This window comes from Xenopus tropicalis, chromosome 2 (genome assembly GCF_000004195.4).
Source record: "Xenopus tropicalis strain Nigerian chromosome 2, UCB_Xtro_10.0, whole genome shotgun sequence".
In the NCBI taxonomy this organism is placed as follows: domain Eukaryota; kingdom Metazoa; phylum Chordata; class Amphibia; order Anura; family Pipidae; genus Xenopus; species Xenopus tropicalis.
This window is the reverse complement of record NC_030678.2, coordinates 110,065,596-110,129,793: the sequence shown is the minus strand read 5'-3', so window position 1 is coordinate 110,129,793 and position 64,198 is coordinate 110,065,596. Positions and strand designations below refer to the sequence as shown.

At 38.8% G+C, this 64,198-nt stretch overlaps 2 protein-coding genes across 3 annotated transcripts; both read left to right on the top strand.

Moving 5' to 3' along the window:
* The first annotated feature begins 18,586 nt into the window (after nt 1-18,586).
* Nucleotides 18,587-42,667, top strand: nck2 (NCK adaptor protein 2). Of its 2 annotated transcripts, XM_031895895.1 has the most exons (5): nt 18,587-18,807; nt 26,233-26,301; nt 31,757-31,998; nt 35,745-36,469; nt 41,578-42,667. In XM_031895895.1, exons 3-5 carry the CDS (start codon nt 31,773-31,775, stop codon nt 41,770-41,772), a joined length of 1,146 nt encoding a protein of 381 aa, XP_031751755.1. In that variant the 5' UTR covers nt 18,587-18,807; nt 26,233-26,301; nt 31,757-31,772; the 3' UTR covers nt 41,773-42,667.
* Nucleotides 42,668-48,476: 5,809 nt separating this feature from the next.
* LOC101731328 (otospiralin-like) lies at nt 48,477-58,567 on the top strand. Its single transcript, XM_004911778.4, has 3 exons — nt 48,477-48,594; nt 55,627-55,653; nt 58,229-58,567. The coding sequence occupies exons 1-3, from the start codon at nt 48,531-48,533 to the stop codon at nt 58,411-58,413; spliced, it is 276 nt and encodes a 91-aa protein (XP_004911835.1). The 5' UTR covers nt 48,477-48,530; the 3' UTR covers nt 58,414-58,567.
* The last annotated feature ends 5,631 nt before the right edge of the window (nt 58,568-64,198 follow it).

The window sequence follows — 64,198 nt, the reverse complement described above, 5'->3', positions numbered from 1 at the left end:
AGACAGACATTCCATACTGCCATAATATAAATTGCATGACATTGTAAAGGAGTACTTACCTTGCTATGGCGACAGCTTGCACTAATACTAGTTTACACTACTCATTATCTGTCCAGCAAAAATGCTGGTCAAATCAGTTAGTGCATTTATATTCATTTAGATACTTATTTATGAAATGTTACAATTAACTGCATATCTAAAGCATCTAAAGCATATCACTTCCCATACGTGCCATATAAACACTGCTAGCAAAATGACCAGGTCATAAAAAGTTGTGTGGCATTTTTTGATGACCACATTGCACCAGTTCAATTATTTGCCTTTGGACCAGATGTGGGACTAAATACATATGTTGGTGGAGATCAGTTGAAAGGATTATTTAATTCAGGGCAGAATTTTGTGTTTAAATGTGAACAAGCATACACACAAATTGTGACTTTGAACAAACATGCCCCATTCTGATGAGTGCGTTTATTACCTGCCTTTATTGTGTGTATTTGGAGCCTAGAGTATGCATAACTTTGCACTGTCAGTACAATGCTGATTTGTTAGTTTGCCATTTTTTTGTTCTCTAATATTTATATACTGCAACAGAAGGACACAGAAGCATAAATATCAATTTTTTGTAAGGATTTATTCTGCAACAGTGGCACATTTTTCCCTTGAGTGGAAACACTGTCAAATGTTGACACTGCCATAACATTATTTAAAAAACATCAGACTGAGTCAGCAACTGCCCCAAGGATAAACACATAAACAGGATAAACAATAAGAATATTATTTCTCTTTCTAACAGGACTGAATGCTGTGGACTAAGGGACCTATTTATAAAGCTGTGTAAAACAATTGTTGATTAAATATCCCAAACAACCATTTGAACCTTATGCTGGCCATATGCGTTAAGATTTTTAAAAGATCAGTATTGTAGGACCAGGCTTATCTTAAAAAGAGCATTTTAAATGAAAACTACCATTTCAAGCGATATTGTCTAACTGAAGCTAGGAAAACTGCCTGCTTGGTCTTGGAAACAGTTGGACAATGGGCAAATTTCATTGCTAACAATGAAAATTTTTAAACCTGCCCAATCGATTTTCTAACCAATGTCGGATAAAAAATAGCTAGATGTGCGATCGTTCAGTGCCCGCTAACCTTAGGATTATTTGATGGATTTGTTGGACTGCAATTGGTCTTTAGGGAGAGAAAACATTTTACCACCTTTACCTTTGTATTTGATTGGAGTAATATTTTTACTATTGTAGCACACAATGGGTGCCTGGCTTTCTTTCAAACTATGATGACAGGAGGACAGACACATACAACACAATACAGTGGCATGCACAGCTCAATAGTCTATGGTTAAAGGAAGAGTAACACCAAAAAATAAAAATGTCATTAAAATATTGTACTGTTACCCTGCACTGGTAAAAGTTGTTTGTTTGCTTAAAAAAAAGCTACTATAAATAAGCGGGAAAAAAGGCACATAAGAAGATAACAGATAAAGCTCTGTAAAATACAAAGGGGAATCTATGCAGTTATGTAACCTGTGCCTTTTCTCCTTTTTTTCAGTTTGAGTGGCTACTCCCATGGCTACACAGCAGTTTTTTTTTTTTTTATATAAACTAAAGTAGTGGTTCTGAAGCAAACACAGAACTTTTACCACTGCAGGGTAACAATACATTATATATTAATTACTTTGATACACTTTCATTTTTTGGCGTTACTGTTCCTTTAAAAGACCAAGGACTCCATGCTAGTTAAACTGACGAACATACTGGGAAATTCCTTCTTCTTTTCTGTCTGATAATAAATAAACCCCTTAATATAATATTAATTCTAATCAGGTCTGGACTGAGATTCAAAATGGGCCCTGGCATTTTAAATACACAGAGGCCCAACAGGCCCCCACCAACCCACTAAATAGTAACTGTATATGGCATTTTACAGCAGCCTTTCTGGCATTTGCCAGAATCCACAGATTGCCAGTCTGGGCCTGATTCTAACTATTAAAAACTCATTAAACTAATTTAGCTCATATGACCCTGACATTTAAATAACGTGTACATGTATAAACAAACTTTAACTCCCCACCCTGCTCCCAGGTTCTCTTTCCATGTACGGTGTTATGAAAGTCTTTGCTATGTTGATGACTAATAGAGAAACTTTCCACTGTTCCAGCAGGCTACAGTTTACAAATACCTGCAATTTTAAAGTAAAGAGGACTGCCATCATAGCAAGTGGCCAAAATGGCTTCTTCAGATATATTAGTAAACAGATATTACCCTATATTGGAAATGTTATAGCAAAAGGATAGTAGGATTCAGTTTTTAAAGCCCTGGACAGGTGCTAGAGCAATTTTGCACCTCTTAGTGTTCTAGTACTTCTGAAGCTGTAATTAATGAGCCCTAATTATATTCAGGACAACTTCTGCCATGAGGAAAGGTGAGAACCTTGCCTCAGGTGGCAGGGAGTGGCCAGTTACCAGGGGTGTCAAAAAGCCACCTCTAGTAACCTTAAGGGCTCTGGTACACGGGGAGATTAGTCGCCCGCGGCAAAACTCCCTGCTCGCGGGCGACTAATCTCCCCGAGTTGCCTTCCCTCTGCCATCCCACCGGCGAACATGTAAGTCGCCGGCGGGATGGCAGACGCGGCGGCGCGATTTCGCGCAAATCGCCAAAAAAGACTCGCGAGGCTTTTTCGGCGATTTCCCGAAATCGCCTCGCCGCGTCTGCCAGGTTCAAAAGGTTTCCACAGATACAAAATGGAAGAAAAAGCAGCACACAAACACTCCCAAATTGTACTTTAGGCTGGCATGCCAAAGAATTCTACAGGCTAGATTAATAATGCCAAACATTTTCTATTATTCAGGAAAAGATCATGCTACAGAATTATACAACCCTGCTTCTGTCCCACTCCAGTTGCCACAAGAATATGCCTCTAACAAAAGGGTGGGTCGCTGGGCAGACTGATACAAGGCCAAGACAGATGTGTTTGACGCCCACATTTTTAAATTTGGATTTTTGGGAGGTATATTCATTTACATCCATTTAAAGCAGTAGGAGTATATTATGTGACCTATTTTGATCAGATTAATTAATTAATCAGATTAATTAATTAGCTGATACTACAAATGGTTATATTATCATCTCTAATGGGGTAGTGCCTTTTATAGCTCAAGGTGTCTTTTTCTTTACCATTAACCTTCTAACTGCCATCGATTTAAGACTGTACAGGGCTTGTAGTCAAGTACAGTACCGGAATACTAAGCACTGTAGATTCTACATATCTTTGTTCCTAGTTAATCTTTTTTCACATAGAGGTAGTGCACCACTGCTGGTGGCAAACAAAGTGAATATTTAATAGTACAGGTATAGGACCCGTTATCCAGAATGCTCGGGACCAAGGGTATTCCGGATAAGGGGTCTTTCTGTAATTTGGATCTCCATACCTTAAGTCTACCAAAGAATCAATAAAACTACAATTAAATCCAATAGGATTGTTTTGCATCCAATAAGGATTATTTGTATCTTAGTTGGGATCAATTACAAGGTACTGTTTTATTACTACAGAGAAAAGGGAAATCAGTTTTAAAATTCTGAATTATTTGATTAAAATGGAGTCTATGGGAGACGGGCATTCCGTAATTCGGAGCTTTCTGGATAACGGGTTTCCGGATAAGGGATCCCATACCTGTATAATGCATATAAACAGTAAATTTTAATGAATTAACATGATGGATTACACAGTAAATGCAATCAAGTATTGCTTCCCCTTCAAAGTGCTGGATGAAATATTTAACTATATATACAAGTGGCGAATGTTGGGGGGCACACCTATAGGGATGATATGATATGAATGGCAGAATGCCAGTTGCTTAAATAAAAACATTTAGGATGCTAATTCAGAAACATTTGCAATTTGGTTATGATACTCTCCAGTAGATATGAATGTGTACAAAGATCTTTAATGTGTAAAATATAAATATATATATATATATATATATATACAGTATATATATATATATATATTTATTTTCTTACAAACTCTTTTAAGCTGACCAGCAGTTATAAGGGGTGGGTGGCTAAATGCTCAACAGAATCCTAACAAGCTGAAACAAAAAACTCAATAGGTGCCAGGCAAAGCAGTAAATATTTCATTCACCAGCTATTATTGCTCTGAGTCATTTGCTGCTCTGTGCATCTAGTTGGTAGCTAGTAAATTCTCCTCTAGCAAACTATAATCTATATAGTCCTCTTTCCTTAATCACAAGCCTCAAAGGTTTATGAAGAAACAGTACAGAAATATGTAGACAAAACCAGTAAATTGTAGCATTTCATGTTACAGTCAGGTCTCTTTAATAAACTACCAGCACAATTTATTAGCTTGCATTGATCAGTGTAATAGTGACAGAGGTGTTTGTATCACTTAAGGGCAGGAGTACAAAACTAGTGCTGGCATGCAGTCTACTTTAAAGGACTACTGTCATGGGAAAACATGTTTTTTTTCAAAATGCATCATTTAATAGAACTTCTCCTGCAGAATCCTGCATTGAAATTCATTTTTTCTAAAACACAGATTTTTTTTATATTTAATTTTGAAGTGTCACATGGGGCTAGCCATATTCTTTATTTCCCAGGGTTCCACAGCCATGTGACCTGTGCTCTGATAAACTTCCATCACATTTTACTGCTGAGCTGCAAATTGGAGTGATATCACCCCCCTCCTAGCAGCTGATCAGCAGAACAATGGGAAGGTAGCAAGATAGCAGCTCCCAGTAGATATCAGAATAGCACTCAAAAGTAAGAAATCCAAGTCCAGCCCATGACTCCTCCAGTTACATGGGAGTAGGAGAAACAATAGGTTACCTGAAAGCAATTCTAATGTGTAGTGCCGGCTCCTTCTGAAAGCTCAGACTCAGGCACAATGCTGCCTACACACCAATATTACAACTAAAACAAATTACATTTGTCGGTTCAAGTGTAACATTTTAAATGGTAGAGTGAAATATTTACTATGCTATATCATCAAGATCTCAGTGGTTGTGCTTCCTTGTTTTACATGTCAGTAGCCTTGGTGCTGTGTTCTTCAATGCACATGCACGTAATTTCTTCTTCACACAGTTGTGTCAGTGTATTTGTGTTATTTTTGGCACACGACTAACTGCATTTTTTGCTTCTTTATAACCATAGAGACTTGGTACTATAGTTACAGTACTTCTGCTTGTATTCTGTTGTGTTTGACCTAGCCTGTTCTACACTCTCTTTGACTGCTACCTGCCTATCAACTTCTGTCTATTCTCACAGATTTGACTTTTCACGTCTCCCTTAACCGATGTGTTCGGCCCCAAATAGAACTCCAGGCTGTTTATGGCATGTACTCATGATCCCTTTTAATAATGAGATAATAGAAAACAATTTCTTTCTACAACACTTACAGAATCCATTCTAACCTAATTATTGGGGCATGAAACTATAAGACTTTTTCTTGGAAGAAAAAAGGTTAAGAAGCCCTGCCATAGTTGTTTTATTACATAGCTTTCCTATGTCCACTAACCTGTGAGGACAAGGCAATATGCATGCTACTAATTTGGAATGACAACTATGTAACGGAAAATGTTTGTCTGTGATGAGGCAGAAAAGTCAGTCATTTTCATAACTGTAAATGTGCCACTTCATATCTACAAATCGGCTTAATTTTAGATTCAAAGTGCCATTTGCTTCTTTGTTTATGGAGAAGTATCAAATACAGAATGTTAAGAGTATTGAACAAGCTGAAGGCTGTTAAAGGATTAGAAAAGTACAAACATCTCATGTCTCATACCATACTTTTTAACTGCTGAGAAATTTGAATTATGTACCTATAAAAGAAGCATTGGCATATCCTTTTTATATTTCTTTTTACATTGCTTTGCCAATTGGATTCTTTTAGATAAAAAAGTGATTAAGTAACTGGAACTCTGTTTCCAGGGAATTGTTGGATGTGTGTTTACTAGTAACAGTAATTTTGCCCATGCTTTCCCTCTCCTGCTTCATTTGGATATCATTGATTCCATTGGCTGGCAAGATTTATCCAACTGGATCAGTGAAATGCAAATAAAGCAGGTGAGGGAATGCATGGGCAGTAACCAATTCAGGGTCAACTTCCTGTTTGTACAGAATGCAAGTTGGTGTTGGCGATCCCTTCCAAAGCAGAGCAGAGGAGAGAGCTGAGCCGAGCTGATCCTAGTCTGTATATTCAAGACTAAACATTTTAATGGGAATGAGGTCAAAGTAAATGAAATGAAGATTTGTAGAACATAGTATACATTGAGTACTACCAAGCACAGTTCTTTACATGTGAAATCCTTGTTGTATAAAAGAATCTCTTGGCTTTTGTGAAAAAAAATAAATAAATAAAATATTGAATTACGGGCTTGCAGTGATTTAAAGAAATCAATTACATTTAATATAACAAAAGTGATTATGTAGTAGTTCATGTAGAATACAGTGTATTTAATTAATTCAAATCCAGCTAATACTGTTATCACTGGAAGCTCACATGATTTGACACATGAAGAGAGGTGGCCAGGCCAAACATATTTTTTGAAGAGAATAAAAAAACTGCATACTGTGCTTACTGTAACTCTAAATGTTGCCTCTAGCATTTCTAAAGTTATGGAAATTAAACATATAAAGCATATGACTATACTATCAACTGACAACTTAAGATTAGCACAATAATATGTAGCAAAACATTATGTAATAAAAAAGCTTGTTTTACCTTTGTACAGGGAACATCTGACTGCATGCATATTTATTAAGCATCACATTTTATCTGAAGCCATTTTATCCTAGTTTAGTGTACTTTAAGTATTGATTTTAATAATTATAACCAAGCTCTTAGACATCAGTAAAGTGAAAACAGCCTTGTTCTTTGTGACATGCCTGGTGTTAGGTCCCTTACTCAGTGTTACAGTGAAAAAGATTTAATAAAAGAAAAAAAATTCCCCCTAAATTGTTACATAGGTAATTTGAGTTGAAGGAAGACAAAAGTTCATCAATTTCAACCCCTCCAAATGAACCTCAGTGCACATATATACACAAGCTTATACTAACCTATCTATGCGCTCACATAAACAAAATATCCCAATACCTATACTAACTTTAGATCTTAAGATCAAATTGTCTTTGATATTATGCTTGTCCAAGAAGTCAACCAAACCACTCTTAAAGGCATTAATAAAATCTGCCATAACTTCATCATCAGGCAGGGCATTCCAAAACCTTCTAGCCCTCTTAGTGAAAAAACACCTACGCTGCTTCAAATGAAAGTTCTCTTCCTCAAGTCTAATGGGTGGCCTCTGTTTCCAGCGCTGGATTTCTTATCTGGGCGCCCTGAGGCCATCTTCCTATACCCCCCCCATGCGCATGCTATCTGTCTATAATGTCCTCTAATGTACTTGTAAAGCATAATCATGCCCCCCTGTGACTAGCTTTTTCCAGTGCAAAAAACCCAACCATGCCAGTCTCCCCTACAGTTTAATTTGTTCCATTCCTTTTACCAGTCCAGTTACATGCCTCTGCACTTTCTCCATACCATGTTGTGTGTTTACCCATACAGTGTGACTGTGTACCCATGTAGTAATCTGTAATGGGTAATATAATAATGTCACACAGCCACATTAGCTACAAACAGAATGAATGCTTCAGACTAAGGGGTGAACTCATTCCCCCATATGAAAAAAGGCACTTAAGGGCCCAGCTGCATTAACCCATAGCAACAACTAAGGTTGACTAGTAAATGCTGGCTGCTGATTGGGTGCTATATGAATTACTACACCTGGATAACCCCAAATGTGTTCTATTTCCCCACTTTGGTAAATATAGCTCTAAAATCCCTCAATCTGTGGCATCACACAATCTGTGGCATTTCTTTCTGGAGAACTGCATCAAACTCACCCCTAAATAAACATATACCATAGTGTCATGAACACGCCACTCTCAGACGCGTATGACACAAGGACGGGGCAACAAGGGGTTACACTCAGTCACCTTTCACACAGGTTAGACTAACATCAAGCACCCCCAAACACACCACCGCCCCAAATAACTATTCACTGCCACCATGTCACGGTCGGCACCCTAAACCAGAACAGATGCCAAGTTCCCTTGTCTCGGCTCGGCTTCACCAGTATTGTGACCGCCTTTGGCTTCGGGAGGAGCCCTCAGCTACTCAGATGCCACCTGGACTTAACGAGAGGAACAAGGCAGGAGTTCTGGCAAGCAAAGGGGCACGACTGTAGATAAAGTCAGTTAGGCCGAAGATCACGGTACAAATAGGGTTAAACAAGTTCGTCGTCAGGCAGGCTGGGTCGAGGCAGGCAGAAACCAGGGATCGTCAGACAGGCAAGGGTCAACCAGATAATCAAGCAGCGGGGTTAGGCAAAATCGGAGTCAAAAGTACAAGCCGGGGTCAGGTTACGGATTACAGAATAGTCAGGAACAGGCTGGGTCAAAAACAGGAAAATTTACCAACAGGAACAAATGCACAAAGCTCAGAAAGGCACCAGAATCAAATTCTATCACGGGCAAAAAATGTAAACAAAAGTCCCTTTAAATAGTTTGAATTTCGCGCCATTGCGCGCTGACGTCATGACGTCAGCGCGCATGCGCCTTTAAATTGCGGAAGTGCGCGCGCACGCGCACCTAGGAAGGAGCCAGCGCAGAAGGAGAACAGCGCGGCGGGCGTCCCCGCCGCGCTGGTATGTGTGTCTTTTTTATTACACACCATCTATCATTAATAGGCAATAGAAACCTAATACACAAATATATCACACAAACTTTCTTACTGCAGTTAGGGTTAGTTTCCACTAATTCAACAGCGCTCTAGCAGCCAAATGGTTAATTACAGTCAAACACACTCTCCTGCTAGCAGTCCACTAGTTAATTAGCATTTACACAAAACTTGCCCTCTACTCAATACACATACAGCCAAGCAGTTAATATATTCACATGTAAACAAGGTATGTGGGGATCTTTATAGAGCCAAAGGACAGAACTTATTAAATTTTATATTTAATATTACAAGCGTAAACAGTGCAAAAAAGGTTTTACAATAAGAGACATATATGTACAAACAAGAGTTTGGAAATCCTGAGCCCATCCCCCAATTGATTGGAACCTCAAAAATGAGCTTAGAATACCTGGGCCTGTGTGCTTTTTATGTCCCACTGGGCCCCTCCCTCATTACCGTATGCATGAGGATGGAGTGGCCAGGAACTTGTCACATGACCTCCCCTGGAGAGAGCTGCACTTCTCATGCCAGTTTCTTGTCATATAATATTGGTACTTGCCAGTACCCAATATTATTATGAAAGTAGGGGCTTGTTTTGACCCATATGTGGTTGATCAAAATTATACCAAACATGAGGGGTGTCTCATGTCCCAGTCCCCCAGAAACTATCCCTCCTAACTGGTGGGTATAGGAAGTCCCTGTTTGGTATCATTAGGAAGCATGGGGCCTCCTGATAACCAATATGTAGTTTATGAGGATGTGAACCGTAAGGCCAAGGAGATATGGATCCCTTTCTATAATCCATATTTTCTCCTAGCTGAACCCCCTGCAGGTCTAGGTCCACACTTTGCCTTGCTTTGATCAATAGATCAAAGAAACCAAAGGCCACCAGCTTCCTGTCCCAACTGGTTGATTCATTTGGCCCTTCTGGCTTTTCACACCTCACAGCCCCTTAGCCAGCCAGCCTGGCTTCAGTGTCTTTAGGGGGTATTTGTTAATTGCCCCCTACTGTGAAGGGTTTCCCTCAAAAGTGGATTCCAACCAGACTTTCTAAATTGAAAACTTAACCCTTTACTGCTGGGCCTAACATTGCACATAGTGATTGAGGAACATGGATATGTTGCAAACAAAAGGAACACAGCATTTCAAAGAGTTTGTTCAAGAGCAGCATATCCGTTTGCTGATTCTTTATTGTTTCTTGGATACCTGTGGGGGTATCTACTGCACCAATAAATATCTTGTTAAGGAGGATAAACTGCACTTGAGAAGGGGCGTGATACAGCCCGAAACATGTTGTGTGCTGTGATTTGAATAAAGGCTGAAGCAGTTCATCTGCGTGAAGGTGCTCTCCTCTTTTCCTGTGATATTCCAAAAAGCCAAGCGGTGGGCTATTGGGGATTGACGCATCGTGCCGTGTGAGCAGTATGGCTGAGCGTTTATATATTCAGTTTCCTAAACTGCGTAAGTGTGTTTCAGTTAATCAAATTGTCCACCAATATATAAAGTGTTTTTTGTTTAGTAGATCTAGGGTATTGTGATTGTCAGTGCGCCAGTCAGAGCACTTTCGATGATCCCAGGATAAATATGCACTGTGTACACTTGGCTCTGCAAATGTAAACTTGATACCTTGGTTGGCCTGTCATGGCATGTATTATCTATGCTGAAAATGCTGTGTTTGTTTAATATGTAAACATTATGCTGGCCTCCTTATTTACTGAGCATGCTAAATCATGACTGTGCTGTTATTAGCAACAAAATACAAGCAACCATAGATCCAGTTTAAACAAAATGCTATAATATTTCTTGAACTGCTGCGTATTCAGTCATCTTACAGAAATGATGACCTTAAGGAATCACTACAGCTGTCATTAATCATGAACTCCCACTTGAGAAGGGGTCCAGATTTACAAAGCATGCATTCATAGCTGTCATTATTGCTGTGCTGTTACAGTGGTATGTGGCTTGTTCAGTGTCATCGTTCTAACATTTTCTCTATTCTAGCTACAGGCTAGGTCATAGGGCCTGGGTAATACTGTGCTGCAGCAATTCTTAACATAGTTAAAGCACCAACTTTTCAAAAAGGACAAGCATCAAAACCCCCATCAAAACTCAAGGCTTCCATTATCCAATGTTCAATGATGTTCGTCTATTGCCAGTGCCCTATCTTATTTGTAGCTTCTCTCCTAAAAAATAAGCAAAAAAGGGGTCAAATCTCATCTGCATGGGGAGTCTATTCCTTGGTGGAAGGTTGATATATGGACTGTAACAAACTAAAGGAGCAGCTCTTTGCCTGAAGCTTTTGCCTTTGGTAGGCATATTTCATTGATGTACTGTATTTTAGTTTAGATGTCATCATAACGAACTTTCCATCAATGAGCTAGACTGTCAGCAGTGGTAGTTAATTTAGGTGGTGATTTTTCAACGGTTAATTTTTAAGCTAAATCACGCACAATTCTAATTATAATGCCTGGTATTTATTATGTGCAAAATACCTGAAAAACTTGAATGTAAAACTTTGCCATCTAAAAGCTTACGAGCTTCTATAGAACTCAGTGGGAGTTGTTCTAGGCAAAGACAAAACATATTTTGAAATTCGAATCTTTTAAATTTTTTTCAAGTTTGTAAACGCGAAGTTTTTTCATTCAAACGAGTTCTCCTTATTAATAAATAGGCAAGCAAGTTTATTCAATTAGAAAAAGAAACAGAAAAAATAATAAATACGCCCATTAAAATACAGGTATAGGACCTGATTTCCAAAATGCTCTGGAGTTTTCTGGATAAGGGATCTTTCTGTAATATGGATCACAATACTTTAAATGTATTCTGTCATAATTTGTTGGTGTGCTTTTATTTCCAAAATACACTGTTTACAAAGCAAATGATTCACTCTACCATTTTACATTTTATTCTTGAACAAACAAATGTATTCTTTTAGCTGTTATATTGGCATGTAGGCAGCCATCTCAGTGCATTGTACCTGATTCTTAGCTTTCAGAAGGAACTAGCCCTGTACAATGGAACTGCTTTCTGATAACCTATTGTTTCTTCTACTCCCATGTAACTGGAGGAGTCATGAGCCAGACTTGGATTTTTTACTATTCTGGATATTTTGCTATTCTAATATCTACCACTTACAGGTATTGGGTAGCTACAATCTTGTTAACTTCCAGCGCAGCAGTAAAGTGTGACTGAAGTTTATCAGAGCCCAAGTCACATGGTTATGGCACATTGGGAAATGAAGAATATGGCTAGCCCCATGTTGGGTTTTCTATCAAAGGTAAAAGAAATCTTACTGTTTAAGAATGAATCAGGATTTTTGTTTCATTTTCAGACTGTATTCTTCATAGAACTGGTAAAATCTCAAGCTGGCCATACATGTTAAGAGTTTTCTCTCCCTAATGACCAATTTCAGTGTGATCTGACAAATTAATCAAATTATGATAAGGTTAGTGGGCACCGAACAATCATACATCTAGCGATTTTTCATTCGACATGGGTCAGAAAATCAATCAGGCAGGTTTAAAATTTTTCATTGTTAACAATGAAATTTGCCCGTTGTCCAATTGTTTGCAGGACCAAGCAGGTAGTTTTCCTAGAGTGAATTATTTGCTATATAAACAGTGTAATTTAGAAATACACCATAACAATTATGACAGGATCCCTTTAAAGACTGCTAATGTACAGAGAGATGCAAGCTTAGCTATTAGGTGACCATGGCTTTTCTTGTGATGGTAAGAACACACATTCATTGTATCAGTGGTAATTTAGTTACCTAGTTAACTGTACCTAGCTTTATTAAAAAAAATCATGCAATTCTTATGAAGAATGTCCTTAGCAATTTCATAAACCTCTGAGATACAATTCAGCACCATGTATATGCAATCCCATATGTAAATACGAGCTACTAAGGAGCAGAGCACGAATGCATTCGCATCCATAACATTGCTTGTTCAGGCTTTGACTAATCACCAGCTGTACATCTCCTGCCTTTTAAACAGCTGCTACTGTTGCTGGGATTTGTTACCTCCTACCAGCTCCAAAGGGACAGATGAAGCATTAGATGAAAGCGGCAAGTTCTACAGCTATAATTGTTTTTCACTCATACTATCAATTCCCTCCAACCCCTACTCTCTTCTATTCCCGCTATGCTTTTCTCACACTTATCATGTGTCTCTTTTTTTCAAAAATATATATTTAATATTTAATTCATCCCTTATCCATTTTTCACCTTGACCTCTTGTTTGATTTACCAGCTAACCTATTCATCTGCCCTGTTCTTCTTTTTCTGCATCATTTCATATCACTTAGCATTGCATCACACTTCATCATACCCACAGCTACCTTGATCAAATACCCATCACCTATTATATCCCACACCAATTTTCCATATTTTACTCATTATATAACTTCCCTTTATCCACCTTACACATGCTTTTCTTATACATCTGATTGAAATGCCTTCTGTTTCACAGACAATTGTGTAATTCCTCATATTATTCTGTCAAAGTCCTAACTCTAAATATTATACACCAATTGCCAGTTTCCTTTTCCACATTTTCTTCTATATTTTGCTTTCCTTCCACCTGCCTGCTGTCATTTTAGTAGGTGGTAGCTCCAGGGTTCCCAGCTCCATTGCCACAGTGAAGCTGAACCAAAAGAATAGGGTAAACACTTCCCTCTCATGCCAAATGCTGGAAATGACACCAACTAATCTATGTCCAACTCATATGACAAAGTCCAGTGCTATGAGAATTGCATGACAATCACTTAAACAAATTCTTTGAGACGATTTCAGATGATTTGCCACTGTGAGCTGGGGCTTATACAAATGGCACTGATTGCAATGTATAAAATCTCTCCATGTAACATTGCCTTAAACCATTACAGAGATTTAGAAAACATGTGACCTAGATCTAGATGCATTAAAAAAAAGACCTTGTTGATAACGGATTGTCACTATGCTAGGTATTATATAGACCGTTAAGCCTCATTGTCATAAATTGGATGTGAAATGGAGATGATATATATTAAAAACAGAAAATAAAAGATGTTCAGTTTCTTCACACTTCAATAAACATGCACATCGCACTTAAAGATGGGAGTGGCAAGACGTGCATGCACATTGGAGGCCCTTGAAGTTGACCCACTGGACATCACATATATGTGTAAGGAGACGTGGGGGTGCTTACAGTTACCTACTGAAGAATCCTACCAAAATGGTATTTACACAAGTACATTTTGCCCTTTTATATTGTTTCATTTGAGCCACCTGACAGGAAGTAGTGAGAGGAAACTAAGGGGCCACTTCGGGAAATTGTAGCGCCGCGTATGCCATCCCACCGGTGATTTACATTCTTGCCGATGGGATGGCATTGCAGGGAGATCAGTTGCCCGCAGCAACAAAGATTTGTCACGGGGCAACTAATCTCCCAGTCTGCCACTGCCCTAAGGGTGAAGAGCCACGGAGCTACTAGTAGCAGCTACTTGTCATGGCTACTAAACACCATAAAATACCCTGCCATAGACAAAACTGAGAATTGCCACTGCTAAACCACATATAGAGACAATTATCGTAAAAGATCAGCATTGTCTATTTTAGTAGCCATGACAAGTAGCTGCTACTAGTAGCTCCTTGTGTCTTCACCCTAAGAAATGTGGGAGTAAAACACAGAGCTATGTTAATTCATTCTGATAACTTAACATGTATGTGTGCCCTTGCCTTGTATGTGAGCACAGTGAATCATACAAGTTAGGGGACCCTAAAGGCCCTTACAGCTGAAAATGCCAATTTTTTACTTAGGATTATCCAGTGGCACATACTACTAGAAAAGTATATTTTTTATGAAAATGGTTTATTTTCATAAGCCAAGCATACAGGAGAAAGTGGATTGATTAATGCACTGGTTAAGTTTCACTAGTATTTTAGTATCTGTGAAAGTGTGTATACTTTTAAAAAGAGGGGACTTTAGTTACAAAGTTAAGATCATAAAGCTGGAAAGCCATTATGCCACTGCAAAGTAAACTCCGTATGGTGGTCATAACTATTTACCTATGGGCTTATAGTCGGGGTACAGTTTCCCTTTAACAGACAGCTTGGCTGATATGGGTTCCCCCATGAGTAACACCATAATCCTGCATTTTCTCTAGAAGCTGGCATAACCAACAGTACTGTGCATTGTTAATCAGCATAACATATGAACTGAACACTGCTGTTTTCAAATATCTGCTTTCTCTCACAAGGAAAATGTCTACAACTGCCCCATCATGACTCCCTAAGGTCCCCCTAAGGAGCAATGATCACACAGACCAAAGATAAAGTGAAGTGCATGTGCTGAATACATAAATCAGGCCCTGCAAAAGCTGAGTCTGATTTATGGAGATGCACAGTTCCAGCCAGAATTGCATTGCAGGAATGTCAGTGCAGGAAGTTATTTGGAGGGAAAATCATGTAAATAACACTCTTAACTGCATTTTAATAAGCTACTTATATTATCCTCATCTGCATGGCTGTATACAGCATTAAACTAATCACATGCAGTCCCTTGTGCAGAAATTAAAAAAAAAAAAAAGATAATAATATAGACTTTTTAAAGCTTCCAGTACCATCCACATAACATAGTCTTGTGCAAGTTTTTAAGTAGAATTAAAGCCTAAAAAAAGAGTATGTTCAAACTAATACTCTTGTATTCAAAGCAGTCCATAACTCTGCCCCACCCTACATCTCTGAACTTATCTCTAGATACCAACCAACCACCCGCTGGTTACGCTCCTCTACTGACCTACTTCTCAACTCCTCTCTCATTCTCTCCTCACACACTCACATTCAAGACTTTGCAAGGGCTGCCCCCCTTCTCTGGAATTCGCCCCCACAATCTATCAGACTTTCTCCCAATCTCTCTGCCTTTAAAAGATCTCTAAAAACACATTTATTTAGAGAAGCTTACCCTCATTCAGCTTAACATAACCTCAGTGTTCTGCTAAAAGCAATACCCTGTGCCACACCTCTCACATTGCTTAATTCTGATCTTGCCCATTCCCACACCTTGTGTCTCAACCTTTTCTCCTTGTAGATCAGTGCTGTCCAACTTCTGCGGTGCCGAGGTACTCAGCCCTACCCTGCCTGTGTGTGCCATGCTCTGCCAGCCCTATGATGACTGTGTGTGCCATACTCGGCCCTACCCTGCCTGTGTGTACCATGCTCTGCCAGCCCTATGCTGCCTGTGTGTGCCATACTCTGCCTGCCCTACCCTGCCTGTGTGTGCCATACTCTGCCTACCCCATGCTGCCTACACACAGGCAGCATAGGTCAGACAGTACATAAAATCTGAGGTATGAACAGGAAAACAATATGGGTGATTACAGCCTGAGCCTGAGGTGCGAACAATGCAGGGGGTAAACAATGCAAAGATTAAAAGGTGTGCAGGGGATATGCGGGCCGCCAGTTGGACAGCACTGTTGTAGATGATAAGCTCTTTTCGGCAGGGCCCTGTTCACCTCTTATCAGTTATTGGTTGAAACCCATTTACAGCGCTTGGCGCTTTATAAATAAATTTTAATAACAATAACAATAAATATTGTACCAGCCCAAGGACACCACATCTCAAAAACAATTACTATCCATGCTTCTGAAGATGCTAAAAGCAGTTCTCCATTGTTCTTGGAAGGCGCTGCATGTGCTCTTGGCTGATGTTAGTTACTGTACTTAAAGGAGAAGACCCCGGGCTGGTGCTCCTGTTAGGAGAAAACCGCACCAGCCCGGGGAACCTGCAGCGAGCGTCTCCTCTTCCTTCTGCCGACTTTAACAAAAAAGTTGGCCTTTTCACTCTACTGCACATGTGCCGGCCTAGGGTTTCCGAATACAGAAGAAATAAGGAAGAGGAAACGCTCGATGCAGGTACCCCAGGCTGGTGCACCTGTTAGAAGAAACCCGCACCAGCCCAGGGTACCTGGTAGACAGCTCTGCTTCTCCCTACTGCCCCCCTGCTGTAATCTAAGCTGAGACCTACGAGCAGCAAGAGACTGAACCAGTGCATTATACTCCTCTTAAAGAAAAAGTAACACTAAAATCTAGTAAAAAATCTATTCTACTCTGCTCCAATAATTGCCCTATCCTGCAAACCATTTAGTATTTTGAGTGCTTTATTAGAAAATACCTGCTAAAACTTGGCTTCCGGTCATTTGAAATAAGGCGATACGGCGAAGGAAGGAGCAGCATCCACTATGCGACGATCAATTGATCGAGCCTAGCCTGACTCCTTTCTATACAGAAGGAAGGCTAGGCTCGATCAATCGATCGTCGCATAGTGGATGCTGCTCCTTCCTTCGCCGTATCACCTTATTTCAAATGACCGGAAGCCAAGTTTTAGCAGGCATTTTCTAATAAAGCACTCAAATTTCTTGTCTCCTTTTTTGTAAATATGTGCATGTGTATCTGACTTCCTCTCTCAGAAAAATCCTTCATTCCTGGGACAGAGTCAGCCTTCTCCTGCTCCCCCCTTCCATAAGAATTCATAAGAACTCACTCCCCTCCCATCAGAATGCGTGATCTGAGCTACCAACGGCTAGAGCTGCAGCAGGAAGCTACGGAGACCAAGCTAAAATGGCAGCTGCTATCTTAAACAAAAGGCTTTTTACTCAGGTAGGTAAAGCTTTCTGCAGAATAATTTGGCGACTCTATTGGCAGTAAAATGCCAAAATGACTTTCCTTCTACTTTTAAGTTCTTTAAACGTCGTTTTGCTGCCCCTGGTAAACTTGAGGGCTGCTGCTGCCTGAGACGAGTTTCTCAATTCGCCTTATGGCCGCAGTGCCCCTGTATAATAAAATATGTTTTATGGTTGGACAGCTTTAGTCCACAATAACTATAATGACTATTATGTAGCTTGGCACCCCAAAAGCGACTATACATTTATAAAAGATTTCTAATAAGTACCATTTGTGAAAATAATTATAATATGGAGAATTGTTCATCTAATGAAAATACTAGCATAGATTAGGGGGCACATTTACTAACCCACGAACGGGCCGAATGCGTCCGATTGCGTTTTTTTCGTAATAATCGGTAATTTTGCGTTTTCTTTGCGATTTTTTCGGCGTCTTTACGATTTTTGCGTAAAAACGCTAGTTTTTCGTAGCCATTACGAAAGTTGCGCAAAGTCGCGATTTTTTTCGTAGCGTTAAAACTTGCGCGAAACGTCGCGCCTTTTAAGTTTTAACGCTACGAAAAAGGTGCGACTTTGCGCGCAAGTGTTAACGCTACGAAAAAATCGCGACTTTGCGCAACTTTCGTAATGGCTACGAAAAACTCGCGTTTTTCCGCAAAAATCGTAAAGACGCCGAAAAAATCGCAAAAAATACGAAAAAATCGCAAAAAATACGAAAAAAACACAAAATTACCAAAAAAGTCGCAAAATGTTCGTTTCCAATCGGAATTTTTCCAATTCGGATTCGAAATCGTGTCTTAGTAAATCAGCCCCTAGGTGTATACACAAACTTTATAAATATTGTGATGTCAACAGCTTGTGCACTGCTTCTTTTTCTTTTTTTGATGAACATCTTAATATCTACATTAATTTCAGGTAGCTAAAATATGAAAGTGTGTATCAGTGGCTTTTCGAGACAAGGCTCTGATGGCAGCAGGTACTGTTGGCAACAAGGACAAAGTCTTTCTTTCGTTCCCTGTCACAATTCAGAACTCCGACTAGAAAATATGAATGACTTCTGAGGAAACATCGGGGGCAGAGGCGGCAGCGAGCATGGCGGTCACCCAACACCAAAGAAAAGTCTTTTTTCTTTTGTTCTCTATCAAAAGTAGGAGGTGCGAGCATTGGAAAAAGAGATTGGGAGCTGACCAACCGCGGCTGCCTAGCAGCTTCCCACCGTGTAACACTGAGCCAGGCCGGCTCGTCACTCCCACAAGGCGGCGCGCCAATGTGTCAGTGCGTTACGTGTAGCGGCGATGCCAGTCTCGCGTGAGGAGAGATGTGGCGCTGGGAGTGTGTGTAGGACCGGAGCCTGCAGTAACAAGCTCTTCGGGAGATGTAAGTAGCGATACGGGACTAAGGGCTGTGTGAGGAACAGCGGGACTGTTGCAGTATGCACTTACTTCCAGACTTGGGGAGGCAGGGCGGGAGCTGGGGTACCAGCATGTTCTTTCCCATACATAGGTTTCTGTACCAGTGGTTTTGTGACAGAAGCTTTAGTCCCGGTAGAGCTGGATTGGTTAAGCTGGGGGTGAAGTTCAAACTCCCTCCTACCCTATTCAGTTCCCGGGACTAAAACTTCTGTGACAGAACAAGCAGAATACAAGCTGTGTAGGAGAAAGAACATGCTGGCACCCCGCTCCCGCCCTCCCTTCACAAGTGTGCAGCTCATTGACATGAACGGGCTCGGTAATCCTGCAGCGCTGCCGGTTCCCTTTAGGACCCAGAAGTCACCCACCCATTCGCCACCGATGCTGGCCCTTCCTTTGAGGGTCCCCAGGCAGCTGCTTCGCGCACTGAGCTGCTGTTACATGCGAATGATTGTATTCAGTGTGCGGGTCTGTAGCGCTGCATATTGTCTGTGTGAATACATTAGTGCGTGGGGGAAGCCTTTGTGCTATTGCCTTTACTTTCTGGCGTGTAAGTTCTTGCAATAGGGACTCTTTTTTTCAGTGCAGTTGTAAATGAATTCGATCCTCGCACAATAAATGAGTTGAAGGCGGGGATGGGGCGCAGATTTAGCGCACATTGATATTAAAGCTGAGTGGTTGTGATAAGTGCAAAGCAGGGCCAACCTGCAGCCCCACAGTTGTTTCCTATCATGCACCACCTCCAGCATGTGGCAGCTAGGTGTATGTGGGCTGGCATGGGCTGCTGGGAATTAGAGTTCAAAGGCTAAAGAAGGTTGGACATAACTGAGGGCTGCTGAATTTGGGCATTTTAGGTTTTATTGGTGGGGTGAATACCCTTCTATTATCACATATTCTCAGTATTAACACATTTGCTGCTGGATTCCAAGCTGTCTCTGGATGCAATGTCAGCACTAGAACTATTCATCAGAAGTGTTTATTCTGTTGAGCAGCAGCACACAACACTATGGGATTTATTTATATTGCTGTGTACGAGTATGTGGAGTGAAACATTACCGGTGATGTTGCTCATAGCAGCCAATCAGGTGCTTTGGTTTTCTAACTGTTGAAATCTGCTTGCTGATTGGTTGCCTTGGGCAATATCACTACTTTTTACACAGCAAGATAAATATACCCCTATGTGTGATGCCATGTGTTGGCAGGAGTGGTGTAAAGATCTATGTCACTGGACTCCAAGGAGGTGGAAGATGCCTCTCTCAAGGCATGAATCATTCCTCGCATTTGCCCGTCTGACTTAGTCTAGTCTGGGTAAGGTAGATGCAAGTAGGACTACTACCTGCTTGAATGTGTAAGGGTGACAATAAAGCTGGAAATGAATAGGTGTCTGGGTCCACTTTTTAATGGTCTGGGATAGGGTTCTTGGTCTTATTAAAAGCAAAGCTTAAAGCTTCAGTGAACAATGGCATTCTTGATCATTTCTTTCTTTATACTTTGTGGCAACAGTTTAGGCAAGGTCATTTTATGTCTAGTATATTAATACCCATCTTGCACAAATTGGTTTGCTGAGATGCAAGCGAAAAAGATTGATCTCAATCCAACTGATCACCTCTGGGTACAGCCCCCTCCTTGGCTCCTAATAAGTTTACAAATATAAGTACACATGCACTTACTGAAATTCTAGGCATGCCCAATATAGTTGATAAGCATTTACTCTTAAGGGTATGGCCATGCAAGGTGAATTGTTAGCCTGCATATAAAATAAATGCCACCCCTGCCATCTTAGTTACATTACCCAGGTGTCCTGCTTTAGATTTAGACTGAGATGTATATGCAGTAGGGTAAAAATTTCCATTTGTACTCTGCTGAGGTAGAAATACCTGATACTGCAGCCAGTATATAGCATTCCTAACATATTGGCACCATTCAGTGAATCAGGGTTTCCTTATCCAAAATTGACTTTAAGGCTTGGCCCTCCCTTCTAGTACTTCTAGTACTTCCCTGTGAGGCCATACCCACAGTTTGGCAACTACTGTTGCAGGATGTGTATCCACATGCATCTGAAATATTAATGTGCATTGCATTAAACACATAGGGTGTATGTTTGTTTGTTTTTTTCAATATGATTATAAATGCACAATATTTTGTCCATGCTTGTAGTTATGTATGTGTGACAGTAGTATGTATAAGTGATCACTTTATACAACAACTAGGATATTGCCATGCATACATTGTAAAATGTAACTGCAGATGGAGAAAAGGAATGTGTTTCAGGTAGCAGGTAAGCTTTTTTTCTGTTTTTAGTCTCCTGATACAGAGATTCTTTTTCAGTATTCTGTGTTCCACAGTCTCTCCATGTTCACTGGCCATTTGTGGTGTGTTTAGATTCAGTGGGTGGCAGCAGATGTTGAAATATACATAGGCTATAAATGTGCTTTCACAGACTGCATTGCAAACTTTGGTTTACAGCTGATTGAAAACAGAGCAAGGAGCATTAAAAATACAGTGCAATGCAGGTGCTTACGCACAGTCTTGTGAGTATGATGCTGTAGAACAACATGTGTTTATTTTAAGATCACTTTTTATGCAGTTGTTCTATAGATTTTGAACTCAATTGGCATAGCAGATGGCCGATATATTATTATGGTACAGTAGCTTTAAGGGGCATGGATCTCTACACATAAAAAAAAAAAAAAAATACACTACAGGTATTAAACATTATAGGACTTACTGGCAAGACACAATATTACAGATCCTGAAAAGAAATAAATGTATGTCAGATATCATAAAATGTTATTTTCTACAGGCATGGCACCTAAAGTAAACTGCAAGTATGGTTTTCCAGGCTTCTAATAAAGACTTATATTGTTTACGAAACTGAATAACCGTAAGCTACAGAAGCATTCTTTAGAAGACAGCACTCTTCATTTTGAAACTGTACCTGAAAGCAAGTACAGGTATAGGATCCCTTATCCGGAAACCCGTTATCCAGAAACTTCCTAATTACGGAAAGGCCATCTCCCATAGACTCCATTATAAGCAAATCTAATTTTTATAAATAATTTCCTTTTTCTCTGTAATAATAACAGAGAACCTTGTACTTGATCCCAACTAAGATATAATTAATCCTTATTGGATGCAAAATAATCCTGTTGGGTTTAAATAATGTTTAAATGATTTTTTAGTAAACTTAAGGTATGGAGATCCAAATTACGGAAAGATTCCTTATCCAGAAAGCCCCAGGTCCCGAGCATTTTGGATAACAGGTCCTAACACAGTGGGCTGACATGTTCTGTTGTTGAACTTGTTGTTAAGGCACTAGGGTCATCTCCAACTTGGGTTCTTTCTGAAAATAAGGATGATGATGACAAATGGGTATTAGTGAATCAGGCATACAGCAATAGAATAGTAGGGTTGTGCCACAGCTTCTAATGTAAAGGTATCGCTGTCTTCCTCACTGCATTGCTAGTGCATAGGAACATTAGTTATTTAGGCTGACAAAAACACACCTTCATTAGGCTCAATTTTTGGTTACTTTTATCATGGCTCACCTTTGTGTGATATGCACAGTGAATGGAAACAGGAAAATAGAACTACCTGTCAAGGAAAGGATATCTCTTGTCTCCACCTTGTGACAATAGCTTTCAATATATATATATATATATAGACAAGAGATATCCTTTCCTTGACAGGTAGTTCTATTTTTCCTGTTTTTCCATTCACTGTGCATATCACACAAAGGTGTGCAGTGAGGAAGACAGTGATACGTTTACATTAGAAGCTGTGGCACTATATATATATATATATATATATATATATATATATATATATATATAAAATATAATTCCCTTTGTGGAATGAAATGGTTGCCTTCCCAATTAATAATAGGGATGCACCAAATCCAGTATTCGGTTTGGGATTCGGCCAAGATTTGGATTTGGCCGAATCCATGCTACTGGCTGAACCAAACCCGAATCATTAAAGGAGAAGAAAGGTAAAAACTAAGTAAGCTTTATCAGAAAGGTCTATGTAAATAAAGCCACTCACAGAAACGCTTCACTGAGTTCCCTGTCAAAAGATTTCCTGTGTCTGTTTTCCTCTGCCAGAGACACGCAGCTTTCTGCTCTCTCTTGCTCCCCCCTCCCTCAAGAATGCTAAGAATTCACTCCTCCCCCTTAGGAATGTGGATCTGATCCAATCGGCAGGAAGCTGACTCATAGTCTAACTAACTGAGCATGTTCACTTAGCAGGAGTGAGGCATTATGGGAACTTTCTTTGCACAGCTCAGCATCTTTTCTTCCTGTTTGACTTCTGATCATCTGAACAGGAGAAATATGGGGAGACTTTTGGCTGAGACAACTGAAGGTATGCCTGTAGATTGAGATTAACTCCTTATTAGCCTTTCACTCTCCTTTAAAATCACGTGACTTTGTCACATAAACACGGACGTTGAAAATTTTTAATTTCTTCTCTTTAAACCTTGCATATCCTAATCTATATATGTAAATTAGGATTCGGATTAAGTTTGGTATTCAGCCGAATCCTTTACAAAGGATTTGTGGTTCAGCCGAATCCAAAAATAGTGGATTTGGTGCATCCCTAATTAATATGTAATTGGGTCAAATATTGATGAGACTTTATTCAGTTACTAAATGCTTCAAAGGCTTGTGCAATGTGTTATCAACTTTTTGTGCATCCCTAAAAAATAAACATGAATAACTATATGCTTTTCAGAATAGGGGCTTTAAAGGTGCTTAACAGACTCTTACTTTATGGCGTCTTCTACTTGTTTAATTCAAACTTTTTATTAATCGCTGCTTGCGGTCTTTTTTTGTAAACAGGTTGGAATTAATATCCTGCAAGCAAAATATGTAAACAGCAATCTGCAACTTGTGATATAAATAAAGCATAATGATAAGTAGAGGGCAACTACTAGATTGTTTTGAGTACATCCATATGTTGATGTTACTTCCTGTGGATGACCTTGCTTTCTTGGATTTATGTTCATTCAGTTTTTTTTTTTTTTTTTTGATGGGAAGCTTTCAGAGGCAGCTACAGGGAAAGCTGTCGGCATGGCAAAAGAAGCTTTTGTTTTGCTCTGCTCCTTTACACTATGGGGCTGATTTACTTACCCACGAACGGGTCGAATGGAGTCCGATTGCGTTTTTTTCGTAATGATCGGTACTTTGCGATTTTTTCGTATGTTTTGCGATTTTTTCGGATTCTTTACGAATTTTTCGGATCCAATACGATTTTTGCGTAAAAACGCGAGTTTTCCTATCCATTACGAAAGTTGCGTAAAAAGTTGCGCATTTTGCGTAGCGTTAAAACTTACGTGAAAAGTTGCGCATTTTTCGTAGCGTTAAGTTTTAACGCTACGAAAAATGCGCAACTTTTCGCGTAAGTTTTAATGCTACGCAAAATGCGCAACTTTTTACGCAACTTTCGTAATGGATACGAAAAACTCGCGTTTTTACGCAAAAATCGTATTGGATCCGAAAAATTCGTACAGAATCCGAAAAAATCGCAAAACATACGAAAAAGTCGCAAAATGTTCGTTTTCAAGTCGGAACTTTTCCAATTCGGGTCGGATTCGTGGGTTAGTAAATCAGCCCCTATGTCATGTTTAATATGTAGCTTTGCTAGTAAAATATTCCTTTCTTTTAAAAATAGCTGGGTTTTAGTACCGTTATCTGGTTTAGTAGTTTTAATTTAACTGCTTTAAGGTATACTGTCTACAGTAAAACTACCTTTTATTATACAGGTATAGGATCTCTTATTTAGAAACCAGTTATTCAGAAAGCCCTGAATTATGGGAAGGCTCTCCCATAGAGTTCAAATCGTTTTCACAAGCTGTAATAGTGTTTTGTTATTTTCTGTCACATGATAAATGTAGATTTCATATATTTATTGATTCTGTTTACGCTGCTGCATTTAGGCTTTCTTATTTCTTTAACACTCATTGTTAAATTAGTCACAGGTATCTTCAGGTGTAATACGTGTTCAGGGGAGTTTCAGTATTCATCCTGCTTTGCTTTGTCGGACACTAGCATTAAACCTGAGTGTGTATAGACTCCCTGCCATAAAGCATGACAGAATTTCTGTTTCACAGGGAGTAAATAATCACGTTATTACTAGGGAATGACCTTCTCCATATTCCACAAATATAAAAAAGCAAAGGTAGCATCGCTGGGGCTGTTAGATAGTTATTCTAGTCGCTTATTGCTGCCTAGGGTAGCACTCTCTCAGCAATGCCATATTTATCCCAGGCATCTATCATCTACTTATTTACTATTTTAGAAGTTTATCTTGTTTAAGAAACCTTTTGTTTAGGTCCACATTATATTGACACTATTTGTTAATACTCTCGCCTATATCCTTTGGTTTGTCCACAGGTATTTTATGCCTTAATATGCCCTCTAGTCTCGAGCTGGCATAAACCATTATGTCCAATGAAAACATTGTTTCATTACTAAGTTTTTTGGCAAGTTGGAAAGCCACATTTTGGATTTACATTGGCCCTTGAAAAATAATGTGGGAAAAAACTTTTATGCAGTGGAGGGAAAGAAATCAACACGTGAAAAAGACTAAACTTCAATAATAGTTAATTGGCTATGTGATCTACCGTATAATCTGCAAGCTACACTCAGGATGACAGTTCTGCTCTTTAGAAGACCATTTTCATTATAAGCAAATAATTCTGATTTTTAAAAATGATTTCCCTTTTCTCTGTAAGAATAAAACAGTACCTTGTACTTGATCCCAACTAAGACATGATTAATCCTTACTGGAGGCAAACAATCATATTGGGTGTAATGTTTAAATGATTTTTTAGTAGGCTTAAGGTATGGGGATCTAAATTATGGAAAGATCCCTTATCTGGGAAATCCCAGGTCCAGAACATTCTGGATAACAGATCCCATTCCTGTACTAATATTCTTCAGGAAAACACAACATCCTGTCCCTAAACCTCTGCGTTGTAGTTGGAAAGTGGCGCCATTCAGAGTATCAGCTGAAAAGAATATTTTTGTGTATCTTAAGACTTCTCACAACTGGAATTGCACCTATGGACTAATAACAGATCAGGGAATTTGAACGATAACATATTTTTAGGCATTAAACATTCTAGCACTCTAAATAATACCCCTGTTTCACTCGGGAAGAAAACCAGTACCAAGCATGTACGTTGTCACGATTGGTATAATGTTCAGACCGATTCACCAGCTTATCTGCCTGTGAATGGGGCCCTCCAATGGGCCTCCTAGACCAGTATTTGGCTGAAAAGCAGCCAGATACCAATTGGGCAGGCTTGATTTTTCCATACGATCAAGCATCACGTAGGCTCATTGATGTGGTCCTCGCTCTGACATCTTATCTTTATTTACTTTACCCCTAGAAACTTCACTTCTGCATGACACCAAACAGAGGCATTGTCTCCACAAAAGGGCTGGTTAGCCTTGTGCCAGTAAGTGAGTGCTGCACCATTGCCCGAGGGACTACAACAATAATTGTGTAATAGTGTCAAAATTAGGTGAATAATTATTCACCTGCTACTGTTGTAGGACAATATCTTATTTTATTAAGGGGATCATGGAAACGCCTTTTTAGTTCCTGACCCTCACAAAAATCCATGATCTAAGAGTGCTGAAAGACTGCATTGGCACACCCTAGATGCCGAACCAGACTGGCCACAGTTTTGTTCACATGGTTCATGTTATGTTCACATAGTTATATAGCTTCAACACATGCATTGCAGTCTAATATGCTATGTACCAGAAGAGACAAGGAAATCAAGCAGCGGATATTTACACAAGCTGAGCAATGCACCTGAGCATTCTAACTTATCTTTATCATTTCCCACAAACATTTATACAGCTGGTGCTGCTTTGATAACTGCCAAAATATGACAGTTGAAACTCAAAGTAGTAATGTGGAAAGAAAAACCACAACTTCATTTTCTTTCTAAAATAGTAGGAGATCCATGGCCAGAGTAATGTGAAACTTCAATGCTGCAAATAACAGCGCTGGCAGAGCATGTGAGGCACTTTATAGCTTTCCTTTGCATAAATTGCCTGTCTGTAGTTTCATATACATTTGCAATGCACATCATAATGCAGTTTCCTGAACTATTCAAACAGCAGCAGGTGTATCATGTTCCTTTAGGCCAGTTAGTTAAAGTGCCCACCCAGCCCAGGGGAATGAACAGTCACATCAAAAACTGATTTTGAAATAAAAATATAACAGTGAAATTTCGGTTATGTATGTTTTTTACTAAAATAAATAAATTAAGTTAGTAGTTAGTGTTACTGCCTTGCATCCCTGGGCTTTGAGTTGGTCTCCAAGGAGTTTATATGTTCTGCATGTGGCCTGCTTAGGATAAACTTTCTGCTTTACTCCCACACTGTAAGGGTGAAGACACATGGAGTTACTAGTAGCAGCTTCTTGTCACGGCTACAGAAATAGACAATGCTGATCATTTGCTGTCTCTACGTGTGTTTTAGCAGAGGCAATTCTCAGTATTGTCTACAGCAGGGTATTGTCTGGTGTTCAGTAGCCGTGACAAGTAGCTCCATGTGTCTGCACCATAAACGCTTACAGGCAACTTAATTGTCTCTTAATGAACTTGATCCTAGTTGGGAAAGGGATTGTTAGGATAAGAACCACAGAGATTTATCACGGGCAACAAACCACTCTGAAAAGGCTTTCGACTGGCAAGAATAGGAGTCTCTTTTGGAAAGCCCTTTACATCACTTAGATCAGGGCTGTCCAACTGGCGGCCCGGCCCGCGATCCCCCTCTGTGTGGCCCCCCACCTGTCTGGCTGCTTTGATGGCTAACCTTTGTGTATTACCTTTAAATGGTATCAGTACTGAGATTAACTGCCCCCCTGCATTGCTCACACCTCAGATTCAGGCTGTAATCCCCCTGTATTGTTTAATCATGTAATCCCCTGTACTGTTCACACCTTTTAATGCCTTCATTGTTTTCCCCCTGCAGTGTTCACACCTCAGGCTCTGGCAGTAATCACCCACATTGTTCCCCTGTTCACACCTCAGACATTCCCTCTGACACATCCAGCATTGTGTCACTGTATGCTGCCTGTGTGTGCAATAGGGCAGGCATAGTATGGCACACATAGGCAGGGGTGGGCAGGAATAGTATGGCACACATAGGCAGGGGTGGACAGGAATAGTATGGCACACATAGGAGGGGGGGCAGGCATAGTATGGCACATATAGGCAGGGGAGGGCAAGCATAGTATGGCACACATAGGCAGGTGAGGGCAGGAATAGTATGGCACACATAGGCAGGGGTGGGCAGGAATAGTATGGCACACATAGGCAGGGGGGACAGGCATAGTATGGCACAAATAGGCAGGGGAGGGCAGGAATAGTATGGCACACATAGGCAGGGGTGGGCAGGAATAGTATGGCACACATAGGCAGGGGGGGCAGGCATAGTACGGCACACATAGGCAGGGGAGGGCAAGCATAGTATGGCACACATAGGCAGGGGAGGGCAAGCATAGTATGGCACACATAGGCAGGGGAGGGCAAGCATAGTATGGCACACATAGGAAGGGGAGGGCAAGCATAGTATGGCACACATAGGCAGGGGAGGGCAGGCAGAGTATGGCACACACAGGAGGGGTAGGGCAAGCAGTACTCTGCCTGCTCTATGCCTCCCCTATGCTGCCTGTGTGTGCCATACTCTGCCTTCCCTATGCTGCCTGTGTGTGCCATACTCTGCCTTTCCTATGCTGCCTGTGTGTGCCATACTCTCCCTGCCCTATGCTGCCTGTGGAAGGTGAACCTGGCAGGGGTTTGTTCCTGGAGTTTGGCATTTGGAAATAGTCATTATATGGTCCCCAAGGGGTGTAATTATATGCTGGGGGGTTGCTGTGCTATCCACATAAGAGGAGGAGGCATATCGATTTAAGTGTATGACATAATATAATTCTTTCATATATAAATTAAGGGTGATATCCCTTCAGTGAGCACCAACCATTGGGTTTTTGCTGTGTTGCCACCATTAATGTGGGGATGGTCTTAAAAGCTCTTGTGATAGCATGGGTGCAGTTTGAAGTGGGTGTGGTTTAAAAAAGGGGAGTGGTCAAAACTGGCTTCCATTATCAGCCCTCCACCATGTAGGCAAGAAAAATTCCAGCCCTTGGTACCACAGAAGTTGGACAGCACTGACTTAGATAATCAGAAGTTGCGCAAAGTTTCCTCCTGCTGGCAACTTCGCAGGAGTTCGGATAAAGAAGCGATGCAAAAGGGCTTTCGACCAGGACTGCTGTTGTTGCTGGTGGAAAGCCTTTTTTCAGGGACAGTTTGTCGCCTGCGATAGCAGAAATCTATCACAGGCGACTCCACCGCCGCTCCGTTGGTTCTTGCCCTTAGTTTCACTGGAGCAGGCACTAGAGTGAATAACTAACAATGTAATGTTTTGCATAACATGTTAGTGCTGTGTAAATAAAAGGAAAAGAAAAATATAGGGGAAAGCAGTAAGATATTTCATAGCTTCTGCTGCAGGTATTGGATCCGTTATCTGGAAACCCATTATCCAGAAAGCGCTGAATTAATGGTAGGCCATCTCCATAGCCATAGACCTAATTTTAAGCAAATAATTCAGTTTGTTAAAAATGGTTCTCTTTTTCTCTGTTATAATAAAACAGTACTTTGTACTTGATCCCAACTAAGAAAAACTTTATCCTTATTGGAGGCAAAACCATCCTATGGGGTTTATTTAATGGTTTAATGTATTTTGTGATGCAAATTAAAAAAAGATCCCTTAACCAGAAAGACCTAGGTCCTAAACATTCTAGATAACAGGTCCTGTACCAGAATAAAAATGCTTAAAAATATATGTAATTAAGGTTATATTTAAAGGGTTTGTGTATAAAGAAGCTTTAGAATACATTAAGCATCTCCACTCTAGTGCTATGGTACACCATGTCAATATCTGCATAATTGCAAAGTTGTACTTTGAATGTGGGTATACAGGTATGGGATCCCTTATCCAGAAACCCGATATCCAGAAAGCTCCGAATTACGGAAAGCCTGTCTCCCATAGACCCCATTTTAATCAAATAATTCAGATTTTTAAAATTGATTTTCCTTTTTCTCTGTAAAAATAAAACTGTGCTTTGTATTTGATCCCAACTAAGATATAATTAATCCTTACTGGATGTAAAATAATCATATTGGGTTTAATTAATGTTTTATTGATTTCTTAGTAGGCTTAAGGTATAGAGATCCAAATTACGGAATGACCCCTTATCCGGAATACCCTTGGTCCCGAGCATTCTGGATAACAGGTCCTATACCTGTTTATTGTAGCAGGTTTTAAATGTAAAATATGTTTAAGTATTTGTGTACAGAACTATGTCCATGCTGGTTTTATGGTCCTCTACATTTCATACCCCTTATCTGTGGACAGTCATTATGCACAATGTTATAAATATACCCCCTTAGTGTATTTAAATGCATATTTCTTAATGATTCTAAAGCTATAAGGAGTTTATAATAAGATAGGAACACATAATGAATTCTATGAAAGATGGTCTTCCTGTAATTTAGAGATTTCTGGATGACTGCTTTTCAGATAATGGATCCCATACCTGTACAACAGATTTGCCAAAAGCTACAAATGTTAAAATCATTTTTTTTTTACCAAAAGACAAAGCTGTGTACTTTTTGCTGATCATATTTTATTTAGCAGAGCCTAATTTAGAGTAGATTCAATATGGCTTAACTAACACATCATTATAGCAGTCTAGACACACTCTCTTTTAATAATGCACAGTCTGAAATGACCTTAATTCTAACTTAGTGTTTGAAAAAACCTTTAGATCAAAAGCTTATGCAATGTCTAGGGTACTTTGACACCGGTTTATTGCTGTTCAGCAAATCTCAACAAGGTGAGGTTTGGATGGATCATAAATACTGTACATACTTTGAAAAAAAGGTTAATTATGATTATAATGGTAGTTAACTATTGAGCCTAACTATTATTAGAGACAAGTTTTCTTTTACAAAGGAACGCCTCTGTGCACTGGGGGTACCAAATGTTAGGTACCCTCCCAGTGATTGTAATCACTTACCCGATACCCTGGGTCATTGCTCCTGTTAGCAGAAAACTGCACCAGCTTGGGGTACTTCTCAACAAGCACCACAGAGCGTTCCTCTTCTTCCACTGCTTCTTTATTCATTCCCCCGGGGCTGACCATGCATAGTAGAGTTGTACTTCTTACACTACTGCACATGTGCACTTGCACCAAGAAAGAATAAGCAGGAAAAGAATTGCTCCATAAAGCTCAATGAAGAGTAAGGGGGCACTAGCCTGAGGTATCAGGTAAGTCATTACCTGATACCCGCTTCCCCAGTGAGTGAAACTTTCCTTCTCCTTTAATGACATATTATAGGTTTTATCTAAATATTTATAGTATTTAGGCGTATTTAGTCATAGACCTGCATGGTGGCTTAGATCTTGGAACTCCTGCCTTGCTGCTTTGAGGTCCTAAGTTTGATTTACACTTGGGAACTTACTACTAAAACTGATCCAACTGAACATCGGGGGCTGTCAATGATGAATAATCTCTGTAAAGTACTTATAAGTTGTGGCTGCATATAAATAAAGGATAATAATAGGTTTGCCGTGAATGCAAATTCTTACAGTACTCAGTATGAGACATGTACATTTAAACGGGAAGTGTAGAACTTTGAATAAAATGTTTACTTACCCTTTAACAATATTTTTAAAAGAAATTTGGCATCACTAACATTACCATTCATTAAACCGTTTTTAATACTTATTACAATGTACTTTGTACATTGTACAAAGTCTTTTATTAAGTATTGGTTGTAGTTATATAGCACTTTAATACTGTAATAAAATGTTTATTGTCTTTATTGGCAGATTGACTCCATGAAAGATGACAGAGGAAGTCATTGTTATTGCCAAGTGGGATTATACGGCACAACAGGACCAAGAACTTGATATTAGAAAAAATGAACGCCTGTGGCTACTTGATGACTCCAAAACCTGGTGGAGGGTAAGAAACACTGCCAACAAAACTGGATACGTGCCATCAAACTACGTGGAGAGGAAGAACAGCTTAAAAAAAGGATCTCTTGTTAAAAATTTAAAGGACACTCTGGGTAGGTTTCTACATTTTAATGTAAATTTTAACACAGCAGTATTTAAAGGGAGATGTCTACCCAAAACCTTTTGCATAATGAAAAATATAATTGTAAGCAACTTTCACATGAGTTAAACATTTTTAATGGTTTTAAAGTAATTTTAAGTGTAATTGCAAATATGTTTCTGGTTCTGAAGCAATATCCAGCTGATGAACAGATTTGCAGGAGGAATGACTGAAAGAGATAAGGAAATACTACTTTTGATAGCAATTACATTTACAAATAAAACCATAGGAATTTTTTTATTAATGTATGTTATTAGTGCCCAAAGCTCACAGTGCTTCTAGAATCAGTGCTACTACATTAAGTGTCGGCAGATGCACTTCCAGTTGTGCCAGGGAACTTGGATTTTCTGTATAGTAGCAAAGTGCATGTGCTTGGCACAGGTGTATGGTGTGTTAAGGGGCTGTCATTATGCCTCCTGTAGCACTCATGTACTTATTCGCTGCTTATTTCTAGCCCTTATTTGTTGAGTTAGTTGGTCTGTGTATCCAAGAGCTAGTTAAATGAGAAAGAAAGATAAAAACTAAGTAAACTTTATCAGAAAGGTCTATGATAATACAACCATAAGCACCCACAGAAATACTGCACTGACTTCTCTGTTAAAAGATTTGTTGTGTCTGTAATTCATGTGCCACAGACATGCAGCTCTCCTGCTCCCCCCTCCCTCAAGAATGCTAAGAACTCACTCCCCCCCCCATAGGAATGTGGATCTGAGCAAATCAGCAGGAAGCTGACTCATAGTCTTACTAACTGAGCATGTTCATTTGGTCTCCGTCTTGGTGCAGGAGTGAGGCATTATGGGAACTTTCTTAGCACAGCGTTTTTTCTTCCTGTTTGGCTTCTGATCATCTGAACAGATGAAATATGGGGAGACGTAAGGGCACTATTGAGACAACTGAAGGTATGCCGGCAGCTTGGGATTAACTCTTTATTAGCCTTTCCTTCTCCTTTAATGAAAGTGCAGTTATATGGAACGTTAGTGTTAATTTATGGATTTTTTTAAGTAAATCACCAAGTTCAGCAAAGGTTTGCAGTTTTGTGTGCATAGGCATATTTATCTATGATATTGTTTTATAGCTTTCCAAATATATGGGACATAGGGGCAGATTTACTAAGACTCGAACGCTCGGAGCGTTCATTCGAACATTCGAGCGTATTATCGCCAAATTTTTCGTACGCTTGTGTGAAAAACAGGTTTTCCCGCTGTTTACAATCGTTCGGTATGAAAATTTTGTGGCTTTCGGATCACCAATACGATATTATCGTGACTAATACGATTTTTTCGTAAGCATATTTTTTTTGTATCCAATTGAATTTATCCCATTCGGGATATAAACTCGTGTTTTCATGAATGTGCCCCATAGTGTTTGAGGCACTGAGTAGTGAGGTTCAATGCAAGGTGTAAAATGCCCAAATAGAAAGCGATTAATTTTTGGCAGCCTTTAGAAGCCACATATCCTGTAAATGTGGGGCATCTTTTTGCTAAGGCTATGTGAGAAATGTGATAGTTAAACCATTTTGTCTTTAAACCCAAGAGCTAGCTAGAGAAAAAGATGCTGCAAGGGCAACCTTTGCTGTAATGACTTTATTTTTAGGGGCTTTTGGGACACAAAATGCAAACAGTGTGTGTCGTGTTTGCATGGCCTGTTGCATCAGCTATGAAAATTTTGATGTGTAAGTGATTGGCCACATATGACCATATTTGCTAATTTAAGCTCACTGGAAAGAATACATCATATTTGAATATAGCCTGTGCAACAGCTTTTTGGTTAATTCTCATCAGTTCAATCTGTAAAATGAAGAGTTAAACAAATATTCTGACTTCTAAATAATTTGTAAGATCTGAAAGACCAGGGTAAATAGATCACAGGTCCTAAGTATATGGTCTATACAGAAATCAAAGGTCATTGCAAGCAAGCTGTAGAGTGTAGAGTACACTGTACACTGTAGAGTGTAAACTATGTTTCTTAATAGTGATATGCAATAGTGATATGCAAGCAAATTCCAGTATATTCTTATGAGTAAGCATAAGACACAAAATGTGGCAAGCAATATTTTAACTATGTTAAAATAAAGATTGGCAATTTATTTTCATACAATTCTTCAGTGGTCTAGTGAAGCACATTCTACTCTTGTTTGGATAAACAAGAACAAGGGCTACTATAATAATTCTGTCCCTTCTGTATTTGTGTTATCAAAATATATCATTATTTATCTTATACTGTGTTTACTTTATTCAGTTATAATGGACACTGATTGTAGTTTTATCTAATACTCCATACTGTAGCATAACAAGCATTCCTTATCTCCTATCTGTATCCCTCCTACAATGTCTTTCATGTATTGATAGTATGTAACAATTACATATATAGATAAGAGACATAACCATATGTAATAACTGTTCATAAAATAAAAACACATGTAAGCTAATCTGGGAAATGTTCTTTATTCAGATTTTTTTTTTATCAATATATTTATTGAAATGCTTATGTTTTAATATTTATGAATAGAGCTCTACAAGGGCTGCAATACAATGAATACAAATTTTCTAAGTTACCACATCTTGCTTTGAATTACTTTTTAACCAAAATGTTATCAACCAGTTGACTTAAATGCTAGAAATCAAGATTGGTCGATGTTGGTCGCTGTTTTACAGAAACCGTTTTATGTTAATCTGGAGCACAGTATTTAGGGCGAAAACACACTGGGCAAATAGTTGCCATGACTTTTAAAAAAAAAAAATAATAATAATCGCAGTGATTTAGCTGCCATAGGTTACCATATGAGTTGCCACGACTAATCAATTTTCAGTGTCCAGAACAATCCAAGAAATGTCAAACCTATTTCATTATTGTAGTAGTTTAAGAAAAGATATAAATAATTTTGGGTAGTTATCTTTTATAGAGTTGGGAGTTCTATGCTGAAATATTTACGGTAAATTCAACATTTTAAGAGTTTTACCATTTCTGGGATACGGGTGAGATTAAGAGCCTCTGACTCCTGATTTTTCACTGAATGTATTGAGCAAATCATAAAGGGTGGGAAATTAAATGAGAGGTTGAGAGTAGAATCCTGCATTGGGTTGGGTACTTACAGGATACCTGCAAAGTGGTTGGGAGCGGATTCTACTTGATGTCCCCACAGTGCAGGTAACCCACAGGTACCCGACCCGCTGCTGTGGGATGGCCTTGTCCAGTGATTCTAGCTAAAGTGAAATTATGTGACTCAAACCCTATTTAAGAAACAAAAGTGTTAGGATTAGTATAAAGCCCTGAACCCAGACAAACACCCATATAAGAGATGCTGTGCAAATAGGACTATGAAACCATATCAAAAGCGTTATGAATATATAGCTTTAAAAGCATTGCCTTACTAGGGGTAATTGGGTGACATATTTTACAGAGTTGTAGGTGGCAACCAAAATACTTTTAATAGCTATAAATTGATAATGAGATTCTAGGAGCATCGAAAAGTACAAAAAGTATTCTCCTCAAATCTCACCCAACCTTTCCTTCAGCCTGTCCCAATTACAATTTCTCTCCTCTAGTGTATCAAGCAAGCTGTGCCCCCTCACTGAATCTCAAGAAGTCTGAAATCAATTGTTTTGTGTTTTAACATTACCACATAAAATGTCTTCTTGTTGTAATCTGAACAGACGAAAAACCAGATCTGTAAAATTAAAACCTATCTGTTTTTGACAGGTCTTGGCAAAACAAAAAGCAAAAAAAATAGCACTCGAGATGCCTCACCCACACCAAGCACTGATGCGGAATATCCATCTAATGGCAGCAATACAGATCGAATCTATGATTTAAACATTCCTGCAGTAGTCAAATTTGCCTATGTAGCAGAGAGAGATGATGAGCTGACACTCGTGAAAGGCACACGAGTGGTTGTTATGGAAAAGTGCAGTGATGGATGGTGGCGTGGTGCGTACAATGGACATGTTGGCTGGTTTCCATCTAACTATGTAGTAGAAGAAGCTGATGACACAACTCCAGATTCCCCAAGTTTTCTAAGCTCAAGGAAAGGAGCTTCTATGACCAATGGGCAAAATACAAAAGTGCTTCACATTGTTCAGACATTGTACCCATTCAGCTCAGTAACTGAAGAGGAGCTGAACTTTGAGAAAGGTGAAACTATGGAAGTAATTGAAAAACCAGAGAATGACCCTGAGTGGTGGAAATGTAAAAACTCTAGTGGGCAAATTGGACTTGTACCCAAAAACTACGTTGTTATTTTAACTGATGGCCCTTCTATGAACAGTTCCCATATTACTCAGATAAGCTACACAGGTCCTGCGTGCACCGGCCGGTTTGCCGGTAAAGCATGGTATTATGGTGGTATAACCCGACATCAAGCGGAATGTGCCCTGAATGAAAGAGGAATGGAGGGAGACTTTGTTATTAGAGACAGTGAGTCTTCGGTGAGTAATATTTTTCTGTTTTTGTGGAAAGCAGTCATTGGTATTAGGGTGAAGACACATGGAACTACTTAGTAGCAGCTACTTGTCATGGACTAAAATAGACAATGCTTATCATTTACTGATAATTGTGTCTGTGTGTTTTAGCAGGGGCAATTCCATGGGAGACTTCATAGGATGTTGTAGTCACATAGGTCAAAATATAATGGAGGTAATAGAAAAATCTAATGTGTAAACTACATGAAAGATCTGGCATCCAACACGATACGCCTGTTGGAAAGGAACTTGCTGCGTCTTTATTCAGTGAGATAAAATCAGATGGTGTCTGACAGACTTTTTTTTTTTTTCCTCATTGAAATACACTAACTGTCTGATGTTGGTGTATGAACAAAACTTACCATCCGACTTTGGGCCAGATTCAGTTCGGCGAGAAAAAGATGTCTCATGGTTTATCACATGAAAACTCATGGACTAGATTCAATATGAGGGAAGAAATATTTTTCTCCTAATTTGATTACATTTTTTCCGATACTGTGTGTAATTATGTGATAAACATTAAAATACATTCTTCTGAATTAAACTGCATCTTAAATTGAATCTTGTCCATGAGTTTTTCAGGTGGTAAACCTTTTCTAACTAAATTGAATCCTGTCCTATATCTGATCCAACTTTACATTACAGCCTATGGAGATCAGATTTTGTAGGATCCTACAAAATCTTGTGCTGTTGGATGACGAGATCAGATAATATCTGACCCACAAAATCTGGTCAAAATCTCCTGTGGAGTTTAGCCCTTAGACTTTGGCAGGTTTTGGTAATCTGCTTACTAGCTGCTCTGCCATTACCAGTTCTGCTTGTGCTCCAGTCATGCTTCAGACCTGTCCTTGCTTCTGCTGCAGCCCTGGGAATTAGGGCAGGCAGAAGAGGCACATGTCACATGTAACGGTGGGAGGGCACTAAGCATGTACAGGTATGGGATCCCTTATCCAGAAACCCGTTATCCAGAAAGTTCCAAATTATGGAAAGGCCATCTGCCATAGACTACATTATAAGCAAATATTTCTTATTTGTTAAAAATGAATTTCCTTTTTCTCTGTAATAATAAAACAGAACCTTGTACTTGATCCCAACTAAGATATAATTAAATATTAATGGAGGCAAAACAAGACTATTGGGTTTATTCAATATTTGAATGATTTTTTACAGACTTAAGTTATGGAGATCCAAATTACTGAAAGAGCCTCAGCATTCTGGATAACAGGTCCCATACTTGTACCTGTTCTCTCTGCCTACCCAGGTTTCTCACCTTTCTGCAGTTCCTCACCAGCATGGACATTCGTCCTCTGCTCCTAGTGTTTTAGACTATACAGCATTGTTAATTCTTGTGCCTATATACTAATCTCTGCTTGATTCATTACTGTGTGTATTTATTTGCAGTTTCTTGGTGTTTATATAGTACTTTTACAGAAATTGTAATTTGTGTCAGGTTGAGCTTTGCATTGACACACACACACAGTAGGGCCAGTTTTATGAGGAGTCAATTAACCTGCCTTTGTGTTTTTGGAGTGTGGGTGAAAACCCACACAAACATGGGGAGAACATACAAGCTCCTTGCAGATAGTGCCCTGGCTGGAATCAAGCTCAGAACCATAGCACTGCAATGCAATGCAGCATTGAATAAGTTTCATATACATCATAATAACTTCAATATAGGTCACCCAACATCAGTATTTAAAAGCCAGGGGTATATCTTTTTTGAAGAAACATAAGGTTTTCTAATACCTGCGTAGGGCAGTGATATAGTGAAGGGCGCATGGAGGGCTAGAAGAAGTTGGAAGAATTGGAGAGCTTCACTCACAGGGCAGCTAGTGATGAGCCGTATATTAAGCCAAATGTCCCTTGCATCAGTGAGTAGTGGAAGGTTGCCAGTAAAACATGGCTAATGTGATAAATATAAATCTAGGTTTCGCTAATGTGATAAATATAAATCTAGGTTTCACGGTATAGTTAAAGTTCAACAACCATGGCAGGTGCAAGATTGACTTATCCAGGCCCTGTCCTATTCATTTTCCTGACTCTCATTCAAAGCATTGCATTGTTTGCAAGGGTAAATTGGACCCTAACAACCAGGTAACAACTGTAATTCCAAAGTGGTACTAAACAAAAAAAGTTAAATAAATCAAAACCCATAAGCAGCAGTCATCTGACATCTGTCGTCTTGTTTAAAGGTGATTTATACCATAAATTTTTTACAATGCACTTTACAGTGCACTAACCCCCCCCCAGGAGCACAAGCAGAGAGACACAACATGAGGAAACTGGGAGGGGTTTTCCCTGCTGCTACTGTTCAGTAAAGCCTGTCAGTCAGTGCTGTGACCACTTCCTGTGGGAGACTGACACCACACTCCCATGTTTCATTTTGCTCTGGCTTCTGATTAGAGAGGTTGTGTATGCAGCTCTCATAAAATGGCAGTTTTAGGAGGGTAAAATCTTTCTGTATCATTTCACATTTTGAGGGAGGATGAATAATATAACTGAATATGAACTTTGTATAAAATGTCTCCTTTAAAGGCCTAAGATAAGGAATGAGTGCAAGGTGGGTATGATCTTTATTACAGCAGAGCTCACTGGCAGGGCAAAGTACTGTGAGCACTTAATTTGGCCTCTGAATAAACAAGCAGTACATTAAGATAAGGAATTACAAGTAGGCATATTGTTTGGTAAGGCAATGCAGAGTGCAATACAGAATGTTCTCAAGTAACTAGGTTGCTCTGTATACTGATACAAAGTGTAAAAAGGGTGGATTTGTTCCTGGAAACCTTGAAGGAATTACTCAGAGCTCAGTGTTTTTGTGGTTTGTGGCTTATTTAGATAGTTATTAAAGATATTTGGGACACTAAAGGTGGCCATACACGGACCGATTTTTTACTTACAAACGACCGATTCCCGAACGATCCGATGCTATCGTTAAGTTATCGTATAGTTGGTGGTGTACGAACGATCGTCGGCCCACTAAACGAGCCGACATTATCGTCCCCAAAATCGATCGGCCAGGTTTAAAAATTTTGGTCGTTTAACGATAAAATCTGCCAGTTGGTGTGAGTGTCAGACATTTGTCTTTCAACGATTGTTCTCTGCGCATGTCACGATTGCCAGCAGCGGAAGTCAACGACATCGATCGTACGTAGATGTACGATCGTAGGTATTTTACGATAATGATGCGACAAAATCTTTCCCGAATTATCGTTGCCCGTGGATGGCATATCGTATGGGAACTCGATCGCCATACGATCGTTTGTCGATATAATCGTTCATCGCACAACGAGCGAAATCGCCTCGTGTATGGCCACCTTAACTTTTAAAAAGTGACACTGAAACCTTAGTATGCAACATAAAGTGCTAGTTAAAAGTGTGCATTTACCACACTGGCTATGTGTTGGGTTGTTAAAGGAAAAGGTTACAATTACTAAGGGGCGCCAAAATGTTAGGCACCCTACAGTGATTGTAATCACTTACCCTGGGCTGGGGCTCCTGTTAGTAGAAAACTGCATTGACTTGGGGTATCTGTGACCAATTGATTCTCTTCTGTCTTTGTGCCGCATGCACAGTAGAGCATTTTCACTTTATCACATATGCATTGGCCCGGGGTATCAGGTAAGTGATCATTGGGAGGTGCCTAACATTTGGCACCCCGCCTTTGCCTTTAATGCAGTCTGTGTTTTTATGAATAGTTTTTCTTAGGTATTAACAGATACAGTGACTGTTCCCTTTGTGTGATTTTGCAGATTATTGAAGTAATGTAACAAAAAATCTTTGCCTACATCTAGTAACCCATGGCAACCAGTCAGATGTTTGCTTTTAAACAGCTGACAAGTGAATGCCATGTTCTGATTGATTGCTATGAATAACTAGAGAAGTGGTAAATGTAAGACCATTTATTACATTACCCTGTGTCTGAATTCACTACAAATGAATAAAAATGATTTTTTTCTGTCTCACTGATATACATGATTCATATATGGAACCGTGAATGACTGGAAAGGGCTTTTGTCTAATATGGATGAGCTGTAGCACGCAGTATATCATTAGGACTATATGTTTAAATAGTCCTATTTATATATGTTTATATATATATATATATATATATATATATATAATATATATATATATATATATATGGTTTGTCCCTAAGGAAGAGCACAGATTGTGCTCGAAACGTTGGAATTTTTTCAATAAAACCACTTTTTCTTTTGTATCAAGTCCCTGTGTGTGCGGCACACTTTCTACTATATTTTTGTTTTTTGACCTGCACCAAGGGCATTTGGACTTGTATAGGGTGTGCTCCTCCCTGTATACTATATATATATATATATATATATATATATATATATATATATATATATATATATATATATATATATATATATATATATATATATATATGTGTGTGTGTGTGTGTATATATGTTTATATATATATATATATATATATATATATATATATATATATATATATGTGTGTGTATATATGTGTATATGTGTGTGTGTGTATATATATCAGGGGGCTCAAACTCAATTTACCTGGGGGCCGCAGGAGGCAAAGTCAGGATGAGGCTGGGCCGCATAAGGGATCTCACAAAAAATTGGCTTTCAAGGGATAATGCAAGGCACGGCGGGAGCTGCTGATTGCGGAAATGATGTTATGCCATCATAACAGTTATTATGGGAAGACATTCTGTGTGCACAATTAGCTCCTTATATATGTATATGTCTATATATATATATATATATATATATATATATATATATATATATATATATATGTGTATGTATATATATATAAGAAACAAAAGCATTAGGCAAGCTTATTATGACAAATTTCCTTTCTTATCATTCAGGGCAACTATATTTTGTAATAGCTTATTGACCTGGCGACACTTACATTTTCTGTTTTTGAACCCTCTGTGTGTAGTGTTTTATTTAAGTACATAAATCCATAACCATTAGTGCATTTTTTTTTATTGTTTCTTGGGACCTTTTATTCTAGCCCCATTGGGATGAAATCAAGCTGTATTCTAATGTTGTTTTCTATTTTTTTTTTTTTTTCTACAGCCCAGTGACTTTTCCATATCTTTGAAGGCATCAGGAAAAAATAAACACTTTAAAGTACAGCTGGTGGACAGTGTATACTGCATTGGACAGCGGCGATTTAAGAACTTAGATGAATTGGTGGAACATTATAAAAAAGCCCCTATCTTCACTAGTGAACACGGAGAAAAGTTGTACCTTGTTAAACCACTACAGTGACAACCCCGGAGACCAAGCTACCCCTACCGGGTTCTCCCAACTTCAAGCCTTAGTTCTGACAAATAACTTCCATGGAACAGAGCCATCATTCCAAAAGAAGCAAATGAGCACTCTTAAAATAATGGCTCACCTTATACCACAAAACACTCTTTGCATTGTACTTTTATTTTTCTGTTGTGTGTTTGTCCTTTCTGTTTGTGTGTCACATTGCCCTCAGGTTAAACACCTCACTTAAGTGACCATTGTAAGCACTCACTGTCATGCCTTGGTTTAGACTCCTATTCTGCATATGTTTACAGTATAATGCTGGTCCTGGCTAGCAAATGAGTAGGGGTCAACTTGAACAGTGTTAATGTACTTAAATCCTTTTTTTTTATAATATAAGAATTCTTTATTGGAAATAGACACAGATAAAATGCACTGAAGCTGCAGCAAATAATTATTGTAGACATGCTGTATCAGTTGTGGCTGTGAATTCTGTAGCCTCATTGCTTTACCAAGTAGTACATTCAAAAATGTCATAGATCCTAGGCACTCTTTACACTGTATAGTACTCTGTGTCTGCATTACCTCTTGACCACTTTGCAGAGTATACTATGTAAAGATATTGTAGCAGTAATTCTTCAACTACTTTGGTACAATTGATTGTAGTATATAGTGTATTTTGATATGTTATTACTGCAAAATAATTACTGAATGACTTTGATTCCAAGTTTTGCATAAAAGTTAACCAAATGTGCCATCCACATGTTATTGTTTTTTTTCTTGCCCTTCTGCTCGTTGAAATTGAACAGTTATGTATTTAATTATGAAAGTAATATGTATGTATGTATGTACGTATGTGTAGCTGATTGTCTAGGATAATACAAAATAAAAAAAAAATGTTCGTTTTTTTTTTGAGGCTGATGTAATTATATTGTAGGAATATGTGATATAACACAATTTCATGTGTGATTTTAAAATAATTTTTTTGTCCTTGCATGGGAATATTGTGGGAATAATGCATCTGTGTTTTGTTTTGTTTTTTTCGTTAACTGATAAAATGTATTACTTGTAGGCAGCGCCCTCAATAATTGCTTGAGCATTTTTTAGTGGTGGCCTGCTTTTGTCCATTTGCTGTCTGCTGATGCCCCTTCTCTGTAGGTTGGAAATAGGTTGAAAGATGCAGAAATAAGGAGAGGCTGTAACTTATGTGAGGATGCCAACATGTGGCTGGTGAACAGTTGGCCAGATAGCAAATTTGGCAAGCTGTGAAGCTAGTATGAAGTCATGTCAGTATAGAGAATGGGACACAACATACAAAGATAAGCAATATCCTCTTTTCCCAATGCAAAATGGCAGATTTAGATGACTAAGCACAGCCAGATTGATTGGAGCAAGCTCTGTTACACCCAAATCTCTTAAACTGTTGCTTACTAGTCCTGACCCTTGGTTATTTATTTAAATATCTCATTTATTTGGGGCTATTTGATTCTGTAAAACAATGTTTCATTTATATGCTTTTAGTTTGGTTATTTATGGGCGCTACAGTGCAAAGGTCTCTGTTGAGGTCACTCCTTTGACTGAATGAAAGCATGCTAGCCATAAAAGCAAAGCCCTACCAGAATGTAATCTTCCACAAAGAACATTAGCCCTTATGTTGAAAATAATTCTCATTTCTAAATTGGCACTGACTTTGCTTTTATAATATTCCTGGCCCATTGCCTATTGAATCCCCGTCATGATGTTTTTGGTGTGCTTGGATTTCTTACTATTGAGTGCTATTCTGTTATCTACCAGTGTTCTGCTGGTAGGGGGATGATATCACTCCAACTTGCAGCTCAGTAGTAGTGACTGAAGTTTATCAGTTCACAAGTCACATGGCTGTGGCACCCTGGAAAATGAAGAATATGGCCTATCCCCATGTGAAATTTCAAAATTAAATATAAAACAAAAATCTGTTTTTGAAAAACTGATTTCAATGCAGGATTAGGCTGGAGAAGCTCTATTAACTGATGTGTTCTGAGAGAAAAAAAAAAACAAGCATGTTTTCCCATGACAGTATTCCTTTAGTATTCTGTTCCTGCACGGCAGGCAGCAGCATACATAAAAGTCTATGGTAAAAACTATGAATATGCAGCGTTATTTGTAGAAGGTCAGTGTACATATGCTACTAGGAAGTGTGAGATTATGCCTGTTTGCTTTCTTTGATCTGAGTAGATTGCACAGTTCTGCTTAATGCTGCTAAATAGTGTATATTCAAGGTCAGTACATGTATTCAAAGAACTTTTTAATATCAAGACTGGGGTAGTATCATTTGGTCCAACTTAAAATTGCATGTAAGACTGTGTAGGGTCACCTCTGAACAGTTCTAGGTCATGCACATTCAGTTCTGTACAATGCTGGAACGGAATATACTGTCTAATGGTGCCTCCCACTGGCATCTCTTGGGCAAGAACTGACTTTCAGTAAATGGCAGGGGCAGATTTGCTTTCAACATTTCTTTATGATCTTGTGTAATTTGGCCGAAACTTTCAGACTTAGGATGATTTTGGAAGCCTCCCATACGACTCAATGGCACCCTGCAGCTCCAACCTGGCCCAAGAAAAGTCACCATACTGAAGCTTGAATGAATCCGAATGTTTCGTACACGGCGCGAAAGCTGCGAAAAAGGCGCAAGTTTTAACGCTACGAAAAAATCGCCAGATTTTGCGCAACTTTTGGAATGGCTACGAAAAAGTCGCGACAATTTTCCGAAAAATCGCAAAATACCGATCATTACGAAAAAAACGCAATCGGACGCATTCGGCCCATTCGTGGGTTAGTAAATGTGCCCCTAAATGTACAGAATTACATGCAAAGCAACTAATAACTGATATAAGACGTAAAAAAGCAAAAGAGCTTAAATTATCTGTATTTATAGATTGATGAACTTGTGCAAAGGTGCTTTTTAGCCTAAAATCTGCCTTGGTGGTACATAATGCTATATAACACATTTGTACAGTAAATAAGCAATGTGTGTGTATTTCAGTATAGCAGCAATTTGCTCTACAGTTTTACATAGGTGGGAATGTACAGAGAAGTTACACACCACACGTGCCTGTGTGTAACTGAAAGCATGCATTATAGCATGCCATAAAAGGTTTTCTAAATAATCCAATGGCATTGGTGTCAGGAATCTAGCAAATCTGTGAAAGTGGTGTCAACCTCAGTGGAAACCCTTTCTATTAAATAACTTTATAGTTTTCCTCACAGGAAAGAAAATATACTGAAAACTATAATAAAGGAGAGTTGTTTCATCTTTATGGGGAGTAATAAAGTTTTACTTTGCAAATCCCATACTTTTCATCTTGATTTAAACATTTCGTATTCTATCCAATATAGATGTAGCCACACAAAAAAAACTATAGAGTATGTGAAACCACTTTGAACAGTGGGTATAAAGGTGTCTGTATGTTGGACTGGGTGAGCTTGCCTATTAGAGTAAAAACCATTTTTAGCTTCTCAATTCAGCTTTTCACTCTACTGTGGCTAATAACAGACAGGATTGTAGAGATGATCTAGGAAGAAGAAGATGATTTGACTGCATGGTGCTCCTACTGTAGTACCCCCAGCCAAGTGCATTTTTCAGCGAACAAGAGCACCAGTCAGAGGGTCTTAGGTTAGTGATTATAATCAGTCATTTTGCCTTTCCTTCTTCTTTTAGATGACCGTACAGAGGGAGATGTTGGAATCCAATTCATCAGTCTAGTACTCTGACATCTCCTAAATCTTGCTCTTTTACAATCCTTTCTGTGTTGTGTTTGAGCTAATGTGTATCCCCTTTGCATGCCATAGCATTTCCTGCTATTGGTATTAGGATGAGGATTGCCATTTGCTTATATCTATACAGAATTTATTTTAGCCTAAAGGGCATTATTGGGTACTTGTGTACCTGTGTGAGACCTACTGTGTTTGATACAAGTATTAGGTGCAAGAGGTTTCTTTATGAACACAGAGTAAGCTGAGGGCAAGCTCAGGGATATTATTGTACCTGAGCCAGACAAACGCTATCAGTATTATTATTTTATTTGCAGATGGCACTGGTACATGAATAACTCTGCTTGACATTAGATGTGTTTGTTACCATAATAAGCAAACTGTAAGGACAACTTAGCTCAAATTAACACAGGCACACAATGTCATGGATACATGTGGATACATACAATATATCATCATTCCAAAGCATTCAAATTGTAAGCTCTAAATAGCTATGCCCTCTCAGTGCTGTGGAATATACTGGTACTAGATAAATATGTGTTAAAATGTGTGTTTTGCTAATGCAATGTACTTTCAGATCAAACAGTGTTTCAAGCACATTCCCTTTTAACAAACACAGTAATTGCCAAGATTACTGATTACTGTACAAGGGAAAGGAAGCAACAGCGGCAGTTAACCTTGCAAATGTTTTCAGTCCAATTGTAAATGTACTGTAGTTTGTACAATTTTTTTATTTGTATACCAAAACCAACCAGAAGGTAGCATTTGCTGGCCACCTGTTTAAAAAACAAACACCTTATTGGTTGCTAAGGGTTTCTACACATGGGCAAACTTTGGTTAAAGTCATTTATGTCCTAATAATTGTGTTTACTTTACATTCCTATTTTTCTTTCTTTTTATCATACATTTTATAAAAATTCTTCATATAATCTTCCAGGGCTGTCATCGCTCCAGGCTAAGTTTTCTGCTCCTTTGCCTTCCACACGGAGTATGTGCAGGGCTCCACAATAAAGACTGAACCATGGGCAGTTCAACCTGCATGGCTTTTCCATCGGCTATAGAATGTGGATCATTGTGGTGGCCAGTGCATCACTGTATTAGAGCTGCTGGATTCCCTTTCACAACAACAGTGAATTTCGGTGTGTGATGTAATGTTTACACACCTTGTAGTGCAAATGAACTGTGTTGTGTTTACAGGAGGAGCTGCAAAAGTTGAAGTCAGGAACTCTCAAAGCAAGATGGCAAGTAGGGGGAAATGAGATGAGCAGTACAAATTCTGTGTGACATTTACGTAGACAAGGAGGTTAGGAACTGTACTAAAGACCAAGCTATTGGTTCAGTACTTTACTTCTCCTTTAAAATAATGTGTATTTGTATAGCTTGTTGTGATTTAGAAGGTAATAGAGTTGAAAAGCAGAGAAAATAGAGATGAGAGCCCCTCACATGCTGTTTTAATGCTACATATGCTTTCTGAATTTCTGCCCCACATTTCTTTTTCAGGGAATCTGAGCTCACTTCACCCACTGAGGTTTTAAACTTTAGATGATATCACTGTCTCCTACTTCCCACCAGGGGTGTTTTCTAATAACCTACCCCATTTATCACTCCATGTTTTCTGGCAGCCAGTGCCAGAAAGGTAATACCGGTAACCAGAGGTAACTGGCCGGTTACTGGTATTGTTTTTGCTTAACAAGCTTTACCAGTTAACCCTAAAATCAAGCTAACAGGGTGATGACTTCAAAGGTCTTCTCTTAAATTAAAAGCTTTTTGTTTGTGTTTAATCTCCTCCTCTCACCCTCTTATGCTTTGGAGGCATCTCCAAGAACTTTAATGATTACTTGTTGGAACAGGACAAACCTGGGCATCTCCATAGTGGCACGGGGATTGCTTGATATGCAATGGTAGAGTTACCAGATCAGGGATTCATTTAATTAACGCATATTGCAGAGCTGCACTGATTGAAGCTGGATTCTACACATGTCCTACCCAACCTGCCCCATTATTCTACTGGTCCTCTCTCTGCCCAAAGTCTACAGGACTGTTAATTAGCTTGGCTGCTTCTCCAGAAAAAAAATGTCCATGCTAAATAAAACAGGTAGCATGTTATGAAAATAGGGGTAAAATAAACAAATCATACTATCAAACTACTGTGTCATTTCAAAATAGTTATTGTGGGGGGTATTAAACAAGGTATTCAATAATAAATACCATAAAACTGGGCATCTTGTTCTCCCCAAGTTGTTCTAATTCTCCCAGTCATATACCTCCTTTTCTGATTGCAATTCAGTAATGGAAGAATAAAATATGGTTACTAAACCATGCTGACTAAAACTGTGATAGCTCCTATGCTACACTTCCTGCGTGAAAAGAAAAGTGGGTGTAAAGTTAGGTGCCAAAGTCACATTATTAAAAGAATGTTCACCTCAGCAAGCTGAGCAACTTATTCCAATAACACAAGTTTCCCAAAATGAAACAACAGTAAAAAAAATACAACTTCCTTATACACATACTGTTCTTTATAATGACTTAAAGGGAATATATATGAAGTAAGAATAAACAGCAGCATGAAAGGACTGAAGCTTCTATCGACTTCTCTCGTTCTAAACTTATGCAGTCTCTTTTGTCAGAATCACAACTAAACTCTAATTCACTATAGTGTTAGACTTGAAAATTCTGTAAAAACCATGTAAAGGTTTAGCTACTTAGGATTCTGCAGGAACTCTTTCTACAGCTTCAGGTTGTAGGAATTGAATTATGTTGCTGTATTTCAAGGAGTCATTTGCTGCAGACAAACTGTGTGTTTCTAGTGAGGCAGTTTAGGTAGGGATGTTGGGTTGCATGTATATTAATATTTTCACAAGTCTTTGCCAAATGCCTCCCTTTAGGCAGACATTTCACAACACTTTGGTATCTGCCAAGGTTTTAAGTCTTGTCTATTTCCTATAAAGCAGGACTGACAGTCCCACTATAAAGCTCTGTGCCAGTGACTAGTCCCCTGTTGTTAGAGCTGGTGTGGAATCATGGTTCTGCATGGGATGAAGCTGCTGGTTCTTGGAATCTTTCTAGTGTCCTTGGTTTCTTTAAGTAAGTACTAATGTAATGTCACTACTTATTTTCATGCTGCTGTGAGCACCTCAAGGTAAATAGAAAACAGATGATTCTAAGGGGCTGATTTACTAACCCACGAATCCGACCCGAATTGGAAAAGTTCCGACTTGAAAACGAACATTTTGCGACTTTTTCGTATGTTTTGCGATTTTTTCGGATTCTTTACGAATTTTTCGTTACCAATACGATTTTTGCGTAAAAACGCGAGTTTTTCATATCCATTACGAAAGTTGCGTAAAAAGTTGAGCATTTTTCGTAGCGTTAAAACTTACGCGAAAAGTTGCGCATTTTTCGTAGTGTTAAAACTTAAAAGGTGCAAAGTTTCGCGTAAGTTTTAACGCTACGAAAAATGCGCAACTTTTCGCGTAAGTTTTAACGCTACGAAAAATGCGCAACTTTTAACGCAACTTTCGTAATGGATACGAAAAACTCGCGTTTTTACGCAAAAATCGTATTGGTAACGACAAATTCGTAAAGAATCCGAAAAAATCGCAAAACATACGAAAAAATCGCAAAATACCGATCATTACGAAAAAAACGCAATCGGACTCATTTCGACCTGTTCGTGGGTAAGTAAATCAGCCCCTATGTGTGGGTGAAAATGGCTAGCTAATTAGGAATGCTGTATATCTTCTAGGATGTTTTGATTATGCTTTCTGATTTGGTTCATTATTAATCTTACATTGATTTTCTACATCAGTGATTTTTCGCAGTTTTAGATGCAAGAAGGAATGCTTGAAAAAAAAAAAACAAATCAGAACATAATAAAAAATATGTGTTGTGTTATTACTTTGATTCAAAATTTAGAAAGTATGACATAAAATCCAAGATTTTACAGAGCTACCATATATATATATAGTCTGTTTTAAGTCTGTTAAAAACACGTGTTCCTCTTTTTGCTCAGATTTTGGCAAGTATTAATAAAGGAGATAGACCATGTTACATAGAATATTACATAGAACTCTGCTTAGGCACTTTTAAGCTGCACCATTAGTGGCTATTTGTTGACGAATTGCACATTTCTGTATTAGAACATTGGATGTCAACATTAATCCACACAGAACAGACTTTTGTGCTTGTGAGACATATATGGGGATATTAGACTGTGTACTAATGCATTTGCAGACAGCTATTTCTCAACCCATCCCACAATGTACTGACATAAGTAGCCCCGTATGCTGGCATGGCCAACAAATACAAATGTACAGTATATAAATGGTCCCTAGGACTGCCAAGGTGACAAGAGAACATTTGCTAGCATTACTAACTTTATTCACTATTAGGGATATCTCTACAGAGGAAGGTGTTTGGTTTTAACCAATTTTTTTTGCACTGACTGCCATTTGTGTGCCTAAAAAGATTTTAATCCCAGAAAGAATAAGCATGTCACATTCTGGGTGTTTTGTTTTGTATCTACCTTAACATCAACGTGGTGCAGTTTTGGCAAGACTTTTTCCAAACTCACCTTCCTGTGTAACTATATAAGGTGCAGCAGGTAACACACATGCAGTGTAGGAACCCTATACCATCCATGACTTCTATTTAAGGCAACAAGGTAGGAGCTGTCACTGTTTTTACTTTTTGTGCCGTTTCCATATAATCTTTGTAAAGCATTGCTGAAAGAATTACATTCTTGAGACTATAGCTTATTTTCTTCTAGTTTCTGCCTTTGCATCAAGGTTAATTGCATTAACTTTAGAAAGTATTATGAAGGAAATGGCCCCAAGAGAAAAAATGTTCTTGTCTGCAAACGTTCCATGTTGACAGACTGTTTGTTGATAGTCTGCCTTTCCAGCTTGATCATTAGGGAAGGCATGTCTTCATTAGGACTAAGCTCATGATGCCTAATAAATGAAAGCTTGACCATACCACTATCTCTTCTAGACATGCATATTTCAAGTCTCCTGTCAAGTAATGTGCAACGCACACCATGATGTAAAATTGATTTCCCTTGCTGCAGAGGTGAAGTTTTCCAACTGAAATCTAAACACTGATTTAAGGCGAATTAGATATATTTCTAATGTCATTACCAACCATGTAATGATGAAATAAATTCCATAACATATGGAAATGAGTCTTTTAATTACACTCTCCTCCATTACATTTGATATATTTTTAGAGAATGCAGCCATGAATTTTAATGACTTGGAATGGAACGGATTAATTACCCGAGCAATGCCACTATTTTACCCAACATAACTTTAGTTTGTAGTGAATGCAGACTTCTTAGTTCATTAAAGAGCCTCTATTGGACTATAAATAAATTCATTACATCGTTATAGTTGTAAAGAATAAAATATACATCTATTCTCCACCGGACTTCACCAGACTATTGTTTATCTTGGGGTTGAAGAACTGTTCAAACTTTTTCTAATTTCTTATAGGATTTTTAGAAGAGTATTTATCAGATGGTGAGTTCTAACTTTCACCCATTGATAAATACACTTCTAAAAATCCCATAGTAACGATTAGATAGTGGGTGAATTTTTATGTATTAAGCTCTAAACTCACATTTTGATAAATCTGCCCAAAAATATTCCTGTCAGTCAGGATAGTGGGGCAGATTTGATATTGGAGCTTACCATAGAAAAAAATGCACCCTCTTTCTATTCTTCCTATTGGATATTCAGCTCTAATTTCACACTTTGATGAATTTGCTCCAGTATCTTTTGAGAATGTGTTGAACATTGCTACTGTTCATTTGAAAAAGATCCCAATGTTCCTGCCAAGATGTACAAACGTGGGGCATATTTAAATCAATCCTTTTTTATTAGTTAACCCTTATATGGCAAGGAGGCAAATGATGGCAGTAGCATGGGAAAATGGTGCCTGAGTGGTCAGTAAGTGAATATGTTTCACATATACTTAAAGTAGAAGTAAAATGCATTTTACTGCCAATAGATTAGCCATATCAGTGCCACCGAGAACGCTATATTTATCCTGCATAAAGCTTTACCAGATCACACATTCCTAAGGGTAGTGAGTTTTCCTATGGGAGGGGGGAGCAGGAGAAGGGAGAGAGGAGAGAACTGTGCAGACTCTGGTCCCAGGAATGAAGGATTTTTATGAGAGAGGAATCTGATACCAGAAGATCATGTTTATACAAAGGAAGACCATAAATCCTGTGTTTCTTTTGATAGAGGACTCAGTGCAGCGTTTCTGTGAGTGCTTATGGCTGTATTTACATAGACCTTTCTGCTTACTTAGTTTTTACCTTCTCCTTTAAGTCTTAATAAAAGAAACTGAACATACATGGCAGAACCAGTACATGTCCTTGTAGCAGTTTCGGGTCAGACTATAGCAGGAAGGTGCACATGATTTACTGCTAGTAAGAAACAGAGCAAGCAGATTGGGATGCAGTTCAGAGCAGCAAGCATTTAAAGTAGGGAGAACATAATCACAGGCTTGTAGCCAAATGTTTGCAAAATCCTTTCCTGGTAACTGGGAGAAGAAAACAGTTGGTCACATTATAGTTACTGAGCAAACAGAAAAGCATCAGCTGGGCAAACAAACAATGGCCTCTGTGTTCCACCACATTAGCCACTGAAGTATCTTTTCTTCCTAGTCACTTGTTATGGGCTTTCAGGGAAGATGTTGTTTGGGATTTTAGCCATCTTGTTCAAGTTCAAATAAAATGTATCTCTATACGTTGAACTAATGATGGTGAACTGTGATCAGACATTGGTAAGATTCTATTATTTTGGTGTCAATTTTTAATGCAATATGTGGTCATGTGAATATGTGATATTATAAGTAATATCTAACGTAGAACATCATACACCAGTGGGATGTGCCAATATGGCTCTAATATGGCCTCAATATGCATCAAGGGACTTGGTAATGTAAAAAGGTAAGAAGCCTATTTTGTTAGCAGTACTAGCTCTTCTTGTCAAGGCCCAACGGCACCTACTGGGTTTTAAGTCTGGCCTAAGGAGGATACTGAGTTTAAAGAGTCCTATACATTAGTGATGAGTGAATCTGTCCCGTTTCACTTCGCTGAAAAAAAGATTCACAAAACACAGAAAATGACGCCCAACAAATTTTTTTTTACACGCGACAATTTTTTCGGCCACGCCCAACAATCATTTGTTGCAGCTAATTTTTGTTTTTGTGCTCATTTCACGAATACATCACACAATGGCGTGCCGCAGAAATCCTGCGAATAAATGCCTCCCGAATAATTTCGCTCATGACTACTATACATGATTTCCAAAATTGGTTAAGAAAGTTCAATGTCATATTTTAGCAAAAGTCAGGAAACCACAAGATCAAGTCAGAACAGTAGTTCCGGCGCACCCCGGAACGTCGCAAAGAAAGACCTATATTCGGGCATTGAACAGGGGGTTTAATACCTTAATATATAGGTCTTTCTTCGTGAAGTTTCTGGGTGTTCACGTGTCTTTCTGTTTTGAATTTTTGCCAGCATAATGCTGTGGCCATGGGCGCCACCATCTTTAGAATGAAGCAACATGCTCCGGACACCTCTATATCATTTTTCAATAGCTTTTTTTGAGTATGCCTATCCTTTAACATGACTTTGGGTTCATTAGCTCTTTTTATTAAATCAACTTTTTCACCAAATTACATTCAACAGTTTGTTTTGAATATTTTCAAGTCAGTGTTCCCCAACCAGTGACTCACAAGCACCATGTTACTCACCAACCCCTTGGATGTTGCTCCCAGTGGCCTCAAAACAGGTGCTTAATTCTGAATTCCTGGCTTAAGTTTGATACAAATCCATGAGTACTACCAAACAGAGCCTCCTGTAGGCTGCTAGTCAGTAAAGGGGATACCAAAAGCCAATATTTGACACCACCAGAAATGCTTGTGTTACTCTCCTAATTTTTTTTACATTTGACTGTGGCTCATGGGTAACAATGGCTTAGGCAGCTCCGTGGCACAGTGGCTAGCACTACTGCTTGCTATGTCGGGGCCCTTGTTTGCTGTTAAGAAAAATTGTTCTGACCATTACAATTCTCCTTTACAGTATTTTAACTGTAGGCCTTTGGTAATGTATTGTTAGTTGATTAAAGGGCATGGCAACTCACCAAAAAATGTTTTGCCTAATAAAAGAAAATACAGTTCTAAGCAACTTTCCAATATCAATTTATTCAAAGTTTTCAGTGCTTTAACAGTTATTTGTAAATATAATTGCTATAGAAAGCAGCATTTGCTGGACTCCTGGTTCTTTCTTTTAAAACAATGTTGCAAAGGTCAGTTTCCACCAGCAAGTCAGGTCTGTCAGTCTGCTGCCTTGTGTTACAGCATGAATTTCAATGGTTAAAGAAAAAAATACTATATATACAGGTTTAAGATCAATTATGCAGAAACCCGTTATCTGGAAAGCTCCAAATTAGGAGAAGGCTATCTCCCAGAGACTCTATTTTAATTAAATCATTCACATTTTTAATAATTATTTTCTTTTTTTTCTGTAAAAATAGAGCAGTACCTTGTACTTGATCCCAAGATATAATCAATCCTTATTGGAGGAGAAAGGACAGTGTTGTAGTGATGTGCAGGTTTACACTTAAATTAGGCGGGTGAGGGTGTGGGTTTTGGGAGACAATTGTGGGTTTTGGTTGGGTGCGGGTCATACTGGGAAAGTACACTCCTCTGCTCCAAAAGTTTCCCTGTATTGGAACCTAAGGTGTGCGCAGAAGGTTGGGTGCAGGTCCTACAATGGCAACATTTTGCAGGTTAGGGTCTGGTGCGGGTTCAGGTTCTGCGGGTTATGATCGGGTGTCAGTTGACTTTTTCCTGATCCACACATCACTACAGTCTTGGTCATGCTAAATGTCAGAACAGGCTGAGAGCAGATATATAGATAGATTAACCACTCTAGATCAGACAAGTGAAAGGCTGTGTGCTATTCTTTAAACTCACACTGAGCAGGCTGTAGGCTTATGGTGGATGGAGAGGGTTGTCACCTGTGGCTAAATCTGTGCTACCATGAGGGACATATTTCCCCAGAATGCTTTCCCACCGGCAATAAAGTAAATCACGGGGGGGAGAACATATGCAGGATTTCATTTTCCAAAGTCACTCAAATTTTCCTTGTGGTAGCGCAGATTTAAATACGGGCAAAAGAAGAAGTAAAAGGGTTAAAAATTAGGAACAAAGCTTAAGCCAAAAACACAGAACAGAGCAGAAATTAATTTAAAATATGCATATCCTCAATCAAACTTGAAATTGCGCAGTGCTTTTTTCTTGTTCACCTGAATATGTTACGGAATCCCATGGAATAAAAATAAACATACAGACACAAAGATGTCTAATACGGTAAGTGTATAGGGTCAATAGAATTAAATCCCCTGTTAGATTATACCCACTGACAGATTTAGAGATCAAGTTCAACAACATCAATATGCAGTTAGTTGCCTGCCTATCAATATGCACTTATTTTCTCAAAATGACCAGTATTTTCCTATAACAGTGGAGAACTTAATTGTGTACCACCCATTCGTAATACTTACACTGTGATATTCAGGTTATACTCAGTGCAAACACTGTCATCCAGCATGATCGCAGGATAGGGGGTTCAAATAGGCATAGTTGTGCTCTCTGGGCCCCTCCAAAGATTTTTTTGGGGGAGGGCCCAGCACACCCTAGGCAGGAAAACTGGGCAGGATTCTCTAAGATTGATGCAGTAATTGGCCAATTGCTGCATCATAGCCCCCATGAGAGTGCAGCCCGCCCCTGTGATGTCACAACATCACGCCCCGCCTCCCTGCCCGGAGTTCCCAGGCAGGAGAGGTGTATTATAATTGAAATTATCTCTGTATCTTTATCTATTATCTATTTATCTATTATCTTGTGTGTTTTGTTGTAATGGAATTTGCCCAATGATACAAAGAAGGATTCTGTGCAGAAAATGTAGCTTCTCCAAACACAAAAAATATTGCCAATTTTGCCAATTTAAGTAAAAATGAAGTAATGAATGTTTAAAAAAAAAGTATTCTTGGAGATTGATATAATATTGTATAATATTCTCTTATATATTCCCTACAGGTTCACCTGCTGCCATAAGAGATAAAGGTACGTTGGCTACAATAATGCAATGCATGAATATTTAGCAACTTACTGCAAGATGAACAGAGAGCAAAGTACTTATGATAGCTCACCCAGAGAAGTATTCTAAAAGTTCCATTTAATAGGAATGTAAAGATTATTTTCCGTGCATATTCAACAAAGGTTTACATTGGACCACAAAAAAGCTGGAAGAATGGCTGTTGTTGGATTATCTTCTGTCCTACTGAACCAATAACCTATCAACTCTGCAATATGTGTTAATGACTGATATGGGAATATTCTCTGCCAACCCACATCAGCACAGTCACCTTTGAGGGCTGTACTTAATTCTCTAATAAAACTATAATAAAATCTTAAACTATAATGTGCAAGGTAGTGCACCAACACTCACCACCAAAAAAGCCCATAGGCTGTTCAAGCAATTTCCTCGGCCCAGCATGCCTGCATAATTTGGCAAAAGGTGTGCACATCTACATTACTGAACATGTTTAAGTGCAGTTCACAATTTTTCCACATGATGGCACACTTAACATGGATAAATGTAGCGCTGCCACTCTCAGCTTATTTTAATGCCAATACTTCCTGGCAGTTTATTCTGGCAATGTGTTTATCTTATTTTAAAGCAACAAGATGACACAAATGCAGTCATTATTTAGACTAGCAGTACTCCTTGCTGCAATATTTATATCTTCAGGACCACAGGAGAAAAGAAAAAGTCAAGATGTATTCTAACCCATAGATATTTCCATTTTGTGCAGACATACCTCAAATCACTATCTGAGAATTTAACTATAAGAGTGCACCTTTATGTAAACCAGCCAGGACTTTCCACATAGTTACTGTAAAGCTAATGTTATGCTGGATGTTATTCTATCAGAGACAAATTACCAAGGTAAGCCATAGAAAATGTGTCAATTTGCTTCAGTGGAAAAAACACCTAGAAATTATCAGGATGCACCACAGTGCAAAAATTGATTGAAAAAATCCTCAAAGGTTATCCACTCTGCATATCCAGAGGAATAATAGCTTGGTGCTTGGTGGACAACCAATTTCCAATGCGCCAACTAGCCTCCTGCCATAGGCTTAGACAAATCAAAAGTATATATATATATAATATATATTTACACACACATATTTAAATTTATTACACAAAAGCCATGAATATCCTATAAATGATATACTTTTAAACAGTGCTTAGTGGCGTCATTAGTTATAATATCGGTGCTTGGTGATGTAATTTTGGTCACTTGACTCATTCACATGAAACCCCCCGTTGAAAAATATCAGGATATTATAAGTTAACTTGTATATACTTGTATAAAAGTAGTTGGCTTTTATATGGTCATGGCACTCCAAGGTGATTTATAAAATTCTTATAGTTTACAATAGGGGGTAGTTTATTCACTATATACACACACACAAACACACACATATGTAAATAATTGATTGATTGATTGAAATATCCTAATTGATCAGACATTTACTTATCATAAAACACCAATTGTTTCCATATTCCTTATGTTTCAAATGTACCCTAACCCTGTACACTTATTCAAGCAGGGCCCTCCGATCCTATTGTATGATCCCCTTGTATGTTAAGTTATTGTAAGACCCCTGCTCATTATAAATGATAAAGCACTCCATAAATTGCTACCACAATATAAATATTGATCTTATGACAGCATACAAATGTGGAGAAATAGCAAGGGAAAGAGAACCCCAGTGTGTGTGTGCCAAGGTGACAGGCTAGATCAGGGGCAGGCCAAGCCGACCGGGCGCCCTAGGCAACCCGGTCGGCCAACTCCGCCCACCTCCCTGCCCCCCCGAACGGCGCATGTGCGCCAAAGCACAGGAGGCGGTGCAGGGGGGGGGGGGCGGGGCGATTAGATCGGTCATTGCCTCCGCGGCTAATGACAAGCGGCGGAGGCAATGACAAAGTAGCACTAGGGGTAGGCAGGAGAGGCTCCTGCCTGGCGCCCCTCAATCGTTGCGCCCTAGGCAGCTGCCTCTTCTGCCTACCCCTAGTTCCGGCCCTGGGCTAGATTTAAACAAACACGTAAACACACATGTACAGTATCAAGTTAAAATATATGCAGGCTACCCACCCAAAGCTGCATAACAATGGGCTATGACATTAAAGTTCAACAGGCAAATATATGTTTATCAGAAAAGTAGATCCTGAAAAAGAAAGGGCATTAAACATAGTAGAGGTCATTTACTGTTAGGAAGGCAATGTGCCTTTTTGTATAAAGAGTTGCTGTGGGTGTCTGCACTCTATTTCAGGGTGTTGAGACCTATAGCTGTCTCCCAGGGGTAGGAGTGCTGTCTGAATGAGCAAAATGCCATGTGTGCCACCCTGCAGCCATGCCCTGGGCAGTTTTAAAGTAACTTGATCTGCAAAAACTTTTTATAAAATCATCAGAACTCATTCAATTGGGGTTCCATTGGTTCCAGCAGTAGAGAACAGAGCCAGATTGCTGAAGGTGCTAAACACCATCAGAAAGGATTGTTGTGTCTCTTTAAAAACACTTGGGATATTTTTAAGCCTTACATATAAATTTTCCATGTGCTTAACTTTTAGTGGGAGTCAGAGAGAAGCGCGCAATGCCTAACTGGAGCATGTCTGCATCAGATTTCTATGGCTGGGTGGAGGAGCTGCGCCAACTGGCTGCCTATGATAAGTCTGAGGAGTTGGCCAGAATCTATTGGGCCCATTTTCCAGTTGCGTCCCAGCTGGGTTATGATGTACCTGAGCAAGAAGAATAGACATGACAGCTTGATCTCTAAACTGAAACATTAACTGCTGAAATCATTTATTTTTTACAGTGGATACATGAATAAGATAAATCTTTTATAGTTCTATAATATTTGGGTTAAAAGCATTTTGTTTTTAATAAATATATTCTTTTTTGCACAAGCACATGACAAGTATTACATACTTTTGTGGAACAATTTCTTTTTGAACATTGTCAGACATTTCCACTGTAAAAGATTGCTTAAACCCAAACATAAATGCATACCCAAGGGTAGAATGCAGTATCTGTAGCTCAGAGGTGATACCTGTATTAGAAGCTTATATTCCATCATTAGAGGAGTGTTCTCTGCCAGCTACTAAAGCATGTTAAGGCAAAGTAGCCTGTGCATATTCCTTTTCCCAGTCCAGAAATAAAATACATTATATTATTCTTGGAATGTGATGCTGGAAAATCACTTTGCTGATCTGTAAAGAGAATTGCCAGCAACAAAAGCAAAAGAAACTTTTTTAACATACCAAGTGTGAATAAAGTACTTCAATAAATACAGAATATTGAAGTATATGCAGTGCAGGTACGTGGTGAGATTTCATGAGGCACCTTGAAGAAGTTGTTTGTCCTGAAGTGCATGGCTTTGCGGCAAATTTCCGTGTTTCACCATTGGCGAATTGTTTTGTGAAACGGATGAAAAATTTGCCGCACAAAAAATGCACCACGGATCCTAAAATTGTCGTCCGCGTCAAAAGAATAGCTGCACATCAAAAAAGAATAGTGGCGGGCATCAAAAGAATAGCCGCGAGCGACAAAACAATAGCCGCGGGCGACAAAAGAATAGCCGCGGGCAACAAAAGAATAGCCGTGCGACAAAAGAATAGCCGCGGGCAACAAAAGAATAGCCGCATGACAAAAGAATAGCCACGGGCGACAATTTTTTTTGACGCGCAACATTTTTGTTGTTTCGCAAATTTTTTGCAGTTTCAAGATTCGCAAATTTTCCGGCGAAACGGGACAGATTCGCTCATCACTACTTACAATCTATCAAAGGTGTAGCAGCCCATTGCACTAAAGATCCAGTATTTTAAATGTACCTCATGTCTATAAATCTTTCTGATCTTTTTCAGACAGACAAATGGTGTAATTACTTTGTACATATTTATGGCATAATCAACATATCACAAATCAAGTTCCACAATGTATAACACACAGGTGTCCCTTGGAAATCCCTTGGATGCTCCAAGGGATTTCACCCTCTATCCCTGAATCCTGCCCCCCAGGGACATGTGATGACATATGGCAAACTGCCTGACACAATATTCTTCTCGGTGAAGCAGAGAGTGTCTCTTACTAGTGCTCACTAGTCTCATATCTCCCAGAGTGTGCTAGAGCAGGAGATGCCTACTATATTCACGTTATTTATAGAGTTCCTTATCCCCAACTTTACCAAGGTTAGAGTTACCTGACTAAAGCCTTATGCTGCAAGTTCTCCAGCTGATTCCCTCCCAGGTCCATATTTACCATTAAAACTGATCCATGTGGAAGAAAAGAAGGATGACACTGTTTTCCTGAGTTCTTTTGTGGCTTAGTAAAGCAAAATGTGTTTGGGGCTTGCTTAAGTGTAAAACACACTTATTAGGCAGTTTGCAATCCAAGTCACCCCTTGGTGCCAACATATGCAGCCTGTTACAGAGAGGGTATGTTAAATCACTGTGGCTGAAATGGAAATGGTCAGATGCAATTACACTGAATGGGGCTGAGAACTGTATGGTGGATTTTGTATTTTCACACATTAGAGATTCAATCATTTTGCAAAAATTCTTTCACCTATTACAGATTTTTTCCCCTACAAAAATGGCTATATTATAAATCTCTTTCTCAGTTTTGACCTTCCAGTATCCTCAATATTCCATTTCATTATATGAAAAGATACTTTTTTTCTGCTACTGTATCACTATAAATCCTTATCAAAATAATCAATCTTATTCAAGGTAGACATGACAAAGGAAGATAAGGCCTGTTCAAGGTGATATTGTAATTATTTTAAATACATTTGTACACCTTATCTGTTATTGGGCACTGCAGTTATAAGATAAGGAAACCTATATAGAATAGACATATAGAAGCATAATGTTCAACTGTTCCAGGAATATATTGTGCCTATATTTAATTTACTCACCCATACAAATTTGGAAATGATTGTATTACAATTTGTATTGAGAATGGCATGCGAGTTAGTGCATGGGGATTCCTATGTGCCTACAAATACAGATATGCCAAATGCGGGCACCAGTGTATTTGTGGGTAGAGCAGAGACCTGCTGAAATTCTGCAACAGGGAAAGGTGTGCAAAGCACAAAAACAAAAGAAAATAAAGGGACAAAGGAATAATTTCTATAGTGCCTTTCTCCTGTGGGACTCAAAGTGCTTTATATACAATTTTAGGCACATTATGGGGCTAATTTATCATGCTGTGTAAAAAAAAACTGCAACAATATACGCCACACATCACCAAGCATTACAGTGTAAAAAAAGTCATACTTATCAAGCTGTGTAATGATTTTTCAGAAATTGTGTGTAAACTGTGTGTAAAAAATCTGGAGTAAATGGAAGCAACCATTTGAAAAGTCTATGGGAAAATACAGCATTTACCCCACAGTTTTTCAGCATTTTTTCTACCAGAACTTACTTGAATGTTTATGCTTTGCGCACTGCCCTCACTTGAAGTTTTCCCATTCACTTTATGGTGTAAAAATGGTGTCACATCCACCATTCAGGCGATGTAAAATAGAACACACACATTTATAAATTCACTATTTTTTACACCGATTTTTACACTGTTTTTTCACCTCTTACCAAGAGAATTCCTCATATTGCACTAAACAAAATTAACACACTGTACACTTAATTTACAAAATTAGCAACAATATTGCCAGATAGAGAATGTAAGAAGATCCCTTAAAGGACAATGAAAGGTTAATATAAATTAAAAGTAAGTCTAAAGGCATTCTTTTAAAGTACTTACTGCATATCTAAATTCCTAGATCCCTGCTTGCTTCTCTGAGATATGGTGCTGGCAGCCTACAGCAGTGTGAAGACTACAGTGACATCACTAAAATCTCTCTCCCCTTCCTGTAGCTGCCAGCGGCAGCCTTCCTATTCTCTGAGCATGTGTGTAACTTGATCCTGTCTCCTGTTCTGAGCTACACATGCCCACGAGCCAATCAGAAGCGGATCTGGCAGAGGGGAGGGGGGGAGGGAATGAAACACATGTGCAGTATGAAGCAAGGAGGGAAAGGGAGAATACCTTTTTAGAGATGGCTGCCTGTTCTAGAAAATGTGAAGTAAGTGTGACTGAGTAAATATTTGATTAGGTGAGTCAAAAGTGTGGCGTTTTTACTAAACAATAGGAGGACTATTGGGCAGTATGCTTTTTAAATTTTGACTTGCATTCTCCTTTAAGGAGGCTCCCTGTGGAATGTATGCAAACTTAAGCAGACAACCTCGTGCTACCTAAGCACACTTGAATTAACCTCTGTATGCAAGCTATAAGGGAGTGCTGCCTGAGCACTGACACACGCTGGTGCCGTAGCAGGACAGGGTAAGACTCTAAAGTAGTAGAGTTATACTCACCCGTCCAGCTGACGACACCCCACTCCTGGTACCATAAAACTGTTAGGGTTCCTGACCGCAGACTGTAAGTGTAGGGACCTGAGGGAGCTCTCCTGCCAGGACAAAGGCATGCACGGGAACAAGAAGGACGAAACCAAAATGGAAGTTCAAACTTGTTCAATTTATTGTTACATGCTCATAGCTTTTATACCTTTTGTGTACATGCATATACGTGATACAAATGAATTTATTAGAAAAATAGAACGAGCCCTTCTCAGTTTCAAGGATGGCCTTCAAGGATGGCTGTTGCAGGCCAGGAATGTAAGGAGTATACAAAAAGTAACGGATCCGTCAGTAAATAGATAAGATTAAGTTGTTTTTCAAACCATATATTTCGTAATGCGCCAGCTGTGCAAGGGCACTATTTAGAAAAAACAAACTATTGTGGGATGTTCAAGCCTTGCTTTTTGCAGTCACAAAATAGAGATGCCTTTCTAAAATGGAGTATGATTTGCTAAGCTTCAAGGTATATAAGTATAGGAATACATGAATAAATGATTATATCAATATGCGAATATGAGAGATTATGTCAAACCTCACAGGCATGAATAGAATCTGCCATCACAAAATCACCCAAATTCCTTACAGTGCATACAAGTTCATTTTTAATTCCATTACATTGAACTAAATACAGAGTTTTGTACTTTGGCAAAAAGTGCCTTAACCTGGACTCTACTGGCATCACATTAATACTATGTTTTTAATGTTATCACTTCACTGCTATGTTAATAATGACTTTGCAGCGGTAATAATGACAGTTATGCTAAGTTAAAGGAAAACTATACCCCCAAACAATGTAGGTCTCTATAAAAATATATTGCATAAACAAGCTCATATGTAAAACCCTGCTTCATCTAAATAAACCATTTTCATAAAATATACTTTTTTAGTAGTATGTATAACTGGGTAATCCTAAATAAATTGCGGTTTTAAGAATTAAGGGCCGCCTCCTGGGATCATATGATTCACAGTGCACACAAACAAGCCAAGGCACACATACATGCTAGGCCACATCAGCCAATTAACAGTCAGAGTTCTGCCTTTTGCTTCCACACTATTTCCTGTAACAGTTAGAGCTGCATTATTTCTGGTCATGTGATCTCTGAGGGAGCACACAGCCCATCACTAAATGGTGGATCAAGGGAAAGGATGTAAAAGGGCGAGATTCTTTAATTGGTCACTTAACGTAATATAAACCACCGTATATACTCGAGTATAAGCCAAGTTTTTCAGCGCCTAAAATGTGCTGATAAAGTCACCCTCGGCTTATACTCGAGTCGGGTGCAATATAAGATTTTTTTTAGGACACACAAAGCAGCTGGTTCTCCTTGCTGGAAAAAGCTGGCCACTCTGTGCAAAACCCATCCCCTACCGAGAGAAGAAAAGTAGACATTCAGATCTGTCTGCTGTTCGTTGCCCGCTTCTCTCCTGGGAAAGGGGGTCCCTCCAGTTCCTGCTCCCACCGCCCCCACCAACCCTACAGACTGCCTGTTCGTGCTCTTCTGCGTGCCGCAGTAGTTACTAGGGTGGAAGTGATGTCACGCGCCCCTGCAGATAATCCCTGCTTCGACTTCCACGATCCTAGTGCTAGATACTGGTTATATTTCCTAATTATAGTTAATTATAATTGATTGAAGTTAAACACATATCATGTGTGTTTAGCTTCAATCAATCAATAATTACATATAATTAGTACAGTACTAAGTACAGTATTTATTTGAAATATCTCTTTATTGGTTTTCTAACTACAGTATTTACCAGTATTAGCAATACTGATCAGGTATATCTATATCATGTGATCAGCATTGCTAATACAGGTGAATACTGTTGATTATTATTAATTACCATAATGTAAAGTTACACACATACAGTACAGTACTGTATAGAACAAAAAAAAAGTATATACGGTATTTGTTGGTTAAGTATTCATTCTGGGGATATAGTTTTCCATTAATTATGATATTAACAGGTATGGGACCTGTTATCCAGAATGTTCAGGACATGGACTTTTCTGCATAATAGATCTTTCCATAACTTGGATCACCATAAAAAACATTTTAACATTAAATAAACCAAATAGGATTATTTTGCCTCCAATAAGGAGTAATTATATCTTATTTAGGATCAAGTACA

Bases quoted from the DNA above. Each gene is read 5' to 3' on its own strand.
- nck2 (XM_031895895.1), top strand. From the start codon at position 31,773: ATGACAGAGGAAGTCATTGTTATTGCCAAGTGGGATTATACGGCACAA. The intron at 31,999-35,744 runs GTAGGTTTCTAC...TGTTTTTGACAG, and splicing joins AAATTTAAAGGACACTCTGG to GTCTTGGCAAAACAAAAAGC. The intron at 36,470-41,577 runs GTGAGTAATATT...TTTTTTCTACAG, and splicing joins TTAGAGACAGTGAGTCTTCG to CCCAGTGACTTTTCCATATC.
- LOC101731328 (XM_004911778.4), top strand. From the start codon at position 48,531: ATGGTTCTGCATGGGATGAAGCTGCTGGTTCTTGGAATCTTTCTAGTG. The intron at 48,595-55,626 runs GTAAGTACTAAT...TATTCCCTACAG, and splicing joins AGTGTCCTTGGTTTCTTTAA to GTTCACCTGCTGCCATAAGA. The intron at 55,654-58,228 runs GTACGTTGGCTA...CTTAACTTTTAG, and splicing joins TGCTGCCATAAGAGATAAAG to TGGGAGTCAGAGAGAAGCGC.